The sequence below is a fragment of the Desmodus rotundus genome, chromosome 9, assembly GCF_022682495.2.
Source record: "Desmodus rotundus isolate HL8 chromosome 9, HLdesRot8A.1, whole genome shotgun sequence".
NCBI classification, from domain to species: domain Eukaryota; kingdom Metazoa; phylum Chordata; class Mammalia; order Chiroptera; family Phyllostomidae; genus Desmodus; species Desmodus rotundus.
In genome coordinates, this window is record NC_071395.1 from 34,208,976 (window position 1) to 34,263,221 (window position 54,246).

At 50.6% G+C, this 54,246-nt stretch overlaps 1 protein-coding gene across 1 annotated transcript; it reads left to right on the forward strand.

Annotated features, from left to right (window-relative positions):
* The first annotated feature begins 4,113 nt into the window (after nucleotides 1–4,113).
* RP1L1 (RP1 like 1) lies at nucleotides 4,114–48,147 on the forward strand. Its single transcript, XM_024568619.4, has 4 exons — nucleotides 4,114–4,438; nucleotides 36,724–37,351; nucleotides 39,592–39,733; nucleotides 41,435–48,147. Exons 2-4 carry the CDS (start codon nucleotides 36,743–36,745, stop codon nucleotides 46,552–46,554), a joined length of 5,871 nt encoding a protein of 1,956 aa, XP_024424387.2. The 5' UTR covers nucleotides 4,114–4,438; nucleotides 36,724–36,742; the 3' UTR covers nucleotides 46,555–48,147.
* The last annotated feature ends 6,099 nt before the right edge of the window (nucleotides 48,148–54,246 follow it).

The following is a 54,246-nucleotide window of genomic DNA, read 5'->3' on the forward strand; positions in this document are numbered from 1 at the left end:
TGTTGTTTAAGCCCCCAGTCTGTCGTACTTTGTTACAGCAGCCTGAGCGGACTCATGCAATATGGACACCAGCCCTTTACGGGGTGGGATGGGGTGGGATACACACAATTACAAGAAGCTTCCTTCTTTTCAAAGAAAGGGAAGGATGCTGTGGCTAGGGCAGGGAATTGCTTCTCAGATAAACAATCCTTGGGGAAGAAACTGTTTGTTTGGTTTTTAAATTTCCAATCTGTTGCAGGTCAATATGTAAAAGAACACAATAAAATGAATCATTAGAAAACGTATTATCCCTGTGCCCCTAGCGTTGTCGCTTCCCTGGCCATGAAGTGATGATTACTGAGAGCGGAGAGAAGTCAGCAGATGCTGGTGACAGAGAAGTTGTCGCATGAGCTGCTGGAGGTTTTTCACAGCCAGAGCCCTGGGATGGAGAGGAAGCATGACATATACCAGATGGCTGAGCCTGTCCCCCACACCACTCCAGGCGCAGCCCACATCTCCTGGGGATGCAGGGGGGTGGGGGGATGCAGGAGAAGTCCAGGGCTCTCTGCAGCAAGAAACAAAGTAAACCGCTGCTCCATGGAAAGTACCTGAGGCTAAGGATGTAGTTCATTTTTAATGGCAGGCGGGCCTCACTGGAAGGACGGAGCCATATCTTTATTGCTTGTGAGCCTTCTCTTTGTGGCCTAGAACTTGCTCTCCCTGCCCCATTTCCTTGCAAAAAAGCAACACCTCCACTTGCATTTCCCCCAGGAAACTTAGGGCCCATCCAGGCTTCTCTTCCCTTTGCTTGGGCTAATAGGCAAGGAAGCACTTTTAGTATCAGAAAGGTTTATTAGGGAATTCTCACCCTGGACTGTGCAGCATGTGATACTGCTGTTCATTAAAACCGACTGGAGGAAAGAAAAAAGAAAGAAAATATACTAGACATACAAAACACAGGTCAACCGCTTCACTCTTGGATATTAGCACAAGGTCAAATTATTATGAAAGTGTCTAAATGCTTGCTCGCAGTACCTGGCCTTATCTCATTTTGTGCAGGTAACCGGCAGTTCATGGCCTCACTTCCAGCTGCACTCAGTTTTAATAACCCCAGCCTAAGGCAACTCCCCTCATTCTGGAAGTCTGGCAGTAGAGATCACACACATGGCTAACTGTGCCCAGCCAGGAGCTCCCAGGGCCCTGCAGAGGTGGCCAGCAGGTGGCTTGGCTGCCCGTGGCCAAGAGGCCCTTCTCTGCATTCGGGAGAAGGGAAGTGAGCACTCTTCCCTCCCAGGTGTAGTGAAAGATGAAGGGGCAGAGGGAAGAGGAGGACCCAGATGACAGCAAGAAACAAAACTCCTCTGTCTAACCACAGCAGCCGTCTTCGACCTGAGGGCAGGTCTCTGGTGGGTTTCTCACCGAAGCCAATCCAATTCTACAGGGGGGTGCAGAACGCAGCTGGCTGCACTACACGAGGAAAGGTGGTCATGGAGACCATACCGCAGCAAGGCACTTTCCAGCAATTTCTTTCCAGGAGATTTCCTATTCTGCTGCAAGCAGGAGTAGCTTGAACCCTATGGACCAAAAGCTCAGCCCCTGTCATCCTGATCTGAGGTCTCCTGAGACAGTGATGCATGGAAATTGATGTCAGAATAGCTACCGTGAGGACTGGGCCTGACCCTGGAATGGTGGAAGCATGGAGGGGGGGCGGGCGCCGCTTCAGAGGCCCAGTTCACGCTGAAGCCATGAAGCTGAAGGAACTTTAGTTCACAGCAATGAGTGAATTCCTCCAGCTGCTTCCAAGCCCTGGAGGTGGAAGAGAGGAAGGAGGGGGCTGGGTTGATCGACAAGAGAGTGGCTGAAGTGGTGTCCCATGGGCACTCGGCTGGCGGCAGGGCAGTCTCGAGCCAGGAAGGGGGCGAAGTGATCCAAGGAGGGTGACTAGGGTCTGCTGAGAGTGAAAGCAGATAGAGGGGGAGGAAGAGCAGGACAGAAGCCAGGGATGGAAGGCTGTGGTCTAGGACTGACCGTGTAGAGTTGAGGTTCCTGGAGCTGAGTGTGTCTGGGCACCAAGGCCTGGGGAATACACAGAGGAGTGAGTTGTGGGGGAGGGGGCTGTAGACAAAGGCCACTGAGGGCCAAGGACAAAAGCTCTAGTAATTTAAATAGGTTTTCTGGAGGACAAAGTCTACTGGACCACACAACTCACGGAGTCATGGACGTTTACACACGGTCCTTTCAGAGATGGGGCAGCCCCAGGTCCGGACTGCTGGGGCAGTCTCGGTGGCTCCTATTGTCCTGAAGTAATTGATGGAGCCCTGTTTCCCTCCTTGGAGTGTTGTGGATCGGCTGATAAAACGTACGGTCTCTCCCCGCAGAGGTCGCTTGATGCACTCACTTCGCAGCTGTGGGCATCTAACGGATTTATTTTCCCTTTACTTGCAATGATTTCCACATTCTTCTGGAAAATAAAAAAGCTGGTGAAAAATTTGATTGTTTTTGTGTGCTTATTCATAGGTTCAGACGAAGTGACATTATTGAATATCGATGAATGTTGCACGCTTTGCCAGTACACAGTAAATGTGAACAATATGGCACTGCCCACACTCTGCACTTTGCACGAATAATCCAGGTTTCAGCCCGACTTTTGTGTTTGACAATGTTGGTTCTAAGTCATTAAAATTATGTGAGCAAGCCCAGTGTGATGGGTAACTTTAGATGCCACTTTAACTGGGCTAAGGAGGCCTAGATAGCTGGTGGAACGTTATTTCTGAGAGTATCTATGAAGATTTTTCTCCAAAAGACCAGCGTTCAAATTGGTAGACTGAGTAAAGCAGATCTCTGTCACCAATATGGGCGGGCATCACCCAGTCTGTTGAGGGCCTCGATAGAACGAAAAGGCAGACATGAAGTAAATTTGCTCGTTCTGTCTGAGCTGACCTCCACCCTCTCCTGACCTTGGCTGGACATAAGCGCTCTGTTTCTTGGGCCTGTGGACGCAGACCATGACATACATCACCAGCTTCCCTGGTTCTCAGGCTGGAACTTGAACTACTCCCTGGGTTCTCCTGGGCCTCCACTTGCAGAGGGCAGCTTGTAGGGCTTCCCAGCCTCCGCAATTGCATGAGTCAATCCCTCATAATAAATTTCTTTCTCTCTCTGTCTCTCGCTCTCTCTCACTCCTTCCCTCTCTCCCTCTCTCTATATATACATCTGCAAATATCCTGTTGGTTCTGATCGTTTGGACTGAATGGCTATAACTGGTAGCCAGCAGCAAGCCTTGACTGATTTCATTGGCAGAATTGATCAGTCGTATTGATGTTGAGAGTACATTGACTCAGTTTTTACCTCTTGACGACAATGCAGTCTCAGTCTCAATTGTGTCCACAGGTGGCTCTTTAACCTAATTAATTCCGGGTGAGGAAACCACCAGCTTCAGGTCACACAGTTCATCCCTGCCTTCAGGCAGCCCTGCACAGGAACGCTGGTGTTCTGAGAAAGAGTAGTTTTCTGCCCTCAGAGAGAGTGGAATGATGATTCCAGACTTCAATAATTCCCCCAAAGTGTTGCCCACATAAAGCCCAAACGATCACTTTAGTCTGAAGTCAGGAAGGGGGGTCCTCTGAGGAGGAGACTGGCTGTTTGGCTTTGGTAGAGAAAACTGCTGCTGACAGTTTCTTCAGGCCCCTGTACACCTAATTCCTGTCTCGTGGGGGCCATCGAATTTTTTTTTCGGCTTTATGTGGGGAGATGGTAACCAGCCAGCCACCTTTTCCCTGCTGTCCCCCACTCAGGACTTGTGTTTCTGTGGGAAACTCCCTGTAGCCTGGGCACCCCCATCCCGACAGCACAACCCCCCACCAGCACACTCCCACCAACACAGACTCCTTGTGGCCCACCCGGGCGGCTGGAATTGGGTGGGAGTCCCTGGGGTTTGGAGGGCTCCCTGCAAGCCCACGGGCCTGTGTTTAACAGTCCTGAGGAGTATACCCTTGGGCAGAGGGCCAGGAACAACCTGTGTAACCCACTAAGCTAAATATTCTCTCTGCAGATGGTGTCTCCCACTAATCCTCTTTGGGTGTATGATAATCCAGCCCTGTTTTGAGAGATGTGAGGTGTCTGGCCTCAGTGCAAATGGCCTGTCTTCTTGGGCTGAGAAGGCAGGGTGAGCTGGGGTTCTGGGCTCTTGAGCCAAGGAGAGTGGCGGTGAGGACCGTCCAGAGGAGGGCCACGGGACCTACGGCTCCTGGAAATAGGACCACCTGCAGGGAGAGAGGTGACATTCAGAGCAGCCGGACATCCCCCTTGGACTCAAGGGGGCTCAGGAAGCCGGCATGTCCTTGCCCTCCCCAGAGGACAGTGAGTCTGTGTCCTGTGGATCACCCACCTGAGGACAGTGTCTGCTGGTTCAGGGAAGTCACAGCCAACGGGGCGACATTGCAGCCTGAGACTCTGGGAGGTAGGTCTTGAGCAGGATGCTCGTGTGGTGCAACGCTGGGGCTCTCCCCGCAGCCTGCCAGGCTACTTGGTGTTAGGTCATGTTTGAACACGGCACGCCTGAGATTCAGGCTCCTGCTCGCTGGTTTATGGGATATTAATATTATAGCCTGTCTGGTTCTCCCATTGTGCACCTGGAGGGCGAACAATGCACCCAGAGAGGCAGAAGTCCCTCCTGAAGACGCTTCTCCATTCCTTGGTGTGGCGGGGGTGGGAGGGGGACTCTACTCCTGCAGGGGGAGACCGGCATGTGAGGGGTTTCGGTTGGGGGTGACATTGGCTTCTGAGAGGATCAAGACTTCAGGAAAAGCTATCAGGGGCTAGGGCAAACATAGAGTATGGAATGGGGCTGGCGGTCCCTAGGAATGACCTCATAGAATTTTCTCTACTGGCCTGAAGTTTGGGGTCACTGGGCCCATTTCTCTAAAAGAAGAAAGTGAGGCACCAGAGATCAAGTTATGGGAGGTCCACAAAGTCAAACTCAGGTCCGCCTCAAACCTCTTCCTCCTTGCTGCCCTTTTTATGGTTGTTCCTGGGCAAGGCAAATGCCATCTTCCTGCTCAGGGCTGACTGGCCAAGAAGCCAAGGACTGGGGACAGGTGACCCTCAGAGGGCCCATAGCCAGTGAGGCCAGACCCTCAGCCAAGTCCAGTGTGATTGCCGGTCACTATCTCTGTGTCTTGCAAAGTCCTGTGCTTTCTGTATCCCGCTGCCAGCTCACCTCACACCGAAGGCTCCCTCCACAGTGGAGGGAATTCATCCCATAGTGATGAAGAAGGGGGCAAGGCCACTGCCTCCTAGTGGTGTAACCATGGACATGGCCCTAGAAGAGACTTTGGTTCCCTCCCACAGCCCGGAGTGTACCTCGGACAGCGAGAACATCCCCTGCTCAGGGCAACCTCCAAAGAAGCATAACCCACATCCTAGTCCATTTACCCTCTTAGATACACAAACGTCATCCAGAAGTCCTCTTCTGAATTCCGCTCACCTGGGCCTGCTCTGCTAGGCTAACCCTGGGGGAGAGAGAAGAGCTGGTTGCCATCTGCAGCACCTTAGTGCTTATGCATGTTTATGTATGTGCGTGTGAGAGTATGTACCCACAGGTGTGCATATGTGTGTGGGCGCCCATATGGGAGTGTGTTGACACACACGCTGGGTGGGGAGACATGGGGCTGGAGAGAGACCACTGCACCTGCAGTCATAGCACGCAGGCTGGCTCTGCTTCTGCTCTGCAGGCCCTGCTTTCCCAGGTGGGATGTGAGCAGGTTGGACCGAAGAGGCCATAGCCCTCTCCGGCGCGATAGCCTGTGCATGCAGCGCTCAGCAGCTTTCTTTGCTCCAAGTTAAATAACCCCAGTCCCTATAACCTTTCCCTGTAAAGTACATTTTCCAATCCTTTAATCATCTTGGTTATTTTCCTCTGAACTCCCTCCAAGATGCCTATGTCATTGGATAAGTATGTTGTATAAATTAGTCAGTAAGTCAATCTGTCAACAATATCTCTTGTGCAACCACCCTGTGGCTTGCAGGAGGTACTGGGCTGATACAACCCAACCGCACAGGAACAAAAAGAGTTTTTACTCTGGCTCACACCAAGAGTACACTTGTCCAGCAGTGGCCCAAGACACTGGGTCATGCTGGGAAAACAGGGTTCATTTTAATGCCATCATCCACCAAAGATCAGTGTCTGAACTATTTTAAGTAAACATCTAAGGGCGCCTGCTCCGTTCAGAGCCCTGGGCGAGGCTCTTCGAGGATTACAAAAATAAGTGTGATGCAGACCCTGGCCCTAAGGAGGAGAGACAGGTGCATGAGGTGGAAAGTGGGGGCATAGAAGCAGAGAGGGTACTGGGTGGGGAGCTAGCCAATCTCAAGGCTGCAGAGTGGCTGCAGGTGCTAGAAGTGGGCTGCTTTGAGAGGTTTTCTCCCAGACGCAGCACAGTCAATAATAAAGTGAAGTAGCCAAAAGAATTCAGAATTTGGAGAAAACTATTTCTTTATTTGAATAATGGTTTCATCATTCATTAGCTGGGTGGATCTTGAGTGAGTTGTTTAAGCTTTCTGAACCCCACGTTCTTTAAGAATAATATGGTAGGATTACACCTACCCAGCAAGATTGTTTAAGCTTTGATGATGTCACATTTGTAAGGAGCTGGTGCATAGTAAGTGATTCATATGTATAATCTGTCTTCTCAACAAAAATCGCAGATCAGTTTCAGAAGAGTCTGCAGCTCTTCTGGATGGATGGACGGTGTGGACGATCACCAGTGTGGGTTCTAAGTTCTGGTAGGCGCCTATGTGATGTGCACAGTGGTGTCGTCTCTGCTTATCGACCCTATTTCTCTAAGATTGAAGGGCAATCTATTATCTATAGGATAGTGCATGCTTCATGATTTTATGGTCTCACACCAACAGCTATGATTTTGTCTCTTGGCTTTTATGTTCACGGTTGGCCTTTTTCAGTTTAACCCCCACTTTCTGTATTAGAAAGAGCACGTGGCCCTTGACTGGACTTCTGGCTAACCCGGCAGGGTCACTTTGGAGAAGTCACTGAAGAGCCAGCCTGGGGCACAGCGAATGCTTCTCAAACGGGAGTGTGTATCAGAATCACCTGGAAGTCTTACTGAGGTACAGACTTTTGGAACCCACCCCAGAGTTTCTGATTCAGTGAGTCTGGGTGGAGCTGAGTAATTTGCATTTCTAAGAAGCTCCCAGGTGATGCTGAGGCTGTGGGTTCTGCCCCGTGAGAACTGCCGGTGTAGGTGGACCAGCCCTCGAGCTTCCTGGAGCTTAACCAAGTGAGTGGACCCTTCCGAGCCTACTGGTTCTTTTGTAAACCTCTGCCTTACAGATTAGATTCAAAGGTAATAATTAAATATATTATGATGTAGACAACACTTTGGATACTATAAAACACAATATAGCTATTAATAGCTTAATGTTGTCCAGTTTATAGGTAAATTTACCTGTAAAATGGGGATAAAGATAGTGATTTTTATAAAGATTAAGTGAGATGATCTATATAAAAGCAATTTGTGGAACGTAAAGCACTGTAGAGGCTTATTCTTATCACTTCTCTGGGCCTCAATTTCCTCGTCCACAGTATGACAGGATGGCCAATGGGCTCACCTTGCGTGCTGCTCTCGGTCATGTGGCGGTTCGTTATTCCAAATGTGAATGCAAGTTTATATTTAGTGCACTGCTGATGCTGCCCTGCGTCCTGTTGGCCCCTTTGGTCAAAGCTGCATGATAGGCCTGCACTGTTGAGTTAGATTGCTTCAGGCTGTAAGGAACAGAATTCCCAGCTAAAAGTAGCTCTAATATATGGGGTTTGTTGTCTCATCTAACAGGTCTAGTGGCAGGGTGGTTTCAGGGTTGTTTAATTTAATGGCTTGACCAAGTTCAGATTCTGGAATTCTTTTAGCTTTCTCCTCATGGTCTCAAGGTGGCTGCAGCAGTGCCACGCATCACATCCACATACAATACTAGTCAAAAGCAGGAAGAGATGAATCTCTAACTTGTATTCCTTTTAGTGGATAAAAATACTTTCTTAGAGGCACTTATTGACCAGTGTTGTATCACATGCCCTATGACAAGGGAAATGGAATTACATGATTGGCTTAGACTAGTAAATATTCAGCCACTATGGCCTGTATGGGGAAGAGGCCCAAGAAACACAGGGTCACTCAGTCAAAGCTCTGTCAGCAAGTGAGACAGTGGTGCGGGAATGCCCATGCAGAGGGGAAGGGGGACCAGCAGCCTCTGCTGCACTCCAGTGTCTCTTTCCAGTAGGAATCCCATCTGTAAGGGCTTTACTTACATGTCTACTCTCCAACATTGTGAGATCTTCCCGTGGCTGGGAGCACAGCTACAAGGGGCCCCCAGCAGAATCTTGAAAAGCTGTTTAAATTGGTATTTGTGAACCTTTGCAAGAGAAACTGAGCTCTCTAGGAAAATCCAACCCCTTGTCCTGGCAAGGCAGGTCTACAAGGCCAGGGCAAGACCGCAGTCTAGAGGACTCAGAGGCCACAGGATTTTTCCCGGGCAACGTGCTTGACCCTGAACACAAACCAACGACGCGGCATAACTCCTGTGTGAGGTGTCTCCTCCTGAGTCTAGCGTAGTGCCAGAACCACAGCCGGTGCCTCACAAATACCCATGTTTTCCTCAAGAAAGAAGCTCTCGCTGCCGTGACCTAAGGAGTCTGGTGAGCGAGTGAGGATGGGGAGAGCAGGGGAGGATTTTGCAGTGGCGTGGGTTTTGCTGGCAGTCTAAGAAAATGTCTATGGGTTGCTCCAACCTCATTCTTCCTCCTCTGCCAGAGCTTTGCGAATCCATCCGGGGGTTTTCGAAGGGAAGGGAAGAGCCCTACTGAGTGGTTTCTCTAAGGAGCAGGCTCCAGTCTAGGCTCAGGGAGGGCCACCAGGTTTGAAATGCAGGAGGGCCGGGAGGGGAGGGGATGGCCGCAGCCTCACTGTCCTGAGTGCCCGCAGGGCGGTGACGGTAGCACAACAAGGTGAATGTCCTCAGTGCCACTGAACTGTGCACTCGGAAATGCTTACGGTGGTCAATTTTATATTATGTGCAGTTCGCCTCAATTAAAAAGAAAAACAGCCACAGCAACAAAAGCACACTGTCAGCTGTCCCAGGTTGGGTTCCCCAGAAAGCAGACCCCAGGCGGGAGGTTAGAGTGCCAAGGGTTATTCGGGGGTGCACTTGGGCCCAGCCCCTGCAGAGGGAAGAGAAAGAAGCCGGACCAGCAGAGCAGAAGCCCGGCCACCCCGTCGTCTCAGCGGAGACTCAGCCAATTTCACAGGGAGCTCAGAAGGCGGGACACCTCTTCATTGTTGTCCCAACTTCAGGCGATGTGACCAGGCCGTTGGAGCTGGGCCTGGAGCTGTCATTAGGTGTGTGCTACCTTGCAAGAGTATGGCCTTGGGCAAGGCTGCCTTCCGCTGAAGCAATCCTGGGGGTGGCAGTGTGGGAGGACAGCTGAGGGCTGTCATTTGGGACAAATGGATGCGAAGTGCGTAAGAGTACAGGCACATGAGGGGCCGTCAGTGCCCGCCCTTTAGTCTTCCCTGTGACCGTAGCAGCCCTCTCTGAGGACAGCGGCATCTCCTCGTTTGCATGCCAGGCACCAAACAGGAAAGTCACTGCCCGGCCACACAGCTAGTAGTGGATGAGCTGGTCGAGAGCTCTGACCTTCCTGCCTGAACCCAGGGCTCTGCCCACGCCTGCCACCCTTAAGTACAGGCAGCAGAGGCTCTGCCTTGTGCCCTGGATGTTAGAGGGGCTGGCTCTAGCCGTCCTCCATCTACACCCCTTCCTAGGGGATAAGGAGTACAGAAGGGTATGGGATGTCCTCCACCCAAAGCTCATATCCTTCCCTCTCTTCTTATCCACCTACCGGGGATCCAGAATTTCCTGGAAGGTTCTAAGACCTGCATCAACTCTTCTCTTGGTCCATCCTCTCTGGTAAGGTATGCAAAATCCTTCAGTGGCTCAGAAATGAAAGACAGGGTCTTAACATAATACAGAGACCAGCAATGGCATCCACACTCCAGGTTCGAACCCAGCTTCACTCCTGAGCTTCTGCTTGCCTGCAGGTAATTTCAATCCCTGTTCCCCCATTTCCTCCATCATAACAGGGAGATGATGATAGTGGGTCCTGCAGGATGTGTGGAGAGCGGGCTGGCAGGGAACGCGACCCCTACACAATGCTGATGTTCTGAGACGCTCATCACCACGGGCTCTCAGCAAGATCCTTGGGTCCAATGACCATGATGCTGTTTGCATGGTGCCTTCTGTTTTTCCTGACACATTGTGGTCCTCACCGGTTTCCCAGACCAGACACTAAACTCTGGGCTCAGTCTGTGCCTGCTGAGAGAGGGAATGAAGATGGGGCAGCCCACAGGGCATTGCAGGAACCAGGGCTTCCTGAGTAAGGCAAAGGGCAAGCACGGGGGAGGAGAAAGCCAACGTCAACAAGTGCCTCCCGTGTGCACAGTGTGGAATCTGAGTCCACTGGTGGCCAATGTACGAAGGGCCGTGTCCTCCACCTGGCCTGGTTGTGACATGGGGCTGCACTCCCCGCAGGACAGGAACAGTCTGCAGGGCGTGTCTCTGAGCAACCCCAGAGCCCATCATTTCCAGATGTCCCATTTCACAGTTGGGAACATGGAAACACAGGAAGTGGGAGCCAAAGGCTCAAGGTCACACGACTTCTTGCCTTCCCGGAGACCTTTCTTGGCGGGATGTGCCCAGCCTGGGGTGTGTTAGCCATGGTTCTCCAACCTGGCGGGGCTTCAGAGTCACCTGCAGTCATAGCTCCTCCTCACTCCCCACCCACGGAGGTTTGCATTCAGTCTTGTGGCATTGGCAAAATCTGTGGCTTCAACCAAAATCTCATAGTTGGCATATATTAGGTGTTGAAGGCTGACATTTGGGAGCCACTGGTTGGGAGATCTTTACAGAAATTAATTGAAGATTTCATTCTTGTCTATTGATTGATTTTCTCATTCTACTTATTTAAATTCTCTTATTCTCACAAGAATCTGACGAATTATTAAAAGCAAAGAGAGCACATATGGGGTTACTTGATGTTATGCCGAACAATGTAAAAATAAATGGTCACTAGTACAAAAATCAGTCAAACTGGTTGTTATATAAGCTAACTAATGACTTGGCTGAACTTTTCCTCTTTAGTGGCGATAACTGCCCCTGCATTTACGCAGAGTGCCAGTTCAGTAAGGAGCAGGGAGCGCGGCTCAGGTGGGTCCACACGTGCACCTGGGTTCGGAATTGCTGCTCTGACATCGACAGAGCTCCCCCTAGTCACGGGCTTCGTGACATCCTTAGGGCAAGCCAGTAAAAGAGGCGGAGATTTTGTTTTTTATTTTATTGGTGAAAAATAATGGAAAGGCTGAAGCCCAGGTTGGTGAACGGACCAGCCAAAAGCTGGAGAGGGAAAGGGCTGCCTATGTGTCTCTGTGCAGGATGATGTAGCCTCCCCTGGAGGAGACACTCAATCATCACGGCTCTCCATATAGTGGAGAACAGGGGTGAATCAGACCCGTGTGGACTCGTGTGCACCTTTAAAGAGCAGGGGTGCGGCAGGGGTGGGAGGGAGTGCCGTGAGCTGCCTCACTCTGGGAGCTGCAGTTCAGAAGATCACTGGCTTCCTGCAGAAGCATCACACACTTGCAAGGTCAACAGGCCCTTTAGGGGCCACCTTGTCTGTCTTCTTCATTATTTGGAGAAGAAATTAGAGTCCAGAGAAGGGGTGTGAAGTCCCTGAGTCCTCACGGCTCCAGTGAGACAGCATCCGGCCCCCTGGCCCCAGTCCTGAGCACTCCCTATGATGCCATTGCCTGGTTGGTGAACGAAGCCTGGGACCTGCTGGAGAAGAGAGCCAGGGAGCAGCTGCAAGCTTCCCAGGGGGTGCGGAATTAGACTGGGTGCTCTCAGGACTCAACAGGGCCTCCTCACATCTCAAACCACTTCCCTTGTGACATACCTCCTTGTTCACAGGTACTACAAGGTTCTGCTACCCTTCCTGACCACCACCCACTGTCCTCTGCCCACCCCTGGCCCTGTTTGCCAGAATGACACAGACCGTACCCACTTTTATTGTTTTATTTTGTAAATCAGTTTCTTGTAACATTCCAGTTGCATCCATTCTCTGAATTTCCATGGATCTATCAACATGTTTCTGGAACTGGGTGCTTTGCCACACAGCACCACCTGCCCAGGTGAGAGGTGGCTGGCACACCCCCAGGGGAGGAAGGCCTGTTTTTCCAGCGCCCACATCAGGTTGTTGGCGGAACCAGGATCTCCTTTTTCCTGGTGCCGGGACTGGCTTTCCTCTCCCAGGCAGGAAAGGCCACATTCCAGCTTTTTCCAGACTCTGTCACCTAGAAAAAGAGACAGATGGGAAGACGGTGTTGATGTTTTTCTAGGACATTCCTATATGCGTAAATGCTTTCCCCTCCTTTCTGAGAAGCTAAGAATGTGTCTCTCATCACTGATGCCCAAGTCTCGCAGCTAGCTCACTGCAGAGTGGCCACACCTGTGGAAGAAGTCAGGTTAGGAGCCATCAGAAGGGAAAGATCTAACAGGAGCACCTACTGTGTGCCAGGCATCATTAAACACGTGCTCTCATGTAAATCTTGGGGTCGTCTTTATTTTCTTTTTCATATCAGTAAACTGAGGCTTGGGGTCCTAGTTAATTTACCCAAATCACATAACTACTAAGGGGGAGAAAACCCCAAATTTGACTGCACCTGGCATCGCTCAGCTTCACTGTGCCTTGTTGAAGCTCTGGAAAAAAAAGAAAAGGAAAAGAAAAACGAAAGACAAAGAGCCTCCCAGAATTTCCTCTTAAACACTAATTTCTTGCACTTTTTAAAAGTTGATCATAGTTTTTCTAGAGCAGATGTTCTCTTGCTTATGCCTCCTGAAAGCACTCTGCTTTCCTCCTGGCTTTCACTCAACTCATTGGGCAGGTAGCTCAGGAGACCCCAGGTGCAGACCAGCCTCAAGTGGCCCAAAGGCACTTGGGCTGCCTGCTGGCACTTCTCAGCATGCTGTCAGAATCCGAGAAACACCATTATGACATTTAAAAAATAATTTTCCAAAAACCAGATCTTTACTAAAACCTCCCTAAAAGGAGTAATTTCACAGCAAAACAACCAACAGATCTTCTTCATCAATCTTTTCTCCCCAAATGCTCCTAGAAGCTTTTTAAAATTTTTTCTCTGGATCTTCACCAATACATTCATTATTCTCTCTTCTCTTCCTTCACTTTCACTTCCTGATTATTTTTGTTCTTTTTAAATTTCTCAAGAACTTTCTAACATGAATAAATCTAGGATTTGTTTGCTCTTTCAATTCTGCAAACTTACTCCCTGTCCCTTAACCACAACCAAACCCCAGGCCAACAAATGTGTGTGTTGAGGGGTGGTAGGGACTGTCTGGGAGATGAGCAGAGACATGTACTGGATTCCACTGTGGTGGCAAAACAGTGTCTGTAGCTCCAGCCATCATGTACATATTCCAGGCAGCTGGAAAGAGAAAAGAGCAAGAGGAAAAGTGTTTTTAGCAACCTTGAAAGAGATTTCCTAGAAACCCCTCCCAATGACTTCTGCTTAAAACCCATTGGTCGTCCTGATGTGAAAAGAAATTTGGGAAATATAGTTTTATTTACTGTATATATTGCAGTTCTCAATAAATAGGATTTCTATGAGAAAGAGAAAAAACAAAGAACAGTGGATATTAATAGTCCCCGCCACACATGGTAAGTAATAATGGTAAATCATAATTTTTGTGTCTGTCACTCTTGGGACTTTTTTTAGACCTCTATAAAAAAATTAAACCTTCTATTTTGAGATAATTGTAGATTTATATGCAGGTGTAAAAAATGACATGGAAATCTCCTGTGCTCTATCCAATTTCCCCCAATCACAACGTCTCATAACATTAGAGTGCAATATCACAACAGAAATATTGACATTGATCAGTCAGGTACAGAACACATTCATCACCACAAGGGTCCCTCATTTGTCCTTTTATAGCCACACCCACTTCCTTCCTTCACCGAGGTATCATTCTTCCACTCTCCATTTCCATAGTTTTGACATTTCAAGGGTGTTACATAAATAGATCATAGAGTAAGCAACATTTTGCAACATCATTTGTTGTGTGCATGAATAGTTTGTTCCTTTTTTATTGGTGAGTAGTATTCCATTGTAAGGATGGACCATGGTTTGTTTAACGGTTCAGTCACTGAAGGGCATCTGGGTTATTTCCAGTCTTTGGCTATCACAAATAAACTTGTATACAGGTTTTTGTGTGAACCTAAACTTTCATATCTCTGGGGTAAATGTCCAAGAGAGCAACTGCAGGGTCACACGGTAGTTACATGTTTAGTTTGTAAGAAACTTCCAAACTGTTTTTAAAGTAACTGTACCGTTTTGCATTCCCACCAGCAGTGTGTGAGTGGCCCAGCTTCTTTCTCCACATCCTTGCCAGCCTTTAACGGGGTCACAATTTTTTTATTTTAGTCATCCTGATGGGTAGGTAAAAGTATCGCATTGTAATTTCATTCGCATTTCCCGATGGCTAATGATATTAAACATCTTTTCACCTGCTTATTTGCCATTCATATCTCATCTTTGGCGAAGAATCTGCTCATTACTTTTGCCCATTTTTAATTGCCGCGTCTCGAGATTTCACTATGTATTCTAGATACTAATTCTTTGTTAGATATGTAGTTTGTAAATTTCTTCTTCCATTCTGTAGCTTGCCCTATCATTCTCTGAACAGGGTCTTTTGCAGAACAAATGTTTTAGATTTTGATAAAGTTCAATTTAATCAATTTTTGTTTTTCCAAATCATGGTTTGAGTCTAAGAACTTTTAAGGAACCCTAGATCCTGACAGTTTTCTATGCTTTTTTTCTAAAAGTTTTATTTTTTTATATTTTACATTTAAGTCTGTGATTCACTTTGCATTCATTTTTGTAGAAGTTGAGGATAATTTTTTTTGACGACAGATGTCCAATTGTTCCAGTACCATTTATTGCGAAAGCTTTCTTTTTTACATTGTGCATCTTTGTCAAAAATCAGTTGAACATATTTTTGTGGGTTTATTTTTGGGGTTTTCATTTTGTTTCATTCATGTATGTGTCTATGCCTCCAACAATCCATTTTGGGACTTTTAAAGAAAATTGTTTTTACCACTTAAAGTAATATAGTACATTATAGAATACTGAAAATATACTGAGCAGTTTTTTAAAAAATCACCTATAGGTACCATCATCTAAAAAACAGAATTATAAACACTTTGAAGTGTTTTATCCATGCACTTTTTATTTTTCTTTTTAATTTTTTTAGGGATTTTATTTATTTATTTTTAGAGAGAGGGGAAGGGAAGGAGAAAGAGAGGGAGAGAAACATCAATGTGTGGTTGCCTCTTTCGCACGCCCTGAAAGGGGACTGAACTCTTACCCCAGGCAGGTGCCCTGACTGGGAATTGAACTGGTGACCCTTTGGTTCACAGGCCCGCACTCAATCCACTGAGCCACACCAGCCAGGGCATGTGCATGTTTTTAAAAATGTGTATTTTTACTTTGTTGTTGTCACATTTATACTGTGTATTAGTATGGATAGGCTAAGTAATGCTGCAGTGACAAATCTCAGTGGCTTAGCCCGACAGAAATTTACTTCTCCTGTGCACAGGACCATTGGCAATCCAGGCCTCCCTCTGTGGCTATTGTCCTATAAGTGATGACTCAGGGATCCAAGCTGCTTTAATTGACTCTGCTGTCCCAGCCTGAGGCATCCATATTCACTGCTTCAGCCTAATGAGGCAGTGAACAGTAATGACAGGTGTCATGTCTGTTCACATCTCATTGGCTAGAGCTGGTCACATGGCCCCCCAACTGCAAGCAACAGAAAGTGTGGTCGTGTACTAGAAAGGAGGAATAGAACACAGGATTTGATGAGCCACAGCCTTGCATTGGCTCCATAGTGAATGAAAAATGTTGTATTTTATTTTATAGGTTAACACAACAATTTCTTTTCTACTAATTCTTCAAAAAAAATTTTAGAATGATTTACAGCCTAGAAAAAAAAATCTTGGCATTTGAAGAAATAAATCTTTTGTTACCTAGAAAGTTGATTTACATAAAATGGCTCATCCTCTAACCATCTGAGATATACGAGGCCTCACTGCGGGAACAGCATCATTGCTGAGACAAAAAGGACTGAGTGAAACACTTGTATCACAGCTTTACTTCCTGGGCCAGTCTGCGGCTCCCGGCAACCTCACTCTAAAGTCCTCCAGTTCGCATGCTATCTTTCCTAAGACCCGCATCACTTCACGGTAGCTTTGTTTTGTTTTGTTGTGTTTTATTTTTAACTAGAATAAAGTAAAATCAAAAGACAAATAAGAAAAAGACCCAGACCATTTAGCACCCTGTAAGAAATATATCCCATATGACACTCTGCCAACACCATCCCCTAAGAGGAGAAAAATGTCACAGGGCCTTTGCTCATGCGGTTCCTTCTACTTAAAATGCTTTTCATTCTGCCTTTGCCCAGTGAAATGCCATTCATCTTTTGGGTTTGTTGTATGAGGATGCCTTGATACATTGGAAGTCTAAGTACAGTCCAAGTAAGCTTTCCTTAGGGTCAGGAAACAGAAATGGTCACGCTAAGATGCTCAAACAGCACAGTTTATTAAATAAATTGAAAATATCAGTGGGAAGCAAAGGGAAAGAGGTGGATAGGTGAACACAACTGCATTACCTGAATCCTAGGTTACACAACGGCCATGGCCATGTTCTCTCTCTCTCTGTCTCTCTCTCTTTCCCCCTCTCCCACCCCTCCCCCTCCCCTCTCTTTCTTATATTACCTTTCCTGCTGCTGATGGGGTTACAAAGACCAGAAGTGAGGGTGAGCAAAGGGCCTCAGCAGACAAAATGTGTGCTTGCTCTGTCGTGAGCACAGGTGAGGACAGCTGGCCCCAGCTGCCCAGCGGGGGCTCCTCCGTTAATCTGTTGAACAGTTAATGGGTTTGTTTGTGTCTTTCTATATGGTCAGCCCCCTTATTTGTCCTCAGCTCTGGTCCCAATAATTCTCAAACAGTCTGAGTAGAAATTCTTGTCTGAGTTTGCAAGAAAACAAATCAAAGGAATGAATTATTGCAATTCTTTCTTTAACTTTCTTCCTCTGTGATACACTCAAATTCCTGTTTAAGTCGCCAGTATCCATGGAAAGTTCCTACTCCATCCTCCCCAAGTGCCTGTGGATGAATGGAAGTCTGTTGGCATGCATGCTGAATTTGCATAGGCAAAGCTTAGTGTTCACATATTTAATCCATACAAGGCATACCTGAAACCGACAAAATGTTACAAAGCAGGTATTTTCCAATTGGCCTTTCCTGTTGTGGATTTAGGGCATGTTGCCTGGGCCTGTGTCTGTGCCTCTTGGCTTGCTCCGGCCTCTCAGGCCATCGGCTTCAGGAGTGGGTGCCATTGCCACTCTGCAGAGGGCACCGGCCCTGGGGCTGCCGACAGGAGGGTGGGGCCATCCCAAGACTAGTTCCTTATCAGGAGGATACAGAGCCCTGAAAATCCCCCCACCCCCGGAGCCTGTGTTTCCTTTTGGATCTCTGAGCATCTTTTGATCTTGAAACTAATCCATTTTTCCTCTCTCTCTTCCTATTTCCCCCCTCTTTCCCCTCCTGTCTCAACCAATTTAGGGAAATAAGAGCCTATGTGGGAGATAAGTTCCCACAAATAACAGCTGCATTAACTCTTTCCTTGCAGGAAAGCTTAGCCGAGCTGTAATTAACTGGAGCATCTCATACGCATTAACTGGGTTGCCTAGCTACAGGGGGCATTCTTTTGACTTTATTTTTTATTGATATGTTTATTCCTGTGTTTATTGCCAAAAAGACCTAGAAGAGTCTTCTGGTCACCACATGACATCACACCCAGTAAGTGCTCATTAAATTTATCATCTAATTGGCTTGGTTTCAGCATATGAGATAAATAGCTCCACTCCAGGGCAAGAGGACTCTGTCACTCAACAGATTCTGTGACAAGCTGGAGGGTTGGGGACTGTGAAGCTGATGCCTCCTGAGTGTGTGAGCATTGAGTTTGGGTCCTGAAACCTGACCCAGAAGGTTCTTTTCTCTCCTTACCTGCCCCAGGGGCCTTTCTCCTCTCGGGGTCTCAAGATCTTGTGCACTAAAATGCTCTACCTGTCTGTCTCGGTTACAAGGTTGCTGTGGGGTCAGCTGACAGTGGGTGAAGGAGATTTGTATTCTGCAAAGAGCTCCCCGAAACAGGGCCTTTGTCACAGCTTCAGGTCCCACGGCTGGGCTGGCTTGAAAGCTGTTTCCAGGGTCTGTGCGGACAGGCTGCCCCTCTCCCTGCTCACTCTGACTCGCCTGGCAGCTTCCCGAGGGGCATCTGTGCCCAGCCAGCCTCAGTGACAGCGAGGGTGAGCGGGTTCCGACCTGCTGCAGCACAGGCCCCGCTCTGAATCACCTAATCCCAGCTAAGAGCATTTCTGATTGCTTGACCACTGACCTCCTGCAGCTGGATTATCAGATGTGGCTTTGGGGAATAGGCTTGTTTATAATGCCAGAGACAAAGGGAGGAAACGTAGAGCAGTTAAAACAACAGTCCTTCCTGTTGCTCCAGCGCCTTTCATCCGAGGAGGTCATTACGAAGCAGGCTCCTGGGGCTGGCGGGGCCCTGAGATGCCATTCCAGGGGGAAGGGGAAGAAGGAAGGCACTGGCTGCAGGAAGGGTGCAGGTAATCCCGCTATAGCCCCGCAGGGCAGGTGGCAATGTGTCTACTGCATGCAGGAGAGGTGAGCAGGCTTAGGGTCACTCCTGAGACTAAGTTCAATTCTCTGCAGCTGCCATAGGGCAGTGCTGGGGCTTTGAGGGGGGCTGGCTGACTCCAAACCCGTTTCTCCTCTCTTCCCCTAACGTTGCCATCCTCATGCTGAACAAAGCAAGCTTTAACCTACCCCACATGCCCCCCGGGACCCCTCTTCGGTGTCCAGGCATGAAGTGTCGTGGAGTCTTTGTCACAGACTCAGAAAGGGAGACTATTGGAAGGATCCATAATCATCACTGAGTCCAAATAACTCATTTTTCAGATGAAGGAACTGAGGCCCAGAGAGGTGCAGCAACTCATCCGCACTCACACAGCACTCCACGCCGCACCTGGCAGAAGGCAGGTCGTCCACACAGAGCTGCTGAATACGTGAGGGAATTAGTGGCAGAGCTGCACGTAAGCCCAAGCGCCCCTCTCCCAGTCTGGACTCAGCCTGTGTCAGCCCCTTCGGTGGGGACGGTGTTGTCCACAGGTCAATGCGGTGGCCTGACCTGGGGCCTCTGCTTGTGCCAAGCGTTCCACCTACTGACCGCCACCTGATCTCGAGTCACCACTATTCATGTTTTTAAAGCAACTAATACTCATTTTGAAGTAGTTCCAGACTAGCTGAAAAGTTGTGGGAACTGAACCAAGAACTCCCACCTCCTGCATCATCTCTGCGAGCACCCCATCACCCTTCCCACCTGCGTCCTCCACCAGCAACCCTGTGCAGGGAGGGGAAGGGAAGAGAAGAGTGGAAGAGGTGGGATGCTATTAGTGTTGTTTAAATCAAAGGGTTTTTCCTTTCTCTGTTTCACAATTGCCCGGAGAGTAGAACATTAAAGAACTCTGTCCTAAGAAGTCTTCTTTCTTGTAAATGCCAAGGACCCGGTTGGTACCCAGTAGGTAATTGTAGAATGAACTGGTCTCATACAATACCACAGTCTCATTAGTTATGGTCCCTTAAGACACCCAAGAGGGAACAGAAAGTACGTGAAGCATGGGGTCTCGAGGGCTGGGTTGGATGACAAGGATGGTGGTAGGGTGAGAAGGCCCAGGGGTTAACTTGGGAAGCTGCTGGATGCCTAGAAGGCGATCCTCTTGGAGGAGGGGATGGGATCACAGGCCGCTGAAGCTCCAAGGTCACTTGGAAAGCGCCTGGGCCTTTGTCTCCTCCCCACCTTTCCCCAGTGAGACAAAGTGACATCCTCAAGACAAGGTTTGTTCGTGGCAGAATCAGATGCAGAGCTAGCCTTCTGACTCCGAAGCTTTTGCTTGTCCCCCTCACCCCTGTTTCAACTGTTCTGCGCACTTGTTAAGCTTGGCTATGTTAATGCAACCTAGAGGAGACAAAAAGTACACACTTTTTGGGTGAAAGCAAATGGTACACACTTGCTTTCACCCAGGCATGGCAGGGAAAAGTGGCTAGGAAGGCTCAACACTTCCCAGGGCCTGGGTGGATGCATTCCTGAGGGAGGTGGGCCTCTATTTCCCAGTGAGGAGTCCCAAGGAGACTGGAGAGGCCGTGGGTATTGGTATCTCCGGAGAAGGGGAAATCCCAGTTGAGGGTGGCGGGCTCATTCCAGACAGAAGAGTCACAATGTCTAGAGGTGGATTTGCTCTGCCCACAGGTGGGGGTGGGGAGTCGTTGGCCTGGTGGCTTCTGTGTGTGGGTCCAGGAATGCTGGAGCAACTATGCCAGCAGATTCCATTCCTATTGGGATGTCCACTAAACCCTTGGATAGTCTCCTAATTCAGCAAGAGCCCAGGGACTTGGTACTCTTCTATCGTCTGCTTTGCCAAATCTAGAGTCTCCTTTAGCTCCAGCTAGAAGTATCCAAGGAATACCAGTAACTATGGGTGACCCTGGACAATCATGGAAACCAAGGTCCCCATGAAGCAGCAGCACACCCAGTACCCACCTTCTATATGCTGACTGGTTTTGCTTTCTTTGATTTGATCTTCCTCAACTAGTCACAATCACAGAGAATGAGTTCATACGCTGGTCGAAGCCTCAAAGATGCAGGTGAAGACAAGGTTGCTCTGTAGGGTGCCTCTCGTCCTGCAGTCCATGTGCTGAGCATTTTGCTGTTCTTGCCAGCAGCCTTGGTTGCTACTCCTTCTTAGATCCTGGGAGAGCGTGGATTCTGAACTGTTTGCAGAAGAGACGGGGTAGACCTGTGGTTGAGCTCGTGTAGGAAGTAAGTGAGCAGGGTTGTGTTAGACAGGAGCCAAGGGTACCTTACCCTTCAGCAGGTGCCTCCATCACTTCTTTTTTGCTCAGAGAGCTGTGGTGGGGTCCAGCCTGACTCTCCGAGCCCTGTCTGCTCTGCTTCAGAGCCCGAGGCTGCCTCTACCCTGCAGCTGGGACTATGTGAGGATTTTTTACAATAATATGAAAATGCCTATGCCGGTGACCCACCATGAATTAGTGGTTACTACATGATTTGATACAGGTCTGGAGAATTTTCTGGAGTAATTTGGGTGACAGGCTGTAGGTTTGGGGCCCCTCCTGGCGCTTTGAGGTTGACACCAGATTCAAGAAGGATAAAAATGATGGCATTTTACTTCTCTCCCAGGACTGTGGGCAACTCTGGGTAGGCTGTTGACTCTCCAGTGCCTCCCCAGAGTCAGGTACATAGTAGGGTCATGGAGAGTATTTATGGAGCTGAAATGCACTTAAGGTTTCAGGGCCATTGCTGGTGCCCCTGCCCACGGTTTCCTGTGGCTGGAAGTGGAACTCATGTGGGGTGTTTGGTTTGTTCAATCTCTGTTTGACTCTCCAGATCTATGCTTAGTCCTTGACCTAGGAGTTTGACCTCTATGGATTGCCTTGCTGTCTCCCTCACCCTCTGGCTTCTTATTGGGTTTGCCAATGGGAGACACCAGCTGGAAATCAGAGGGCAAGACGATAGAGAAGTTAGGGTATGTGTTTGTTGCCCCAGCTCCCACCAGACCATAACTTTGGCAGTGTCTGCATTCCTCTACTCAAGGCTATTGTGTGGCTGTTCAGTAGCTTCAGCTCTCACTGGTCCAGCAATGCTTCTCCCCACCCCTGCCCCTTGAGGCCCAGGGGCAGTGGCAGCTCCCCACTGTTGCTATCTCCTAGGTGCATCACTGGTCCTTGTTGGACACAGAGTGTTGGACGCTCTACCATGTTTCTTCTCTAAACTCTCTCCAATTAACCTTTTGTCTGTGCCCTGTGTTTCCCACAGGCAGATGACACCAGACGCTGACCCTCACTCTCAGAGTGACTCCTGGGGGTCCGTGGCTCCAGGCCCTGCTCTTCTGTGTGGGAAGCCGAGCCCAGCAGCATAGATAAGGGAGGGCAGTGGCTGAGGCACCCCTCATTAGACCCCACAGTCTCAGCCTAAGCAAGAGTGAGTAGGAACAGATGACTGAGAGGTGGGCCGAGCAATCTCAAGGGACAGGTAGGTCAGTTTTGGCTCCAAATTTGGACAGATCATCAAAGGGTCCTCGAAGGCTTTTAAACCCTAACACGGACCGCATTGACCCTATGTCGGGTCAACCTCAGACTGAGAACCATACGGCTGTTCTTTCCAATGAACGTTCATTCACTTACTCATCCGGCACTCAACGCGCATTCCCTGAGCACCTACTATGTGCTGTGCACTGTACTATGCACTGGGGACCCCAAAATAAATGGCCTAACTATATCCTAGCGTAGGAGGAGAAATAAGCTGTGTATGCACATGACAATTACACAGTCGGCGTGAGAATGAGAAAGAAGGAGATAAAGTACTGCGTAAGTTCAGGGGAGAAAGAGGACATCAGGATGAACTAGAGCATTCCCTGCCCTGATTTCGGGTGGAGAAAGCCACATAAATCAGTGAGTTGGATCATATAGCCAAGAGCGGATTGTTTACCAATTAACTAAACCACATGGGAGACCCAATCATTGTTGCTGTCCTACTATGTCCCAGGTACTTCACAACCATCACTTCAAACCTGGTAAATACTTTCATCGCCCCTGTGCCCATGATGTCTCTCCACCCTCTCTCCTACATCCACACATCACAGACAAACTGCTTCCGCCCATCTCCCAGAGGAGAAAAGGCTGACTAGAACGTTCGGGCTCCGTCCCAGTGGAAGGCTGTGGAGGAGAGGGCTAGCCAGCTGTAACTAAACCTAAATGGGACAACAGGGATTTCCTGCCATGGTTACACCCCGTGGTTGTAGCTCCAGGTTATTTTTTACAGCATTTGTTAGAATCAGGGTGTGGTGGTTAATTTTATGCTTCAACTCGACTGGGCGAAAGGATGCCCAGGTAGCTGGTGATACGTCATTTCTGGTTTATCCATGAGTCTGGTGTTTGTGAGATCAACATTGATTCAGTAAACTGGATAAATAGAGAAGATTGCTTTCACCAATGTGGGTGGCACCGTCCAGTCCACTGAGGGCCCGAGTGGAACAAAAGGATAGAGGAAGGGAGAATTCTCTCTCTGTTTGAGCTGAGACCTTTGTCTTCTTCTGTCCCTGGACATCAGTGCCCCGTTCTTGGGCCTTCAGACTCTAGGAGGACCTGTAACAGGTCGCTTGGTTCTCAGACCTTTGAACTTTCCTGGGCCTCCTGCTTACAGATGGCAGATCTTGGACTTCTCATCCTCCATAATCACATGATTCGATTCCTCATAAGGAATCTCTTTCTGTGTATCTATATATATATCTTATTGGTTCTGTTTCTCTGAAGAACCCTGACTGATGCACAGCGATGGTTGTGAAAACACCACCCTGTCCCCAAGCCTGCATCTCTGCCTCCTCTTTGGACAAGGTCTGTTCCCATCTTTGCTTCCTTTCCTTCCCCAACAGGACCTGGCCTCTGGTGGCCCCTTGCAGGCCCCCTCCCCCACCACCTTCCACTGTGTGAAGCATGATGACAAAATGACAAAAACATTCTCAAGGAAACGAGCAGCCCCGCTCACAGAGGCCGCCGTGAGTGTCAGAGAAAGCAGGGTTTGGAGTTACTCATTCTGCTTCCATGGAATGAGTCCAAATCTGCTCCGGGCTGGTTCCCCCCTTCCTGTTTTTCAGTCCAGACACTTGCCACCACAGTATGGTCCCTGTGGTGGCTCAGGGTCTTCACGGGTTGGTTATCCTTGGGTTTTATTTCATCACGAATAGGCTGTTTCTCTTCTGCCTTCACCCAGTCCTCATCAACAGCATGAGGCAGCCTCACTGGGGGAGGGGGGGGGCAAGGGGAAGGAGCATGGCATTTTCAGTCTGAAGGGCCACTGAGCCTGCCTATCATTCATGACCCTGCGGGCAAGAGACAAACAAACCCTGGAACTACGCCAGGCCCTGGACTTCTCCTTTGTTCAGTGGGGTTCCCAGCCTCGCCTCTTCTCGCAGGTTTGCCGTCCTCAAGAAGGCTCCCAGTCTTGAACCCCATGAACAGAATCATTCTCCTCTCCTATGAGAGCATAGACTCATTATGCCTGTAGGTTACATACTGTATGATTTCTTATGGGTAGTAAAGGACCTTTAGGCTTTGTGAACTCTTGCTGAGCTGTGGTTGTACATCCATTATGTATTTTGAAGAAGCGCCCTCTCCCTATTGTGTGTGTGTGTGTGTGTGTTAGGTACTGTTGCCATGACAACATCCCCACTTGGGTCTTACTCTCCCTGGACCCTCCAACCCACCCTGCTGCTTGATCTCAGGTGATCACCACTTTCATGGCATCATGTGCCTGCTCAGAAGTCCGCCAGGGCTCCCAACTGCAGCGCCTGCTTTATGTGCAGCCCCTTCGCCGAACCAGGCAGTGCCATCGCTGCTGAGATTCAGGCATCTGCTCCGTCAAGCGGGGCTCCACTTGATAGTTGCTGCAGGCCTCGCCCTGCTCTGTTAATCAGTGCACACCTTCCCACCACCCCCCACAAAGGCTCACCTGGAGGTTCCAGTCAAGTTCTCTGGATGCCATGCCCAGTCTCTCCCTTTAGGAACTTCTGTTGGACTTAGACTGAACATCACACGGGTTGGTGTACGGGTTGGTGTATGAGTTGAGTCCGGGTGTTGCTTTAGCTCAGTGGTTTTCAACACTGGCTGAGAGTCAGCTGGGGAGCTTTTAAAAGAAACTGAAAACATTTTTAAATACTAAAAATTGCTTGGGCCTCAGGCCAACCAAAGGCTCTGAAGGTAAAGTCTGGGTGTCAGTACTTTCAAAAGCTTTCCAGGAGTCATGGGCTGAATTGTGTCCCTGCCCCCTACACCCCGCCCTGCCACATTCATACATTGAAATCTTAGTCTCCAGTCCCCAGTGCCTCCCAGAATGGGATGGTATTTGGACACAGAACTTTTAAAGACGTAACTAAGTTAAATGAGTTCATTCATCAAGGTGGGCCCTTATCCGATATAAGTATCTGGGTAAGAAGAGGAAATTAGGACACAGGCACACACAGAGGTATGACCCTGTGAAGACACAGGGAGAAGATGGTCATTTACAAGGACAGAGACCTCAGAAGAAACCAACCAACACTCTGACACCTTGGTCTTGGACTCCCAGCCTCCAGAACTGTGAGAAAATGTCTGTTATCGAAATGACCACACGACTCTACTGCACATCCAGGGAGCAGCCGTTCTTCCAGCCACCCCGCTCTCCCCCACGCCCCTCCCAGCTAGACCATAATCATCCTGAGGGCCGGAGGGACCTATGCCTTTTGAGTCCCCCCGTCTGTAGCTAGCTATTGACCCACTGGTGACTACCGACCTGTTCTGCCGCAGCACGTGGCCTCCATGCTCCTCCCTCCATGGTCCGTTACTCCCGATGCCCCCATCATACTGGGAGATGCTTCAGACTTTTTCTTTCCCCAATGTCTTTCACGCTTCTGATCTTGGACAATTTTACATCATAAAAACCTTGTATCATTTTCTGTTAAAGGCCTTTTTCTATTCCAGGGATCCCGAACTTAGTTGGCATGCTTAATATTTCCTCTTATTTTGGGTAAACACCTGACTCTTCTGACCCTTTTTATGAGGCATATTTGGCCCACATGCCACTTCCACCAACGACTTGACGTTCCGGTTGGATGTTAAACCTTATTCAGTGAAGGCGCTGTCCTCACTTAGCCTCCTTCTCTCTGGGGTCATCCAAATGCCCTCACATTGTACATTCGGGAGAGAACCTTGCCAAGGCACACCCACCTCCTCGCGCCTTGTATGCCTTAAGACCTTCTATGCCTTAGAAGAGCTCCTCTTTTCAGAAACTGGACTGTCTTGAAAACCACCAGATTTGGGGTTTGCAACTGAACTTGGAGGTCATGTTACTTATGGGAAACTGGGGCCCAGAGGTGGAAAGTGATTGGCCCACAGTCACAGGGCTGGGCAGTGGCCAGGCCCATGCTGGAGGCTGCCTGCCTGACAATGCAGAGGGCTTTCCTCTGACCCACACCGCTAACCTGCAGATGGGGATTTCCTCCCCTGGGAAACATGGGCATAAAGCAAAAGCAAAACCCTCCATCCTCCAGAATTTGCCTTGACATTTTCTCTCCATGTGTCCTTTATAAACCTCAAACTAGATATCACTTTCTCCTCTTGAATGCTGGTGAAGGCCCAGAGTGGGCATCATTGACTGCCTCCTCTCCTGCCTCTGCTGTGGTCATTTCCAGCTGCCCAGGCAGACAGAGATGGCCATGCAAGGAAGTTCTGCCAGGGAATGTTAGATGAAAGTGTCAGGTCAGCTCTCCAAGGGGCTAACTCATGAGTGCCTCCGCCTTTCCTCCTTCCTCCTGCCTGGAATGTGGATGGGTAGCAGTGAGAAGGACACCGAGCTGGAAGAAAGCAGGACAGGGCTCTGCTTCCCAGGTGTCCACATTCAACTTCCAGGTTGGAGTCAAGTGAAGGAGCTCCGGTGGTGGGGGAGAAAAATCTAGATAGGTGAGAGATACTCCAACATCAAAGGGCTTTTGTCCAGCCCAGACACATCATGGGGCTCTAAAGAAACATTTTTCTGGACTTTCCCTCACCCCACTCCAACTCAGGACAGGTCCTCATGAAGGTGTGTTTGGAGAAATCCACTGGAGGAGATTCTGGTGCTCAGCCTTCCTGAGCCACTTGGGTGCCATGGGATGTGGTCAGGAGGCCATGCAGGAGCTCAGGGGATGGCTGTCAGGCTGTGGTCTTGGTAAACACAAAGAGTGAGGAGGGAGACCATTAGCATCAGGCTAAATGGATCTCAGTCAAACTGCAGGGCCCACAGCAGCCATCTTGTGACAATGAGGAAACTTCAGGAAAATTAGCAGTAAGACTAACAAGGCAGGCACATGAAAGGTGCCAAAACATTGGTGACATCATGGAGCTTCTGTACCAGCTCAGCGTGTCTATTTCTAGACTTCTTTTATGTGAGAAGATAAATAAACTTCTACCTGGTTTAAGTCATTTTGGGAGTGGGGTCCCTGTTACTCGTAGTTAGGCAATTTCTGATCCAGCAGTCATCTTGGGATCACTCTAGTTGTTTAAAATTTGTTTTCTAAGTTGAGCTGAGATCAGCCTCAGTGTCCTAGGAAAGGCCTGGCTATTCTTAACTCCAAGTTCTGCCCTCTAGGGTCACCCCAAAGAAACCTAGTCTCTTCCTTCTCTCCAGCATTGACTTTTTTCATCTTGATGTCTTTACTTCATATCTCTCACCTGCAATTGTATGTTTGTTGGGCCACAGGCCCCCTCAGGTGCTTCCTCAGCTGCTCGGCCCATGGGCAGCCCAAGGTTATGTACCCTGTCTGTGCCTTCACAGAGCATCTCAGCTACCTCTGGCCCAAGCCAACTGTTGGATTTCCACTTTCCTTGGCTGTTTATATGTTCCCTCTATACACTAGCCCATGGTCAGGCAAGAGAGCTTTCTGCCTTTGGGTTATCTTATCCCCATTTTATTATTTTCTTATTCTTTGCTGATGTGCTCCTCACTTTATTCTTAGCAATGCATGGTCTCCCAAGCATCATTTATTCAGCAGCAGGGACAGAACCAGAAGCACTTATGGCCTACAAGGAGCTCAGACAGCCCACTTTGCACATTCTACATTGCATTTTAAGCCCTGTAAATCCAGGCCATCTCATTAGCCTACTTCCCCTGTTGATAAGAGCTATCTAGAAAATATCAGCAAGTGGGGGTGGGGAGGGGAAGACAGGAAGGTACTGTAATGCTGGTTTTGTTTGGATTTTGTTTTTGTTTTTGGGTTTTTTGGACACAGTTTCCAAGGACTCTAGTTCCTGTGTCAATCTCAGGGTTCTTCCAGCCTTAAGTCTCTTTTCCTGAGGTGTAATGAATGTGCCCTTCCTTCATCACCAGAAAGACAGGGAGCCATTTTTGGAAAACTTTTCCCAGTAGCTACAGGTTGAACAAGAGGGTCTATATTCACAAACTTGATCTTTTTTCTCCTTTCTAAGCCATACCATCAGCATATACTGGTCAGCTCAGAGCTCCATGGTCTTTCTCTCTGTTGTCCCTCCTCTTCTCAGTTTCCTCATCTCCAAGGACTGCCTCAAAGGTTCTTTTTTGTGTTGTTGAAAACATTTAAGTTCTACTCTCTTTGCAAATTTCTGTTACACAGCACGGTGTTATCCACTGTGCTCCCCAAGTTTTACTGCACATCAGATCCTCAGGAGTAGATCAAAGGTTCTTCACCTGGGCTTTGTGATTCTCTGGGAGGGCTTCTATGGGTGTGGGCTTCAGAGGTCCGTGAAATCTTATGCAATACTTTGTGCATACAGGAATGCACTCATTTTTCTGGATGGGGGTATTCTTCATGGTTTTCACACCATGATTTGGAAAGGGGATAGTTTTACCTGGAAAATTTTAAGAATTAATGCCTTTGGTATTTTCTCAAGAGGCCTTCCAGATTCACAGGCAATTATTTACAGTATAACATCATGTGCTACTTTTCCCCGCAAACTCCTAGTGTAACCTCAGCAGCTCTTTAGTTGAGCACCTTTGTTTTATGGTTAAAGTAACTGAAGCTCAGAGAAGTCAAGTAGATTGCCCACAGCCATCAGCTATTTCCTGGCAGAGGCAGGGGGCGCTCCTGAGCCCGGGGCCCTCCAGAAGCCTCAAGAACATTCATGTGCCAAAGGGTGAGGAGTTCTGTTTTCTTGCCTGGATTTTAAATTCCATGAGACATGAGCCCATCTCACCACACTGAGCCTCATTCTCTGGGTCTCGCCAAATGCCCATCCTATAATAGGCCTCAAAGGTTTGGGCTGGATTGCTTTGTACCTATTACTCATAAGTCTGTGCTCATTAGCCCCCCTTCGCTCTCACTGCTTATTCTGCTTCTGAGTCCACCACACACAGCCTCAAGCCCAGGGGCTGGCTGCTCTATCGGTGGAGCCCACATGGGGTTTCCCTCACCCTGCCCCGCACAGCTTTGGGAGGTCTTCCTCCACCAAATTGCCTTTCTCAAAGGACAGTTCATTCCGCTTGTTCCTCTTTTATTTTTCTATGACTTTACATTACATTTTTTATTCTGGTAAAATAAACATAACATAAAATTTGCCATTTTTAACCATTTTAAGGGCACAGTCCAGTGACATTAAGTACACACACATTGCTGTGCGGCCATGACCGACACCCGTCTCCAGAACTTGACCTTCCCAAAGTGAAACTCTGTGCCCATTTACACCCTAACTCCCCCCCACCCCGCCGCCCCCTGGCAGTTGCCATTCCACTTCCTGTCTCTGAGAGTGACTACGGAGGTACCTCACATAAGTGGAGTCATACGATGTTTGTCCCCTTCGTCTGGCTTATTTCACTTAGCATCATGTCCTGACGTTGCATCTGTTGCACCATGTGTCAGAATTCCCTTCCTTTCTACAGCCGAGTGATGGTCATTGTGTGGATGTCCCGCATTTGGCTTCTCCACTCATTCGTCAGTGGGTACTAGGGTAGCTTCTACCCTTTGGCTATCATGAGTAAGCTGCTGTGAGCATAGGTGTGCAAAAATCTGTTTGAGTCTACACCCAGAAGTGGAATTGCTGGGTCGTATGGGAATTTTTTATCTAATTTCTTTGAAGAACTGCTATACCATTCTCCACAGCAGTTGCACCATTTTATATTTCCACGAGCAAAATCTCCATATCCTTATCAATATTTGTTGCTTTCTGGGGGGTTTTGTTTGTTTGTTTTGATAACAGCTATCCTGATGGGTGTACAGCGGTATCACATGGTCCCCTCCTTTTCCTCAGGAGTCACACTTACCCACCTGATCACGTGACAGGACTATCAGGGCACGTAGCACACTGGCCCCCTGATGCTGCCATATACACTAGTCACTCGAAATCCAACTTGAATAAGTGCTGTGGCTTTGTCGTGGATATGTGCACAACCTACACTTGGCCCTTTGTCATACTGCATTTCACCGACTTCAGTACGCACAGGTTCCCCCCAGCCCCCCACCATGTTCTAATAGCTCGGAAATCAGGGTGCATATGGCAACCAATTGTATGCTTTTGTCTTCGTTTGTCACTAAAAGGCAGGGCTGAAAATGGCTGTAGGCCCTGTAAAGCCTGTGTAGACCAGTGGTGCTGGAGGAGCCTATGAGGGGCCAGCCACCTGCTGAATGACAGCGGCTCTTTTGCTTCTGGAGGCTACAGGCCACAAACATTTTCTTCAGGGGACGTGTACTAGTCACACAAGTGTAGCTTCTTTCAGCTGTTCCCCTGTAACATCAATCAACCCTTCAAGGTTTCAGCCACCACGGCATGCTCCCCACCTCCCTCCTGCTTGCTTGCTCTGAGGTTTAGCGCTGGTGTTGCTGGTGTAGTTGCCTCACCGATTGTCTTTTGCAGAGCCCAGCCCCCGCCCCACCCTGCATTGTAGACGGCTCTCACCGGCTTCATCCTCTTCCTGAACCCATCACTCTTGCTGCCTGCTCCCACCTCCAGTCCCTCACCCTGGCCACTTCCAGGGCTGGTGACAAAACTGCTTCCTCCCCTGCAGGCCCACCCTGCTCCATTCCTCCCACCACTGCTGTCACCTTTTGGAGCATTTCCTGTGACTTCTATTTTTTTCTTCTTTTGCCCCTTAATCTGTTTTTCTCTACTTCCCTCCCCACCCCCGAACAGCTGGAATGCCTCCTTTGCCTTCTTGCCCTGCTTCCTCCTGAAATCCCCTGGCAACCCTTCCCCATCCTTGGCAGACCGGCATCAATCCCAGGATGCTCTGACTGGTGCCGTGGACCCCGGGGTTTGCCAGGACCCGTTAGCAGTAATGATTCACCCCCAGTCTCAGTGTTCCTCAGTGACTCAGGCAGCTGGGCCTCAGAGCCTCCTCTAACCCACTCTACCCAGCACACCGGGATGAGGCCCTGTCCCAAGAGGGAGTGGGAATGGTGTGGGGAGTCCAAAGGGAGGTCTCCTTCAGAGCTCAGTCGTGGGGGGTGGCTGAATAAAAGCCTTCTGCTGTGAGAGTGTCTCCCACTTTATCTAGACTTTCCTCACCTGCAGCAGTTCCCCCACCAGACCCCAAGCTGGGCATGGAGAATGGAGAGCCCGGAACCACGCCCTGCTTGCTCTCCTTCTGCTCCTCACCCTTCTCCCCTCTGCCCTTCTCCTGACTCCTCACACCCCTGACTCAGGCTTCGCTATTCCTTCACAGCATCTCTTGCTGTCTACATTCCCCGGGTGTGAATGGGGAAGGGCCGTCTCCCCTCTGCTGTGAGGGCACCCACGACCAAGTGGCTGGCCTGGTTCAGGATACAGCTACGCAGACTCGGGCGTCCTCTCTCCGGGCCAGGCCCGCTATCCTACGTAGCTTGTCTGGTCAAAGAGGTCGCGCCCTCTCCTGCTCCTGCTTCCGGAGAAGAACCTCATGACTTTGGAAGGAGAAAAGCAGGGAGAGGAAAACCAATCCACGCGACTTTATGTATGAATTGACCACTAATCTTTGTTCCATGTCCAAGGGCCGGTGTCATATTCTCCCCTCCTCCACGCTGGCTGGCATGTAGGAATGGAACAGTTGTCCCTTTGGGGCAAAAGTGGGGGGGTTGGCAGGGGCTTCTGAGCTGCATCCCCTGCCCTGTCTTCTGTCCCTAGAGATCTTCCCAACTCAGAAATGCAGCTTCGGAATCTGGGAAAGGCAGGACAGCTAGCAGTGTGCTTCCCGGGGATCTATGTCGTCTCCTGTCTCAACTCAAATCGGTTAAGCCAAGGAGAGAGTTGTCGGCTCCCATAACTGAAGAGCCCAGTTTTCCAGTTTGGGTTCTTGTTTCAGGCCTTCCTGCACCCAGGGGCTCAACTGGGTAATCGGGACTTGGTTTTCTCTCCTTCGTGGTGGCATCTTTTTCTGGTTCTATGAAGCAAGCCCTGGCAGTGCCAGCTTATCTCGGCCTCACTGCTAGTAGGGCCAGTGCCAAAAAGAGGCCACCTGATCCTACGAACCCACCTGGATCCATAGCGAAGGCATCCAGGCAGGGTGACCAACCTGTTGCAGTTAGCTGGGGTCAGGAGGTAGTGGGGGACAGTGGGTCCTGGCTCACAGGCTTCTCAGAGTTAAAACTGGAGCAGTCCTGGGCCTACCAGGTCAGCGTGACCTGCAATGACACCTGCTTCCTATTTCCCCTTTGTTTCTCTCCCCTCTGTTTTCAGCCTCCTCTTTATTTACCTGCTCTTGGACCAATGTAAGGGCCCGCCTCAGTTTGCTTGTCAGTCATGAGCCTTGCAGACTTCAGTGAAGAAGGGTTTGGGGTTCTGCTGCTGGGTACTGGGGGACAGAGCTGATGTGATTGTGTCTGTGCTGTTTCCTCCTCCCTCAGGGACATTCATCAGCCCCCTTAACAACTCCGAGTAAGGTGCACTTGCGTACACGTGCCCACCCCTGCAGAGAGAGGGCCCTTCCCATGCCCCCTCATCCCTGCTTCCGAAACTGCTCCCCACTCCACTCTCCTGCTGGGTGAGGAGTGAATGCCACCTTGCACCCAGGTCCAGAGGCTGAAATCCCAGGACCATGTGGTACCTCATTCTCGCCCACAGCCCCTTCCACCAGCCTATTGGTTGGTCACCCAGCCCCGCTGGTGGCTTCTTCTCAGCCTCTGCCAGATCAGTCCCCCTGGTCTTCCTTCCACTACAGTTGTCCTCGTTCACCAATAATTTTCCCTGCTCTCCGAGGCCCCATCCTCCCTACCGCTGCCAGGGCGTCTTCTAAAATATCAGGATGACATCCATTGGGAAGGCCCTTCCTGAACGCCCACACTTGGATCCTTTGCTGCCCTTTTGCACATATGTCCCCATCCTGAATGCCCCGAGCAGAGCAGGGATAGCAAACGTCTGGCACCTGTATGGTCCTCCTCTGCCCTGATGCTATAGCAGCATTGCTAGCTGATCACAGCATTCAGGGAGCCTGGGTACAATTTCTTCCCATCCTTCCAACCCACCCCACTCTGTCAGAGTTGGCGCCCAGGCCATACCTATTTCCCACGCCCATCCCAACTTCTTCCTTCTCTGGCTAATCCCAGAATTGTCCTTTAGGTCTCTGCTTCTGTCACCTCCTCCAGGAAGTCTTCCCTGACTTGCCATTTCTCTCAATCTGCTTTCAGTCATGTCCTGTATATGTTATATCTCATCTCTATTTTTATATCTATATCTCAGAACATTTCTTATACTACCTTTTAATAATGTAGCTACTTGTCACACTAGAACGAGAAGTTTTGGAAGATGGGTGCTGTGTGTCAGTAATCTTTGTATTTCCAGGATCCAGCATAGAGCCTGGTACACAACAGTTGCTCAGTATTGTTTGTGTGGCACACAAGCAGGTAAATGAGCGAGTGAGTGAATACGCGAATGACCTGTTTTGAACGTGAAAGAATGAGAAGTTCATTAGGCCTCTTTGGCAAAGAATTTCAGGGGGCTCTCCCCTTCCACATGGCTACAAGAGGAGGTCATACTTCTCAGTGACTCTTTGTGGGGCTGAAGTTGAACCTGTTTGTTTCTAGTGATGAAGCTGGAGAGCTGGAGAGCAAGCCGCTGCCCCATCTTCCGCGAGGAGCGGGGTGATCTTACAGTCCTGAACGCCGCTACCTTCTACAGTTGATGGGCCCAGGCCATCTTCGATCCTTCAGCTCCTTCCTCGATGCCCTAGTTTTTTTCTAATTTTGTGCATATGCGTAGTGTCCCTGCAGACGTGTGTATGTTGTATGTGTGTGCGTGCAGGCGTACCGGCCACCTAAAGTTAATGCAGAATCTTGTCAGTTGTATAAGTGCAGGTGCGTTTAGCAGCGAGATGACCGACAGCTTCTCTTGGGGCCGTGTGCTTGGCCTCATGTTGGGACGGAGCCTTCGTGGTGGCCCCTGGCTGCTATTGGCCTGGTTTTTGGTACTTAGAATTCCTCGGGAGACATTTTTAATTTCAAAAGTCCACTTGGAGATAGAGAATTCCAGTTCAGAAGGATGTTATTTTCTAGAAGAATGCCAGAAGGGGACAGTTGGCCACTTGAGCATGTGTTGCTATGCTATGTTTTGCCTGGGTCCCCAGTGAACCGCGAAATGGCCTTTGCCTTCGCTGCAGGCCAGGTTCCTGCTTTGCCCTTGAACACTCCCCTTCGCCCTGCGAGGAGCTGCTGTCCAAGAGGCTCAAGAGAGATGGATCTTCTCTGCCCGGAAATGGGCTGTAGGGAGCAGAAACCCTGGAGGCATCAGGGAGGCTGGGGTCCTGGTGATGCTGGGCGACACAGGGACACTGGGAGACATGGTGACACTGGGGTCATGGTGACGTTAAAGGACATGGCAACATTGGGAGACATAGTGATGTGGGGGAATATGGTGATTATGAGGGACACGGTCCTCCAGGGTTGCTGTGTCCTCCAGTGTCACTGTGCCTCCCCCACCGTGTTCCCCAGCATCACTGTATGCCCCAGTGCCCCTTAGTTTTTCTCTTAGCTCCATGGTGAGGGCCAAGAAGGATGCTCATTGTCACAAATGAAAGTGAAAATCAAGTGGGAAGAAAAGTTAGCCCTTTAGGAATGCACTGTGGAGTAACAGCACAGGCAGCTGCTGCTGTTAGCCGGAGGTCTGAAAAAGCAGCTTAAAGGGATTAGTTGGGAGGGACGAGGCTGAAGAAGCTAATTATAAAGTTTGTGCCAGAGATGGGAGAGGATTACGAGGCCTCTTTGTGCACCGATTTTGAAAAATGAGAGGACAATCCTTTTCCCTAAGAGGAATAGGGTAAATGGAAAGGCAAGGTAAGGAAGGGAGGTGTTGGCGCTGGAGGAACTGAAGCAGGGGGCACGGCTGCGGCAGGGAAGGCCACGGTCACCTGCAGAGAGCATGCCCATTAATGAGGGTCCTGCATGGTCTGCACTGTGTGGGAGCAGGGACAACTCCTCGGCTGATCATCATTACTCAAGAGTCCGCTTATTGACAGGCCTGGGCTCTGCTTTGTGGCTCTGAGAAATATCTGCCTTATTAATCAGTATGGATTTCCCGGGCCCCTGCTGTGTGCCAAGCTTGGGGCTGGGCGCCCCAGGGAACACATGTTCTGCTTCCCACGCCTGGGGGTAGTTGGCCATGAAGGGTAGGGCTCAGGATGTAGGAAATGTCAGGGAACCATGCTGAAAGTGGGGGTTGCCCCAGACTTGGGGGATAGGGAAGGCTCACAAAGGAGGGAAGCCAAGGCAGGGTGCAGAAGGATGGGGATTGCCATGCAGGGGAGCCTGAGCCAGGCAGCCCCATTGGAGTGGAGAATTCCTGCAGGAAAGAGCAGGAGCTGAGGCTTAGGGGGTGGAGAGGAGCAAGACAGAGAGGCCTCGAATTGTGAGATAAGGGGCCTGGGCATTTTCTGCAGACACTGGGAACCACTTGAAGGTCTTGGAGCAGAGAAGTTACCTGGGGAAAAACTGGATTTCAGGACAATTTGGTCAGCAGGTACACAGAACAGAGCATGGCATGGTGACCTGCACAGAGTCAGGCTTCTGCAAGAGTCCCAGGTGAAGCAGTGAGCTCTACCATGGTGGGAATAGACATGAACAGCTGGATGAATGACCTTGACCCAACCGTGGCTGTCCTGAACCCCCAATCTCCCACGTCTATGGGAACGGGCTGGGGGACTCTCTGACAGGTTTCACTATGCATCTTCCAAAGACTTTGGAGGGATGTGAGGAGGAGCATTCTTTTCACATGAAAGCGAACATCACCATACAGTGGAGAAAGCACGCAACACCGAGAGGTAACATCCTCTTTGGGTTATAAGTCTCCTTGTCTGCGCTTTGGTCCCTGAAGGGTTTGGGACTAAGGGATTCTACTCCAACCCTCTCACCTCGTAGTTGAAGGATGAAAGTCAGGAGACCTGGGCATCCCCCAGGGGCATACGTAAGTCTCGGCACTAAGAGAGAGTGGTCAAGGCACCCAGGCCTCCTGACTGCCTACCCTGCGTTCTTGCACTTGTGTTCCATGGTCTTCCCTTTATTTACCCATCTCTTTAGAAGATAAACCCTAAGGTATTCAAAGGAGTTCAGGTGATAGAAATGGGTAAGAGAATCAGCAAGAGGAGGAAAAGGAATCAAGAGATATGGGTGCTTGCTCTGTGCCCAGTACTCTATATGCATAAACTCGTTTACGCATTATAACCACTCTGCAGAGTGAATAGGGCTGCATTTGGCAGGTGGGTCCTCCACAGAGCATGTCATTCACCTTCCAGGTCATACGGAGTAAGGGGGTGGGGTAGAATGTGAACTCAGATCTGTCCGATGCCAAACCTTTGGGCATTCCTTCTGTTCCATCAATATGGATGGACCTGCCTCTCCAGAGCTGAGTGGATCAAATTTGGAGTGGGCAGGGAACACCTCTATAATGAAGAGCAGGGGGAAATGCAGAATCTCTTGGCTGCTCTCTGACCCTCCTTCTTCAATTGGTTTCAGCTGCCTGGGCCTCCACGCCATGAACAGCACCCCAAGGGATACCCAGGCCCCCAGCTACCGTGAGTGCCTCCTGCCTTCCGCGGCCCGGACCCCCTCTGTCATCCAGGTCACACCAGCCAAGAAGATAACTTTCCTCAAGCGAGGGGATCCCCAATTTTCTGGAGTTCGTCTAGCTGTCCACCAACGCACCTTCAAGAGCTTTGGGGCACTGATGGATGAGCTCTCCCAGCGCGTGCCTCTCTCCTTTGGGGTGCGCTCCGTCACCACGCCCCGGGGCCTGCATGGCCTCAGTGCCCTGGAACAGCTGGAGGATGGTGGGTGCTACCTCTGTTCTGATAAGAAGCCCCCCAAGACCTCCAGCGGGCCAGGCCGTCCACAAGGGGGAAGTCCCTCTACTCAGCAGTCTCAAGATGTTGAAGGCCAGTGTGAGGCGCTACGGACAGCCTCTTCCCGGAAGAATCCTAAAGCCCCAAAGAGGATAATGTTGGTTAAGAATGGGGACCCTCGATTCCAGCAGACAGTGGTGCTCAGTCATAGAAATACCAGGAGCCTGTCGGCTTTTCTCAGCAAAGCCTCAGACCTTCTGCACTTTCCCGTGAGGCAGGTGTACACAACCAGCGGGAAAAAGGTAAGCTGTCAAGGGGTGGCATTTTCTTTAAGAAGTCCTCTGGACGTCAGGTCAAAAAGCGGGGATGGAATGGGGAGATTGTCCTTAGAAAGAGGCACTGGTTGTCCCGCCCTCCTACCTACTAAAAGTGGGTAGAGAGGAGACACTGAGTCGGTTAATCAAACAAACAATCATTATTCATATTTTTAGCTACCATTTAGCGAGCACTTAGGGAGCCCAGGCACTGCCTTGCACACTTTCATTCTTTTCTCATCCAATTCTCCTATTATTTAATCTACCGCAGGGAGAGTTCAGTGCAGGAAACAGAAACTGCTTGAAGTACCTTACGCAGAAAGCAGTTTAACACAGGGTGTTCCGGGGGCTTCCTTTGGACATCTGGAGGCATGAACACTGGGTTTGCAGGAATGGCCCCCGGCATTCTGCAGGGAAGCTACTACCCCTGCCTGCAGCTGCTGTGATTATTGAGTTCGAGGATACTTCTTGGTTGTGGAACCCAGGCCTGTACAGCTGAGATCAGGGAACTGCCACATCTGCACCTCGACACGCAGGAATGTTGGGGCGTTGGGCCTGGCATCACTGCCTGAGCTGCCACCATCCCCTGAAAACCTTTTTAGGGCTTTCTAAGTCCCGGCATCCTGGAAAGCGCACGAGAAAAAGAGTGGAATTGGCCTCAACAGACCTAGGGCATAGCCTCCACCACATAAATCCGTGAGGCAGTTAATATTGTACCATGTGTAGAGCTAAGAAAATTGAGGCACAGAGGTCAAGTAATTTGCTCGTAGTTGTATGGCTGGCAAATGACGGGGCCAGCCTTAGTGATTTCAGAGCTGTGATGGAAGAACCTTTCTAAACAGTGGTGCATTTGCCATGTACTAGCGTGTGCGACATGCAGACTTTACAGACAAATGAGGCTAGGTCTCTACCTACGGTCAATTGGCTACAGTTCAGTGGGTGCGGTGAGAGGGAGAGAGCAGGTACAAAATAAACTAATTGGAGAAAATATTAGCGTATTTTCAGATAGACTTACTGCAGAGATATCAGCGTTTCTGTAAACACAGTGGCCTCATCGCTTCCTGGCACAGGCTGTGTCACGATTATTCGTCTGCGGGTCCTCAGCTGGATGGACGCTCTCAGTAATGCTCTTTTGTTCCACGGGTCCTAGACTCCTATCTCTTTCTGCAATGGGAGCATCACTGAGCCTTCAATTCTATTTTGTTCCTTGGAAGAGTCTGGTTTTCTAGAAGCATGGCTGCATCTATAAGTTGATACACTTGGTCACATTTGCATTTTTGCGATGGACCAGAGACCTAAATCAAAAGAGGAAAGACCTGGTTGTTTGAAACAAACTTTTAATTAACTGAGTTGAAAGATCTGGTGGACGGCAAACTTAATGTCATTTTGGGAGGAGACGATGCGAGTGTTCTCTCCTTTTTCTATTCCCTTATTAATGGAACATACCCTTCTAATTTGAGAAAATGAAAAAGAACAGATTCAGCACTTTAAAGATGGAACTACAGTCCCCCACAGCTCATTACCATGTGATGCTATAAATAGTACCAACCCTCACAGAGGCAGGAGAGAGTTTTCTAAAAGCAAGAACCTATTTTCTGGAACGCAACCCAGCACTGATGTTGCCTGCTCCACTCACAGCCCAGGACATCCTGCTGGGGTGTGTGTGTGTGCAGGGGGTGACCAGCACCTGGGCAGGAGCCTAGAGAACCCCTGGAGGTTCCTGGGACAGAAGCTCCACCGGTGCAGAGAACAGTGCCTTGCCCTCCTCCGCTCCACCAGGGGCAGAAGCAGAAGCGATGGGCCCAGATGACACTGGAAAACACAGACCAAACCCAGGAGAGGATCTGCTTAGGCAAAGGGTGAAATAGTGAATCAGGTCTCCCAATGGAAGCTGGTTGCTTTAAAAAAAAAAAAAAATGCCTGCCCTGGAGAGCGCAAGTGTGGGCAGGGAAGCAGTCCAAAGGCTTCATGAAGTCTTTTGCACCTGAGGCCTCCGGAATAACCCCTAAACTATAGGCCTCACACCAGGAGGGTGTAGTTAGGGAGGAAGATCACGAGGGTAGGACCTCAGTCCCCAGCTAGTATGGTATTATGGCAATTAGGTCGGAAATTTGGGATGAGATGGACAAATACGGCCAGAGCGAGTGGATGCTCCCTCTACTGTGCCTTCCCAAACAGAAGGGAGGCTCTGCAGACCAGGCCTCCTGACTCACGCTCTCCTTCTTCAGGTGAATTCTCTGAAGGCTCTACTACACAGCCCCCCAGTGCTGGTGTGCGCTGGTCCTGAGTCCTTCAGACCTGCGGCTTTGGAAGGTGCGAGGAGAAGTGGGACTGAGACCTTATCAGGGCAGACTTCACAAAACAAAAATGGTGAGCTGGTTTTTGAGTTTCTCCGATGTTATTTGCACGGGATAGTGGTTCAGGAGAGCTGGGAAGATATTGTTTCTAGAATGAAAGAAACCTGTCTTTGGCTCCAATTCTTGGGCAACTAGTTGTTTGAGGTCTCTCTTGCCTCTTCTCATCACCACCAGCCTTGACTGGTTTGAACATTTGGGGTATGAGAGAGGGGAGTCTGGTACTTAGAGAATAGGAATCAGGTGATCTTGAACTCTAGGTTTCTAGGATCTAATATAAGCTTTATTAAGGACCATGGTGGGCAGTGGACCATGGCCCTGTGGCATTTGCATCTTCCAAGAGTCATGACTCTCTCAGACAGCGGGGGGGGGGGGGGGGGGGGGGGGGAGGGGGGCCGAACGATCTAAACCTGAAGGTAACCGTCGACCATTCATCCAACCCACCAGCCTACACATCCAACCATACATCCGTCCAAAAGCCGGCTGTGTGCCAGAGTTTAGGGTTTGTTATTTTTTTTATTTTTATTTTTTTATTTCTTTTTTTAATTTTAAAAATTTTATTTATTTATTTATTTATAATTTTTATTGTTATTCAATTGCCATTGTCTGCATTTTCTCCCCACCCCTCCACCCCATTGTCATTCCAATAATTTTGCTGAAACTCTTATCTACAGTTGTTAATCGTGCTTTTAAAAGCACAAATTTTGTGCTTTTAAAAGCGAATTTTGGGGAGTAGACAAAATCATATCCTCTGTGAAAAGCTGTTCAGAAATAACAATAGCGGTGTCGGTGATTGCCACATGCCAGGCACTGGAGATCCAGACACCCGCTAGCCACAGCCGAAGAAGCCCCGGTCTCATTTGGTGCTGACGAAAGAGCAGAGCTTCAGGAAACCTGCTCGTGCTCAGACGGACTCAGTCAGGGTCTGTTCTTTTGCTGGCCCTCCACTAGCTCCTCCCTCTTGTCAAGTGTTAGCTAAGGAGATGACATGAGAAAGTACTCAGGATCTTCATTCTTTCTTGAGGTCATTTTTTTCTACCCCAAGTAGCCCCTTCTTCTCTTTTTCATGGGGTGCAGGCTTGACTATCAGGACCTGCTATTGTGTGTCTGGGTCTTTCCTTGCCATCATTTATCAACCCCACAGCTTGATGAGTATTAGGATGATAAATCACCGCTAATAATTGCAAAGCATTTTACAGTTTACCGTCAGGTGCATGTGCAGCAGCTTATTGATTTTGCTCCTTGTTCTGGGGGTGGGCGTGAGCAGGGCTAGGAGTTAGCTCTGGGCGCTGCTGCCCTGCCCTCCACCCCTGCTGCCTATCAAGAGCCCACTTTGTGCTAGCGACTCTGTGGGAAGTTGATTTTTTTTTTTTTTAGGAAGTTTTATATACATTGCCTTGCATTGTCCAAACACACTTCCAAATAGATACCATTATTTTTATTTCACAGCCCAGAAAAGAGGCTCTGCCAAAGCTACATAGGTAGGGAATGGCAAGGTTCAGACTGAATTCAGACGTCAAGTTCATCTCGCTTTGCTCTGTTGGTTCACAAACAGCCGACTGTGGGTATTTGTTCTAGAATGGTTTTGCCCTCACCGTGTGGTTTTGGAGGCGACACGGGTGTTAGGCTCATGACCAGCCTTTTTCTCCTGCCCTGAAGCTCCCCGCAGCAGCTCACTGACTTTTCCTCTTTCTTCTCACTCTTCCTTGTGTGCCAGGGAGCTGGGGCCCAAAGGCCAAGCAGAGTGTGATCCACTCGAGGTCCAGGTCGGGCAGCAGGCCGCGGCGGTTTCCCTTGCTGTCGGAGAGGTCTGGCCTCAGTGACGCCCTGGTGACCCTGAATCATGCCTGGATGGGTCCTGCTCCCGACAGGCACCCTCAGGACACGCCTGCCCAGCTCAGCCCGTTGGTGGCCAGTGATGACGTTGAAAAGAAGGTCCATGTGAACGAGGATGGCAGCCTATCTGTGGAGATGAAAGTCCGCTTCCACCTACTGGGCAACGACATGCTTCTGTGGTCCAGGAGGGTTGGCAGGGCCAGCGCCCTCACAGCAGCCAGTGGGGAGGGCCCGGTTTTGGGGGCGGCAGACCCCCTTCACTGTCTGTGGGAGGGCCACCCTGGGGGGTCCTCAGAGCCTAAGACACAAGGACAGGGGAACCAAGAGTCAGCATGCAAGGAAGCCTTTGAACGAGGCGGGTGGCAGTCAGGGTCCAGATATGAGATCTGGATGAACCCCCTGTACATCGCCCAGGGAGAGGGGACGGCTGCTCAGAGTAGGGCCAGGCCAGTCCCCCATGCCCATTTCAGGGGCCGCTGGAGCCAAGGGGTTGCTGGCATGAAAAGCAGCAGCAAGGACAGCGTCAGCCCTGCCTCCAGTGACAGACCCCCCGAAGGCTCGGAGCCAAACTCCTCCTGCTGCTCCAGGTCCCCAGAGGGCAGCATGGGCAGCTGTGACCTGCATCTGTCCTCCAGGACTGCCTCCCAGAGAGGAATGGGGCAGGGAGCTGGTGGCACACCCCAGGCCAGTGGGGGCCCAGGCCCAGAGGGAGCAGGGCTGGGCAGCAGGGACCACTGCTGCCTGAAACCCAGGACCCGATGCCTGACAGGTGCTCTTTGGGACTCCTCAGCCAGTGCTGGGTCTCACAAGGAGTCCAGTGAAAGGGGTGAGTGGCACCAGGGCCGCCGCAGCAAGACAAGGGCCATGACTTCCCCACGGAAGGCCACCCATGGGGGAGGCCCCTGTTCCTCCACCATGAACCTCTCGTCTTTGGCGAACGAGGATCCATTGGCAGAGGGGAATGGACTGGGTCCTGGACACCCTCAGGCCAGGGATGAGTATGGGACAAGACAGCCCCTGGCTTCGGGCCATTTTGGCTCTGGGGACATTGCAGAAGGTTGTTCCCCGTCTTCTACCTGTGTCTCAGCCACAGGCAGGAGGAGAAAGCAGGAGAGCAGAGCTAGTGCCGTGGCCTCACCCAGCATTTCTGGCCTTGGCCGAGGGGCCCAGAGAGGCCACCCCAGGCAGCACCACAGCCGAAGGGACACCCACTGCCCACTCGACTCACCAGTATCTAGGCAAACTTGGGGGCCTCCCAGCGCAGGCAGGGGCTGCCCAGCCAACCCAGCGCCACACTTTCCTGGAAGCTCATGTAGCACCAGGAACCCAGTGTCCCAGGACCCAGGGCCACCTCCCTCTGCCTCTCTTCATTCCCAAGATGCACGGGGGGTCAGCAGTGCCCTCCTCACTCCTGTGAGTGATTCAGACTGTGCCTCTGATCTCTACCCCTCCTACTCTCCCCCTGTTGAGACCGAAGGGAACCCTGAGTTTAGGGCACACTCACTTTGCAACTCATTGGTCTCTTTCAGCTCCCAAGCCAACGGCCAGGGTGAAAATGCAGGGGGCGGCGTTCCCAAGCCTTCCTGGCTCTTGCCTCTGCCAGTTGGTCAGTGCGAGGTGGGGAAGCTGGGAGCCCAGCAAGGGGCCTGCTACTCAGAGATGGACACATGTAGGGTCTACAGGACCCCTTGTGGGGAGACGCACACCCAGCCTCAGGGTAGCCCGGAGCCCTTCCCTGAGGCCCGCCTGCTGTGCAGCAGGCACTGTCCCACTCCCCCCAGGGTGTGGCCTTCTGTCAAGAAACAGCCCCCCTGCAGCAGTAATGGAGACCACAGCATGGCTTTGGGGCCAGGGGGCACTGCCCCAGGAGAGGAACAGCTAGATGCGCAGCGCCCACGCCCCCCTGGCTCTCAGTCAGGCGGCTCTGGCAGAACAGTCAGAGCAGCGAGAAGGGGTAGCTTGGGTCCCAGGCCTGGGAGGATGTGCCAGGGGCAGGTCGCTGGTGGAGGGACCGGTCTGGACGAGAGAGAGGACAAGGGCAGCATGCTACTGGGTGCCCTGCCCCGGGCCTCACCAGAAGCTGTGGTCCGTGAATGGCTGAGCAACATCCCGGAGGAGCCAGAGCCCATGAAGTATGAGATCGCGGATGAGAGCGTGGGTATGGCCAGAGACGGCCTGGAAGGCCCCACGGAGGACCCTGTAGACAAACATTCCCCCAAAAGCCTGGAGGATCCAACTCAGGCCAGACAACTGTCTCTGGAAGGGGCCGCCAGTGAGAAAGCAGAACCAGAGGGACCCCTCCCAGTGACTGGTGATGCTGGTCCCCAGCCAGGAGAGGGTCTTCCTCACACTGCAGTTTCAGAAGCCCCCACGGAGGCTGGAGCAGGTGAAGCGGTAGCTAGGGACTGTGGCATGGGCCAGTGTGTGCTTCCCCGAAGGGTCTCTGCCTCCATACAGGTCATGAAAGCGCTGTTGGGCTCCAAGCAGGGCCGGCCCAGCAGCCTGCCCGAAGTGTCTGGCCCGGCGGGCATGAGGCTCGGCCACTCCGCCCAGGCCCTCGTCACGTGTCTCGCCAGGCTCCATTTCTTCGATGAAGATCTTGGGTCTCCCGCCAGCAAAGTGAGGTTCACAGACTCTCCTCGGTACCAGGAGCTCCTGAGCACCTTCCAGGCCTTGTGGCCGAGGTGCGGCCTCGGGCCAGGTGAGCTGGACTCAGGCCTCTGGGAGTTCGGCAGGTGCCAGGCTCTGCCAGGCCTCAGGTCCCAGGCTGTGACTGAGGACTTCACACCAACATCGTCTTCTGGTGTGGATGTTGGAAGTGGTTCTGGGGGCTCGGGAGAGGGCAGGGGACCCTGTGCCGTGGACTGTGCCCTGGTCTCTGAGAGGATAGACCTGCCCTTGAAAATCCCCCACCAGAGACCTGATTCCAGAACCTCAGAGAACCCAGAGGAACTGGGAAGGCAGCACCTGAGTGGTTGCGTGGCCTCCTCAAGCTCTCAAGCACGGGTCTGTGCCACCAGGAAGGGCGAGGCAGACGGAAGCAGTGGGGAGCAAGTGCTGGGTGGCAACCTGGACCAAGTAGTTGAGAGCACGATGCAAGAAGAGGCAGTGCAGTTAGAGAAAATAACAGAAGAGGAAGAAAGACCGGAACTGCAAGGGGAGGCTGTCAGTGGATTTCCAGAAGAGGAAAGAGCCGTGGGACAGGAATTATCAGGGGCTGGCTCTCAGGAAGGGGCGGGTGCAGATGAGAGTGAGCAGGAAAAGGAAGCAGGAAGAGCCCCTGCCTCTGCCATGTTGCGCCCCGCTGGGAGGAGAGAGACCCGGGCCGAGACCCTTGGGAGCCTCATTGGGAGGGACTCAAATGCCAGTGGAAGTCAAAGTGGTCCCAACACTGAGCCCTGTTTGGAGGAGCTGCCCAGAGCTGCTGAGACAGGCCACAAGCAAACCCAGGCCAAGTCCACCCAGCAGGCTGGAGAGAAGGGCTCTTCTGTGGCTCACAGGGTGTCTCTGGACCCTGACCCCCTCTGGGTGTCCAGTCTGCTGAGGAAGATGGAGAAGGCCTTCATGGCCCACCTGGCCAGTGCCACGGCCTTGCTCCAAGCCCGCTGGAGCCTGCAGGGCCACGACCTGCTGGACCAGATGGTGGCTGAGCTGCAGCAGGATGTGGGCCAGCGGCTCCAAGACAGCACCGTGAAGGAGCTCCAAAAGATCCAGAGCCGGGCTGGGAGGAAGGCGCCGGGGCCTCCCCGGGTAGGCCTCAGGTGGGAGATGTCCCAGCAGACAGAGCAGCGCAGGAGTCGCCTCCGGGGCCTGCGCAACCTCTCAGCCTTCTCGGAGCAGACCCTGGCCCGGGGCACCCACTCCCTCTCCCTGGAGGACATGCCAAACCTCGGTGGAGCCCTGGGGACCCAGCTGGGTGGCAAGACTGAGGGGGAGGAGTTCTGTCCCTGTGAGGCCTGTGTGAGGAAGAAAGCGATCCCTGTGTCCCCAAAGGACACAGTGGGCATAGCCAGTCTACCCATCAAAGAGGCCTTTGACCTGCAGCAAATTCTGCAGAAGAAAAAAGGAGGGTGTATTAGTAGGGAGACAGCAGGCACAGCCCCCAAGAAGACAGGGATGGAGCCATATCAGAGGGACCCCTCAGGGACCAGGAATGTCCAGGGAGCTGATGGAGGCCTGGAGCCGGGGTTAGGCCGGGGTGCTGGGGCCAAGGAGGGGGATGAGGACGAGAGCAGCCAGACCCTCGGCAGAGGTGAAGATCCAGGAGGAGCAGAGGAGGATGCAGCTGCTCAGAGGAGAGGAGGGAACACAGGTCCCCGTGCAGGCCACCACCCAGAGGAGCAGGGCGTGGGGCACAGGGAAGGGAACCCAGAGGGGGACTCCGGGGCCCAAAGTCCAGGAGGACAGAATGATGGTGCCGACACTGTAGGGGTCCAGGAAACTGAAGGAGAGCGACAGCCAGCATTGAGAAGAGGAAGTCAAGGTGAGAAAGAAGGGAGTCCACAGGCTGGCCTGAGGCGGGGCCAGTCAGGTGAGGCTTCTGGACACAGCAGCCCAGACCAAGAGGGGAGGCCCACACCAGCCCCTGCCACAGGTGGAAACACCTGTGGCCAAAGGTCAGGCCCTAAAACAGGCCTCTCCTCGTCCATGTCGTCTCTAGGAAACTGCTCTCAGCTCTCCCAGAAAGGCTCCGAAGAAGAGCCTTCAAATGGAGATATGAGGGCCTTTAGTGATGAGCCCAAGGGAGTCCCCAGTTCAGAGAGAACAGTCACAGACATGTATCCAGAAAGTTCCACTTCCGAGCAAGTGGGACCCTCCTCAGGCTCAAGGACTCCAGAGCGAGGGACATGCGAAGGTCTGACCCCTGAGCCCAGAGCAGGCCAAGGCTCTGACTTAGAAGCTGAGAAGGTAGTTCAACGTCTCTCCGGGACAGAAAGGAGGCTTCGAAACCTCACCATGGACAGGACAGATGGCTTTGGGCAGGACGATTTAGATTTCTAGAGATCCAGCTGTGAGGTGGTCATGAGTCTGGAGCTCCGTTTTTACTCATATTTTGTCTACAAACCTGAGCGTGGCTCAGCCCCCCGGCGATGTACGAACGTGGGGGAAAGATCAAAGGTGTGCCCAGGACGTGGCTACAAGGTGGTGTCTGGGAGCTTCAGAGGGCCCACCGGCCTGCCCCACGCTCTGCAAGGGAACTATCTCAGCTCTGCCCTGTTGTCCTATGTCAGCCGGCCCGCCATTTCCCTGCCCAGCCCAGGAGGATGGGACTGACTGGAAATGTTCCAGGAGAGTTTTTGTTTGTGTGTTTGTTTTTTTTTGCTAGCAAATGTTTCTCTCATTCTTTTGCCTATTGATCTCCTGTTATTTTTCTCCTTGGCCTCTCTTGGCACTCACCTCATTCGACTTTGAGGTACTTTCCTGTAGTCTTGAATATATTTGGTGACTCTGCAGATGTGCAAAAATTCAGGGAGAAGCAGATAAATTCAGGGTCATTGGGCAAAGTTTGCTCTCAGCCCCGAAGTCCACGCATATTTCCTTAATTTGTGTATCTATTGTAGGGGCAATGGAAACACCTGGAACAATTAAAAAAAAGCAAAAAGAAGGAAAGCTGGCCGCCCACGATCCCATCACTCAGAGATGACTTGCGTTAGAGATTCCGTGCTTTTTCTAACAAATGGTTTTTCTAACCACTTGATAGTGAATGTCTCCCTTATACACTTCTTTCTTTAACTTTAAAATGTAAGAATTTCCCCTCTTTATCTTCAAATCTTCAGAAACCTATTTTTAATACCTGAATAATACATCATGAGAATATAAAATGCTCTATCACTGTACTCTTGTTGACCATTTAGATGGTTTTCATCATTTATTTAAAAACTTTTCTCTCCTGAACGGCAGATGATTTCTGGAGGATAGAGGCCTAGGCACGGAATTTTTTAAGGCCCTGGCCATCTTGCTGCCGCACTGTTTTTCCAAAGGCCTGTCCCAATGGACACACCTGGCCTGACACCCTCCCATCTGTGTTTGGTCGGGTCACTGAAACAAATATTTTTGTGCTAATTTTATGGACAAAAACTGTCTCTCCTTCTAATGGGGTGCTGCTTTGATACACTGGGTCACTAATGAGATTACAGAGTTCTCTAGGCTTTACTGAAACTACGTGCGACTAAAGTGTATGTGCAGGCCTTTCGCCCAGTTTTCAACTGGAATCCTACTTTTTTTTTGAATGAATTGATTTCCATGTGCCCTTCAAAATATTTTTAAATTTTCATTTATTATTTTTGAGATGTGGGAATTGCCCACTCTCTGTATCCCTCTTCAGTCAGCCTGGGCCTGGGTCCTGTCCAACAGGGAGCTTGCTGACGGGACGGGACTTCTCATATGCGACCATTTGGTGTGTTCAGACTTCTGAAGATGGACGTCTGTGCTACACAAACAGGTGTTGTCCACTGGTCCTCTAAATGTCCATGTTAATAACAAACATAAAGCAGATGCTGGGCCCGGGCTGTGTCCTCAGGCCTGCAGTCATCGTTCCACTCTGCTTCTGAGCGCTGGAGGTGTTCTTAATAAAATTACACGTTTTAAAAATTTCTGTGGAGGCGATACGTTAAAGTTTTTACAGTAAAAGTCTATCTCTCTCTATAGGAATTAGTATCTTAGCCAGGTGCTCCCAGTGGAATAGATTGCATCGTGAGCTTGGTTTAGAGGTGGTGATGTGCAAAGGTGTCCTGAACTTGTCACTCTTTTTGACATGGAGCTTCCACTGTGCACCTCTTCTGTGACTTAAGTCCCAAGTCATCCTGTAAGAGATGTTCCAACCATAATCTGCTATCTCCCCAAGTGACAGAGACAGCCATCCCTGGCACCTCCCGGTCTGGCATTTAATGAAATGCCATTGCCCATCTCTGGTTGAGAGAATGCAGTGGAAGGAGCACGGGACTTGGGGTTAGATGACTGAGGCTCCAATTCAGTGATAGCCCCTCAGTTTCAACACCTGTGAAATGGGCAAAGCAATGTGCTCCTCACTGCATTGTTGAGAAGCAGGTCAGACCCTGTATGAAACCTCATTATACACATGTTGGGAAAATACCAATATTTTCAATAGAACTGCTGTTCTTTGAGGCCTATTATGTGCCAGGCACCATATTAGACATAAGCGACCCCATTTAGTCTCTCCAGCATATCCTGAAAATAGGCAAACTGACATCGTCAACCCCATTTCACAAAGGAAGCACCCGAGGCAGGGTAGACTTATGTAAGCGTGTCCGAGCTCACGCAGCTCGGTAGGGGCAGAGCCAGAATTTAGACTAGGGTGCTTCAGACTCCAAAGTCCACGTCCTTTTCCATTGTATCATATTTTCTTCCTTTCGATTCAGGTCCTATAAATCAGTAACTTGAGTAGAGGTGATCAACGCTTTGTTGAATGAATTTACTGCAAAATAGTTAAGACTTAGGAAAGTAAATACACTGGGATTTTTTGCTCAACTGACTGCATTTTGTTCTTAGTAATTGTCTACTAATGTACAGATATCAGGAGCTGGAGATAACCTGGTCTCGTAAAGGTGAACCTTAAACTGAAAGTTATCTCTCTAGGGGATTCTTCTTTCAGTTACAAACTCAACTGCTTTAAGCCCTCAAATATTTCTGAACTTTATATACATTAAAAAACAACCTTTTTTTTTTTGCTGTTAATGACCAACTCTGTGTTTTCCTCTGATTTGGTGATAAAGAATTTCAGGGCCATCAGCTAACGTGAGGATTTTTGTCTATCCCCCCTTCCCCCACTTCTCTACAGCAACCATATTGCACAGCCTTGCACAGGCCTCTGAAATTTAGCCCTGCTTGAAAATGTTGGTGTTCCTGTCACCTCAGCCTGTCCCTGATTCAAAACTTAATTCATTTGTCACTTCAAGTGGTGGCCAAGTACTTACAGTATCACTAATCATGCAAACACCTTTCTTTAGCCAGCACTCCTTGAAGTAAATGGAACAGGGAAGTAAGTGGTGGTGGAAGAAACCAAGCCCTTCTGCGCTAGCCTTTAAGCTGGTGAGGATCAGAGATTCCAGCTCGAAAGCACCATATTTCAGTGGCTGAGAACTAAAGACCCAGGGTCAGGTGCCAGGCCCGGAGCTTCTGACCTTATTGGTCTGAATTAAGGCCCCAGCACAGCTACTTGGTCAAATTCCCAGATGTGTACAGTGGTCCATCAAGGTGGCCCATCACTGATTTAGCCCAGCTTCCTTTTCCCAGTGAGGAGACAGACCCATCTTGCACAAGAGAATTGCCCGAGCCACACAGCTGGATAAGGGGTCAGGCTGAGACCAGAGAGCGGGTCTTTTTCTGTATCTCACTTTGTACCCGCCCTTCCCAAAGTGGAGGGTGGCCCTGCAGAGAAATGCAGCAAGCAGCACACCTGCTCCTTTGTAATCCAGGCCCGTGCTGCCCTCACCTGCACGCCCACCTACCTTCCTCGTCACCCCAATTCCCTGCTTTCACGTCTGTCCCTGAGACCCAGGCTCTGCCTCCAGAAGGCCCTGCTAAGGTGTCCAGTGGAGCAGTCGCCTGCCTTCAGGTGTGCCTGTCTGTGAAGCCCTCGTTACAGTGAAGCTTGGAAGGGGACGGTCCTGAGAGGTTTCCAAACCAAGCCTGGGCCAGGTTTTTCCCTTCACTGTAATGAACATACGAACCACCTGGAAGCTTCATTAATGTGGACTTTTCCACTCAGGAAATTTTGGCTCAATGCATCTGAAGGTGGGCCCAGGAATATGTTTCAATAAGCACCTGGAAGAAAAAACACATACCCCGCTACCCGGTTGCCTGCCAGACCATTAGCTTTGCTGTCCTCCCTCATTATGTAGTCTCCCCAAGGGACAGTGCAGGTCAGTCACAGCCAGCCTCTCCCTCTGCCTCCCTCTCTGCCTCCCTCTCCCGAGATGCAATTAGAATGGGTAAAGAGAAATCACTGTTTGCTGGCCCTCCTACCCACCCCCAGTGTCCACACCCAGCTGGCAGCCCTGGCCCCTCCCTGGTTGTCCATGGTACCTACCTAGGGCAGATTTGGACCTGGGCCACCAAAGTCCTCAAACTCATGCCCTTACCCACCTACCCAGGCAGAGTGACCCAGACCTAATTCGTGACTTCTGCTGAAATGAGTCAGGCATAGACTCCTGGATGAATGGGCCCAGTGTTTCGACCCTCCATCTGCTGATCCTTCCCAGCGTCTGAGCTGAGCCCTGGCATTCAGGAGAAGAAGGTGGCTCCCCTGGACTGGGTGTCCACCCTTTCATTGCTTCCACACCCTCATTCCAGACCCCCACCTGTGCCTTTGTTCCTCCGGGATTTATGAGGCCAACCTATGTCCTCTTGGGTTCTAAATTTTTAGACCTGGTTTCATAGCGTAAGACACCCAGTTCATCAAGGAGAAGACCCACTGAAGTCCCATAGGTCAGAAAAATGTCCCACCACCCACCTCTGCTAACATCTCTCTTCCATTTCCATCTGCATCCCCCTCCCTCTCAACTCACCCCCCCCCACCCTCTTGACCTTGAAATCACTGCTGGTTGCTTGTTTCCAAACATTGGGGCTTTTTTTAGTCATCACCTCCCTGGATGGCGGTGGCCCACACTGCTAATGACATCTCTCTGGCTCTGGGACAACGTCCCCTCCTCATGCCCCTCACTAGCCCAGCTCTGGCTCCTCATTCTTTGCCTGTACTTTGAACGTGAAACACTGGCATCTCCGCACCCTCAGCCCATTGCTCTTCCCTCCCCTTCATCTTCCTGGGTGAGTCCACCCACTCTTGCTGCCTTTCTGCTGTCACTCTTCAACTCGTGACCCCCGAATCCAGGGCTTCAGCTTCCAGCCACTGCGTTTTCCTCAAGAGCAACCCACCCAGAGCAGAACTCATCCTCCTTCCCCAGCCTGCTCCCCTCCCCACCTGCTCACCCGGCACCACCGGCATCCATCCTAGCCTAGTTCTGCCCCACCCCAGCATGGCAGCACGATGTGAATGGAACATTGTGGACACTTGAAATGGGCCAGGCTCTCTTCTGGTTTGGCGTCCAGGAGAGCGCCAGGTGGACAGGGACCCTGGGCCTGGGTCTTGCCTAGTAAGCTTTGGTGTAAGATGAGGGCAAGAGCATTCCAAGTGGAGGTGACAGGCAATAGGAGTAAAGAAGCAGAGAGGTCAAGCATGGGCTTGGATGATGAATAGTGAACAGTCAGGGTCCCTGGAGCCAAGGGCGTGTGAACAGAGAGCGTGGACACATGCAGGGCCCCCTAGTAGAAGGCACTCGAACCCCTAGGTTCTAGGACAGTCCAGACCTCTGGCCAGAGACATTGAAACAGTCCTGGGATGAATTAGGGCTGCTGCCTTTCCTCTGGCCTCAAGTCCTTGCCTTGAGAATTCGGCTCTGCCTGGAGTGCCCTTCGATGGAGGGTCTACTTTGTTCTTGAAGGTGCCATTTCCTCCTCTCCACAAGAAAATCAGTGATCTCTAAAAACCAGCACTCCTAACGTGTATCCAGAAGAGGCTTTTATGTTCATTGTCACCTTTAATTCTTGCCACAACCCTACAAGGTTGTCTGATTGCCCTTTTATGGAGGCTGAAATGGATTCAGAGGTGAGTCGCCCAAGGATGTATGAATGGTAGATGCTGAAGCCATGGTTTAACCCAAATCTGACTCTCCTGGGCCTGGGGACTTCTTCCACACATGCTGGCACTGAGCCCCACACTCTGAGGGTCCTATCACCTTGCATCACTGGGCTTGGCTTCGAACCCCACCATGTCCCCTTGGAACTCCACCACCAAATGCTGGCCGGGGTGGCGGTGCTCGACTAGGCTGCACCTCTGGCCACAGTGCAGTGCTGCCCTTGATCCACTCAGCTGAGTCTTCTAGGTTCTCGAGTCTCGTCCCAGCAGGTTTCTCCTAACCCCAGGGCCCACCCTTCTAGGGGCCACCTCTGACTGCACTGGCCTCTCCATGGTAAGGAACAGGGAATCAGTGGCTTTCCAACTCGGGACAGCCTTTGGAAAACACTGAATGTCTTCGTTTATCACAAGGACTAGGGGCACCAGTGATGTTTGGCACTCAGGGGCGGGCCAAGATGCCGAATACCCTGCAACATGTGGGCCAGTCCCTCTCAGGGATGGGTAGGGGACTACCCATAAATGCCACCAGCATTATTATTGCCGCATTTTATCATTGAGGAGACTGAAATTCAGGAGCATAGTGGCTTCCCCATAGGCACAGGGCTAGGAGCAAATAAGCATCGTCTCCTGATTTCTGTCTCTTCTCAACGTATCCCAGAAAGGATGAGACTGTTTCCTCACTTTCCAGGCCTCAGGGCAGAGGGATGAACGGGGTAACCTATCAAAGCTGCATCAATCACAGCAGTTCCAGGAAAGGACAAACCCAGGGACTGATACCAGCCAGGTGCAATGGATAGAAGGGTGAGAGTTGGAAAGTGACTCATTTCTTGGAAAAAGCCGAACCCCATATCCTATCTTGTTCTGCCCCAACATGGGGAGCTTTTCCTGGGCCAGGAGACAGGCCCCAACAGGACAGGGAGCTCCAGAAAATGGTGAGGACCCGGGGATAAAGAGAACGCTTTACAGCTCTTTCGTTCCACCATCAAGGAGTGATTATCTCTCTTCTCCTTCCATGCACACCTGACCTTCCCAAATATGTCAGAAGCAACCCCTCAGAGAGCTCTGGATTTATGGGCTGAGGGTGAAGAGTTAAAGAGAGTACATGAGAAACTGAGTCGATTCCCTCCTAGGTCCAGGGCTCTTTGTAAACCCTACTATGACACTAGAGAGTGTCCAGTTCATCCTCACCTTAAAGATGGAGGTTATGATCTCTGCCAATTTGTTCATTGCAATCGGATGTCACAACAGCACCACGAAGGCTGATTAGCATAGGGTTTCCCTGCATTACTTGGACTTGCATGTCAGGGTACCCTACTTGCCAAGAAGACTGGCGTTTGTTAGCACTTTCATCCAACACAAGATGAGCAGCTGTTTGCTGCCAGGCCATGAGCCAGCTGCTGAGGATGCAGAGATGAAGCCACTGGCCTTGATGTGCCCCATTTCCTGTACCTGCCCATGTGGCCCTTCCTGGGGTTCCTCGGTTCCTGCCCTCCTGGCATGTAAGTGAAATAGTAGAGCAGTGTTCCTGCTCCATGTGCCCATCGGTGGCACTGACGCCAGAAACTCCAGGTGGTGGCTGAGAAAACTGGGAGGTGCAAAGGAAGTGGCCTCAGCAGCCACCACAGCAGCAGAAGGCCAGGCTGTAAGAGTTATTTGACTGGTGGCGGTGGTAGAGTCAGGCTGGGATGAGTTTGTTATGAGTGAAGACGGAGGGTCAGGGGGCAGTAGGATGGGGTGACAGCAATTAGGAGAAATGATCGAAAGCCGTTTGGTGTGGTGGCGGAGGCCAGGGTCTGTGGGTAGTAGATGTAGGGCAGAGGGGAGCTAAAGTCCTGTCTGGTTGAGAATGAACTCTGATGGCTCCCCAGGCTGATGACCTGAGAGATAACCGTTCTGGAAGGCAAAAGGGTTGTGATAGAAGGAAGGAGGGCAGCAGTGGGGATGGAGCTCTGGCCAATGTGGGGGCAGGCCAATGTGGGGGTGCCCCCAGGAGGACCAGCCTTCAGCTGGCCCAGCTGGCCACTCAGCTATGGTCCCGT

Bases quoted from the DNA above. Each gene is read 5' to 3' on its own strand.
- RP1L1 (XM_024568619.4), top strand. From the start codon at position 36,743: ATGAACAGCACCCCAAGGGATACCCAGGCCCCCAGCTACCGTGAGTGC. The intron at 37,352-39,591 runs GTAAGCTGTCAA...CTCCTTCTTCAG, and splicing joins ACACAACCAGCGGGAAAAAG to GTGAATTCTCTGAAGGCTCT. The intron at 39,734-41,434 runs GTGAGCTGGTTT...CTTGTGTGCCAG, and splicing joins GACTTCACAAAACAAAAATG to GGAGCTGGGGCCCAAAGGCC.